At 38.0% G+C, this 72089-nt stretch overlaps 1 non-coding gene across 1 annotated transcript; it reads right to left on the reverse strand.

The window, feature by feature from the left end:
- Positions 1-37384: 37384 nt before the first annotated feature.
- LOC132310850 (small nucleolar RNA R71) lies at positions 37385-37493 on the reverse strand. The gene has a single exon (XR_009482723.1). It is a non-coding gene; the product is annotated as a small nucleolar RNA R71 (small nucleolar RNA).
- Positions 37494-72089: the final 34596 nt, after the last annotated feature.

Here is a 72089-nt window from a genome sequence, read left to right on the forward strand (position 1 = left end):
AACAGAATAGGGAAAAGACGAAATAGTGCATAGTATCCGAAAAACGAAAAATGCGAAAATGACTCGGTCCTCAAAGGAAGTTGTCAATTCACATGAAAGAGTCTTAGAAACCAATTCTGAGCACTTGAAATGACACTAAGCGACACGAAATAGAGCTCAGAAAAGAAAATTAAACGAAAAAAATCATTCGTAAAATTTCAAGAAAAAGGAAAGGGAGGCAAATGACCGGGTCGTTACATGGTATAGGGCTATGGCGTGGCGGTGGTGGTGGTAGTGAAAGGCGGTAGCAGTGGTGGTGGTGGAAGGTGGTGGCAATGGTGAAAGGCGGTGGCGGCGGTGGTGGTGGAAGGTGGTGAAAGGCAATGGCAGTGGTGGTGGTGGAAGGTGGTGGCGGTAGCGGTGGTGAAAGGCGGTGGCGGTGGTGGTGGTGGAAGTGGTGGGCTAATGAGCACTGAAAAGTGCGTATTTAAACCCCTTAAGCTTAGGCATTCTAGTACCTTTATCTATCTTATTTTACTATTTTAGATTGATTTCGTATTATTTCCTTTTTCAGGCACTTATCCCGAAAATAAGCTAACTCAGCCAAATAAGAGCTTAATTGAAGCAATTCTGGGATTAATCACAGAAAGGAGCAAAGTGGAGAAAGAAGGAAGCAAATGAAGCCAAAGGTGGCAAGCAGCAAAGTTCGATCGATCAAAGTTCAAGGTTTGATCGATTGAACAATGATTGATCTCAGCACTTCAAGATAGATCCAAGCCTTGACCCAAAAGCATAAAGTTCCAAAAGTTTGATCGATCCACCACCATCCTTCGATCGATCGAACACTTTTGTCCTTATTCAAATGATTGATCCTATCCACAGCTGTATCATTCACTAACCACTTTTGTCCTTTTCCCATAAATATCTCGAATTTGTCTTTTTCCATAAAGCTCAGCCAGTTGGATCGATCTAGCCTAAGTTCGATCGATCTCACTTACTTTCGATCGATCCAAGTTGAAGGTTCTATCGATCGAACTTCCTCCAATACGAAAAAGTTAAAATTCCATCTCATTGAAAGTTGTCCTTTATCCAATCATTAGGGAATATTGTGTACACGACCTAAGCTCATTTTAGGTGTCATTTTGACCTACCTATATAAGGATAAGGATTGTTTTTACAACGAGGAGCCAACATTATTTTCATATCATCTCTTGGAGAGGAACCTTAGAGGAGGAGGAGGCTAGAGACACCATTGGAGACTCTTCATCAACAAGGAGCAGATTTCAACCATGGAATTAGCCCTTGAGGGTTGGAGCATCATCACCATGAGTGGCTAGACATCCTCTTGGGGCTAGAGTTAGCCCCAAGCATACTTTCTATATCTTAATCTTGTGTATCATTGAGGGATTAGTGTTGTAATTGATGTTTTGACACTTTGATATGTATAGATCTTATTTATTTAATGATTTATGTGGTTTAATGCTTCCAATTAGTCATTTCATTCTATCCATATGTCTATGTATACTAGAATAGATGTTCATGTGCTTGTCTCTAGATTTTGTGTTATTGATGTATGTCTATGTGTATTGATGCTATAGATTTGGAGATTGTCAAAACATTGTGCTTAAAAGAATGCTTTTGTGATTCTCTTGATGGTTCATACTTATCTCTTGATGGATTGTGCCCTTTCCCCTAGTTTATTTTCATGCTAGTAGTGTAGATGTAGTGTAGTTGAAGTGTAGTGTTAAATGGGAGGACAATCTATGCTTGTTGTTTGATAATCCAAGCTTTTGAATGCAATTAGCGTATGTCTCTATTCTTGTGTTGTATTTGGATTGTGAGCTTAATAAAAGGATTAATGACTTGTTTTGATTTATTGTGCCTTTCACATATTGTTTAGACAATATATGCTTTATTGCTTAGATATATTGTGCCTTTCACATGATGTTTAGACAATATATGCTTAACTAGTCATCATTGCTTGTTGAATCAACCAAATACACACACACCAGTATTGCAACACACCATTTGCCCTCATTAATCACTTGTCAATGATATAGAAATGCATTACTTGATGGTGATCTCTAAACCCCAAGATCTCTCTCTCTCTCTCTTACTTACTCTTAATTGCACTCTTTTGCTATTACTTAGTTTAATTTTGTGACGGCCCAAGTTTTTTAACCCGGTGCGTCAGTGATGAACCAAAAGATGACCTGATAACGGATCTGAAATGCGGAAGCAAAAGACAAACAACAGTCTCTAGAGATACAACATGACTCTAAGACACCATTGTGACCCTCAACGAGGTCACGGGACACAAAGGAATCAAATGCGGAAATAACATTTCAAAAACGGACAAGAATGCACCTAGGGGCAAAATTGTCATTTTTAGCCTAAAAGTGGGTGCCACCGAGCACACCATTGGAAAGACAACAAAAAATCAATGAACTTAGACTCAAAAATCGCTTGATTCGGAGTCTGGATGAAGAAGATATGGCTTACGGAAGAAGAAGTGGCAAAACGGTCAAAAAAGGGGCAACCAAGAACATCTAACCGGTTAGGAGACCTTCCTAACCGGTTACGAAGCCAAAAATCTCACCAAAAACACTGCCCATGCACATGTAACCGGTTACGAAACCCCTCATAACCATTTACATGTGAAGAGGGCAGAAAAGTGCAACCCAAAAACCTGGCAGCAGGGGTTTTTCTAGGAAAAATGGAAATTTGAGGGCCTCGATGACATTTTCTTGAAAAACTCAAAGAAGAAATCCCCCACAAAATCGAGTTTTCTACGTGATTCGCAAAGAAAAATCGAAAAAAACTCACTGTGAAATGCCAAAAATGCCCTCCCAAGAAAACTGGTCCAGAGGGTCCAAAAAGCTGCTAAATTTAAAAACTGAAAGCTGAACTTTGGATACGATTTTCGATGCCAAGATGGCATTTCCTGGAAAAGCATGAAGAAGATACCCCCCCCTAAAATCACATTTTCTAAGTGACCATGTGAATAACAGAATTTATTTCCCAAAGAAAATTCGCAAACTACCCTTAGGTCAGAATATGCAACAAAAGTGTAAAATGAGTCCGTAGAAGGCTCATTTCACCAAAGAAGAAGTTTTGCCAGGAAACGACCATGCACGCAAACGTAACTTACCTAGTAAGATGTGTTACAATGGTCCATGATCCAAAAATATGGCCGATACAAAATATGACCCCCCAACGGCCAAAATGCCAAAAATATAGTTTGGAATGAAAACTTGGAATTCAAAACTATGAAATGGTTTCAAAATACCATTTGGCCCTTGGCCATACTTCATACATGATTAATGAGACCCTATGGAAGAATCAAAATAGAATTCCCACACCCAGTGCAAATATGGTGAAGCAAAAACTTAATATTTTTCAATACTTTCTTAATATTCCATGAAGTCAAAATTTACATAGGATACAAATTACATGTCATTGGCCTCTGGCCTCCTCTCATACATGTCAAATACATTATAAAGAGTGTACTCATGTACACATTACATATAAGGAATCAAATGTACACATGTTGACATATAAGATTACAATTGGCATTCCAAGGCAACCTTCACCAAAAATGGAAGTCTCCAAGTCCGCAAACCATCCAAGCATAAAGAAGACCTCAACTTTAATTTTTGTAACTGAAATATGCCCCAGTATCATAGGGGTGAGTAATATAAAGCTACTCGTAGGAAATGAGCATGCATCGACCTACGTTTTACAAGTTGCATGATTTAATCATTGCGGTTCATTTTACCTAAAGTCTATGTCAAAGGTGAGACTCAAGGAGCATCCTAGCTACCTAAGATCATTTCTAGCATCAATCACCTCATTCATGCAATTTTAGCAATATAGGTTCATGCTTATACAAAGCAACAACATAGGAGCATGCTTACACAAAGCAACAACGTATAGATTCTTAAGGTTATCAACTTGAAGTCTAAAATGCAACATCAACTAAATATAACAATTTAGCATAATTAGAATATCTAATACCACACATCAAGACATAGATTCTCTAGGTTATCAACTAGAAATCTAAAAGGGTGAAATCAACTAAATATAGCAATTTAGTATAGATGTACTTAACAACATCAAAATCACCAATAGCCAAAACCACAAGTCAACAAGGTAAACATGATTGTCAACTTGGAATTGAATGCGAAAACAAATAGTGGAAGACTTGGACATCACGCTCGAAATTCTGCCGAGACTTCAATGGTTATTCCGGGCACTAACCCGCAGGGAAGACCACCCTAAGTGCGTACTATCTCAATGACTTAGAGGACTCACGTCCCCATCCTAGAGCCAAACCCTAGCCATCTAAACTCAACAATGTTCCAAGATTCCAAAATAAGCCAAATAAGTTCATAACTTATTTATATTACTACTATATAGTAACAAGTTAGCAATATAACTCTCAATTGTGCATAATAAGCATTTTATATCCATAATGCTACAAAATCACAAGCCAATAATATATTTATATTAGAAATATACTCTCATGAATATAAACTTAACAACAATGCTCTTCAATGCATATTACACAATCTAGTGAATACATCACAAGTCTAAATCCATGCTCTTAAAATAGAAACAACTTCTAAAACATGATTAGGTCCATGGATACACAAGATAGAATTTAATTACATCAACATAATTAAACTCTCTAGATTTTAAATCATTTCCAATTGGCCCCAATTTAATATATGTTAATAGACATATCATGGTCATTACATATATTCACACACAAGCTTAATTAGGCCAATGAAACCACCAAAATAGATTTTAATTAATTCCCTTAATTAAAGTCTCTAGATTTCCAAACTCAACCAAATGCTCTCAAATTAAAGTATGTTAACAAACATGCCAAAACTTAATTTAGAAGCATAACACAACTCAATTCCATGCATGCAAGGTATGGCCATGAACTTAAATCTTTCACAAAAGATAAATATTAATTAAAAAGAGCAATTCTTATTTAATTAATTCCAAATTAATATATGTTAACCAACAGATTAAAACAAGAGTTTCTACCATGCCACAATTCAAATCAAAGTTATATATCATCATGAATTTTAAATCTTATACAAAGAAATAAAAATTACTAACTTTCTAGATTTGATACAAGGCACATATATAAGTTATATAATCATGCTAAACACTCAATACAACACACACAAAAGCCTAAAACATTCCCTACCTCCATTTGAGATGAAATCTCAAATCCCCACAAAAATATATCTGCTCTGAATCCGACGAAACTCCTAGGTTTTGTCAGGGACAACACCATGAACATGAATCCCAAGGAAGCCCTATCAAAAACACGACTTGACTTCAAACCTGAACTCAAGAAATGGCCAAAACGAGATTCCAATCGGTTGGAATCGAAGGCCTCGCCGAGGGGAACAATAAACACAAAGGCATCACCACTTTTTAATAAAGGGAAGAAGTCCAAAAGAGGAGGGAGAAGATAGCAGCCATGGATGGAGCTTGGACCGGCCATGAGAGAGGAGAGAGAGAAAATTTTGATTTTTCTTTCTAAGACCTCTTATTTATAGAAAAACTCAAAAAGTGCCCCGAACGGGGCCCTACCGGGTCCGAAAAAGTGGAATTCACACAGACGCGCCCAAATGGCAAAACTTCGTGAATGAAAAGGATTCCAAATGAAAAAATATGAACAACGGAAGAAACAGCGTCGAAAACCGAGTCCCGAGCAAAGAGTTATGCCCAAAACAAGTTTGGCGCAAATTAGGGCCAGAAACCCTGAAATTGGAAAACATCGCCCCGGAGGAAATTCTAAGAGTCCACGACTCGACAAAATGTGAAAATGAATCCCGTACGAGGATTCTGACTCAAAACAAGGCATTGAACAATAACTTTCATTAATTGCACAATGACCCCTCTAAAAAGTGAAAACTACGAAACTGCCCCAGAATGAAAATATCTTCCAAAAGATATTTTCTTAGATACCCCTGAAATAAAATATCTTCAAAAGATATTTATGAAAAACACCCCAAGAAAAGAAAAAGTTTCTAAAGAACTTTGCATTTATGCCCCTATGGACACCGAGAGCAACCAGAGTACTTTCTCACGGAAGTAAAGATACATATCTCATAGAAATCATTGGGAATGAAGATACGTGAAATCAGAAACCAACTCTGAACACAAGAAGTGTGGTTACGCAAACAAAGTGCCAAATGAGGAAAAGACGAAATAGGGAAAAAGACGGAATAGGGAAAAAGACGAAAATTGAATAGTGTAAAAAAACAAAAAATGTGGAAATGACTCGGTCCTCAAAGGAAGTTGTCAATCCAAAGAAAAGAGTCTCGGAAATCACTCCAGAGCACTCAAGACGACAGTAATCGACAAGAAACCAAACTCAGAAGGGAAAAGACAACGGAAAAAATTTATCCGAAAAATCTGAGTCATTACAACCTTCCCACCTTAAAGTGATTTCGTCCCCGAAATCCAGCCCAATGAAACAGAAAGCGAAACCAAGATAACTACAGAGTACATCTCTGAGTATCCCTCATAACGCGCTACACCAGCGACCTCGAAGCTGAAAGGAACACACAAACCACTGTTAATTGCACCCGCGTGCTCATGATAAGACAACCCCTCAAGGGAAAAATGACTACATGGCCACACAACAAGTCTGAACTCACACAGAGTACCCAAGGTCAGATAAAAGAATGGAAGACAACAACCGAAGGCATTCCTCCTAATGAACCATCAAACCGACCCAAAAAAAACCACCAAAAGAACTCCAAGATAACCACATATCAAATCCGGGTACAGAACAAACACAACGTGGCAGTACGAATAGTGAACAAAACCTGCTCATGACGTACTCAAATGTGTGGTAACAACGATAGTACCTAGTGCCCGCCCACACTTACTCGTCAGTAAGGTAGCATCGACGACAACTAGTACTTGCCCACAACACACAACCGTGTACGGTAGCATGACAATATAAGGCACTAATTCATAACCTACCCCCCACTAGGTCTACCCAAGAAACCTCTCGATACAAATGACATCAATGTAAAAAAATGATCATTGCCAAAAGCACTACGGAGACCAACATTTTGTGAGAGTTGAGATGCAGTCCAAAGATGTCTAGCCAGACCATCCTGGCCAATCCCAAAACTCTGACAACAATGTTATAGGTACCGCTAAGCTTAAGGCCCCAAATCCTCAATACAGCAAAACCAACATCTCCAATGTCTCAAAATACCCCTATTAACAACATTAATTAGGACTCCAAAACCTGACAAGCAAATCAACGCCTACAGAAATCAAAACGAACCTCACAATAAGACATTTCATCGAAAGTCCTTCATATCTCCCTGAAACAGATCAGCTACAAGACTACACCGTAATCAAACATCAGATCCTCATCCCTATCATGGATAACTAAATCCTCGAAATACAAATCCACCAAGTGGCACATACATCAAAATGCCAACAACCAATGTCACAAAATGAATCTCTCAAAATCGTCCTTGGAAACACCAAGTTAAATAAAAATTCCTCAATTTTTGATCCACAACCAATCATCAAAATTACGATTCCTCAAAACTATGCCTAGTTATAACTAGGACGAGAAATTCTATAACCAGCCATATCCAACAGCAATCCTCCAAAACTTTTCCTAAAAGTTAACCACATCCAGGTCTCCAAAACCGAAACAAGTCTCCAAAAGACATTCTCAAAAGAGCATCGAGCTTACCTCACAATCAAACAAATTCTCAATGATATGGACACAAGTCCCTATAAAATGATCTCACACCGATCAACTCACTCTGAGCATTACAACTCCGTCAACAACTACAGCAGAAACTCTCCAAGGGAAGACACAAAAGAAAGGGAACCACCAGTCCTAAAAAGGACAACACCTCGACTCTTTCTCTAAAACGAAAGACAACAAGGTCAAAGACTTCACCCCCTACATGGAAGTAAGCTAACCAAAATCCAACAAATCCTCACCAAGGACTTAAGACAACAACGATGATTCTCATAGACCAACCAACCCTAAAACAGTGCACAACACAACAGAAAGAAGAGACTCACTCCTTGTGAAGTCCCTTACACGAACCAACACAAAACCCTTGTGGAAACCCATATACACACTACATTCGACTGAGGGAAACTGTGATACCCCTCGGATCCGAGACATGGGTTGATCAGGCCCAGGCCCAAACCTGAGGGAATATCAAACAATTAATATTTTATAACGAACACGGAATACAAAATGAATTAAGAAATGAAAGTTTAAAGCTGAAAAGAGAACTAAAAGATAATCCTTAAATAATTAAATACTTAAATTTGATAAACCAAATATCCATAATTTGAACAACTCGGCAATCCATCTCTAGTGGACCCCTAATAAAAATCTCACACTGAATGAAAGTAAAATGAAAGATAAAATCCAAATCCAAGATCTGGAAAGAAACCCTACATCATCGGTAGAATGGAAGATCGTCTCTGCTCAGCACGCACAAGCTCAAGCCTGGAACTGACGTACACCTAAAAAATAGGATTGGTTTAGGCCCACGAACAAGTTCTATCCTACTACAATCCAAGCAGAGACTCGATATGCATGTACATACTAAATAGTTCAACAATAACTAATAATCCGTACATAAATATATCCACACTACTGGACTCTCGCTAGGCCATGAAGGGGGTCTCAACCTGGATAGAAGGCATCACATAATACGCACCTGAGTGGGCATGAGTACTTAAACCTAAACAGGGTATACCTCAACCTTCACAGTCAGCTACACATCCAACTGCATATACGCACCCTAACCGTCGACACTGAGACTCAAGCTCATGATACGATAACATAAAAATATATCTAAACTCTGTTTCTAACCATCCACAAGAAATCCAGAAAGTCACTCGGCGTATTCTACCGTACCGACTTATATATAAGGAGGATTGTATTTTATAACCTGTGCCCTTACTCCAAAATAGGTAGGACTTAGCAATTTGAGCTACTGCAAACCTAGTATGTCACCGTCCCATACCGGTACATACAATCCAATCTGTCCAATAGTTGATAGAGCATATACAAGTACATAACAATATCAACGAGTCCATATCAAGCATATCATAATGTATTAACAACCGTTCTTGAATAGTCCCAACAAATTGATTAACATTAGAAACATAAATATCAATATTAATTACTCTATTCCACACATTTAAATAATTTATAAATGCCAAAACCAACAATTCCAACCTAACCATGTTAGAATAGATTAACCATCATGCTTTAATAAATCCAACCATTGATTAAGTACTAACAGTATCAGTGTCAAAACCCACAGTTCCAAACTAAGCACATTGAAGTACACTAGAAAAACATGCTTAATTAATCCAACAATAAGCTATTACCTGATCACCCACAGGACTGTGCCTGTAAATATAAGTTTATTCCCGGTATCCATAATTAACAGAGCTTAAACAATTGTTATAATATTTATTTTCATGGCATGCATAATAAATCTAGACAATTTATCATACTGTTAAGCTCCTACTCAACAAAATTGACGAGTTAAATGTTAAGTTTAATCATCAACTAATCTTTAGCAAAAATACAGATTCCTTGTATGTATGTATACTCTAAGAATTTGAAATTAGCAGTGCACAAACTGTCACAAGAAATTTTACATTATAATCTAGAAGTTAGAAACTCCAAATCTACACAAGTCTACAAGACATTCGTAATTAACTCCATGTAATCTAACGATTAATGCTTTGTGTCCAATTCTATGTTAATCTGATCTTTGAATATTTATGTTTACTCTAGACCACTCCTAAGCCATCCATTACAATATTCATTCTCCACTAAAACATATTAAAACAATCACTATAAAGCCTAATCACTGAAAAGTGGAAAAACAGACAACAGAACCAAAAACCCACGTAGAAAACAACCTGGAGCCGGCTCCAGAATATTGGAGCCGCCTCCAATGGCCCTGGAGCCGGCTCCTAGACCATTGGAGCCGCCTCCAGTCCAAGGAGAGCCAGCTCCAATCCAATAGGAGCCGGCTCTCTCCCTCCTCTTCTTCGTGTTCTCCTCTCCAGTCGCCGTTTACGCCTCCGACACTTCACAGTATAGGTTTTCAGAGAGTTTAACTTAATCCCAGAAGATTCCAACCCTTAATTCAGTCCTTATTTTGCTACTAATATGGATTAAACCAAGAATTAAACAAGAAAGTTCAAAGTTAAACAGTTTACAATTTTAAAACAAATTCAGTTTCAGTTAAACTCTAAACATGAAACAGCTAACGTTTTTATTTTTAAACATATAATTCATCTTGGAACTATTGAGTATGCAAAGAACACGAGTATAAGGGAGAGAGTAAGGTTAGAACTTGCCTTTGAGATCTTTGTCCAAAAATCTCTACGCCGTCTCTAAAGTTCCGATGAAAACCAATGTGAACCCTCTCTGTTCTTCCTTTGTCTCCACAGTCGTATACTTGGTTTTGTTATGTTTTTCAAACCCTAACCAAACATCTAACATATATTTATAGGATTTTACTAAACCCTAAATTAATTCAAGCCCCAACTGAAATCCTAACCGGCCCATCCAACATACTGAGAAACCTACGACGGCTTACAAACTGATTAAAAGGAAAACCCTACTTATTAAATCAAGACATGTACCAATTTAACCCTAATTATTAAATCAAGACAATTACCAATTTAAATTTACAATAAAGAATTAAATATAACACCATTACAATTAAACACATAACTAAACAATTAACTTAAATAATCACAATTATCACAAGTAATGTAAATAATTCAAATAATTAATTAAACCAAAGAAAACAAATAAACCAACTAATTAATTCAAATAACACAAATAAGTCAAGTAAATCAAATAATTAAAAAGTCAATTAAAACATAATTCAAAACAATTAATGAACCCAAAAACAATCAATGAACAGAAAACAATTAAACAAAATACCGAGACTATCCTTTTGAAAATTAGTGGTATTACATTCTTCCCCCCTAACAAAAGGAATTCCGTTCTCGGAATTCGCTCTTACCTTCTTCCAAAATTCCAGGAAACTGCGAGCGAATGACATCTTCCCGTTCCCAAGTAGACTCAGCCTCATTGTGATGACTCCACTGAACACGAACCAAAGGAATAACTTTATTACGAAGAATCTGATCTCGTCGGTCGACAATACGACACGGTGGCTCTAAATAAGTTGCATCCAGTTGTAACTCAATCTCCCCAACATCGATATGCTGATACCGATCCTCATCTCGCAGAAATTTCCGCAACATGGAAACATGAAACACGTTGTGAACGCGATCCAAAGTATCCGGAAGTGCCAACCGATAAGCGACAGCTCCAACTCGATCCATAATCATGAATGGACCGACAAACCGCGGAGACAACTTCCCTTTCTTCCCAAAGCGCATAACACCCTTCATAGGAGATACTTTAAGAACCTGATCCCCAACCTGAAACTCCAAAGCACGAGTGCGACGATCAGCATAGCTCTTCTGCCTACTTTGGGCAGTACGCATGCGATCTCGAATAAGAGCAATCTTTTCAGAGGTATCCTTGATGAACTCAGGACCTAAGAATCGATTCTCTCCAACCTCCATCCAACAAACAGGTGATCAACATGGTCGACTGTATAACGCCTCAAAAGGTGCCATCCCAATAGTCTTCTGGAAACTATTGTTATAAGCAAACTCCACAAGTGGCAAATATTCCTCCCAGTGGCCCTTGAAATCCAGAACACACGACCGAAGCATATCTTCCATAATCTGATTCACCCTCTCAGTCTGTCCGTCAGTCTGAGGATGATAAGCAGTACTAAGGTGTAACTCAGTACCTAAAGCCTGCTGAAAACTCTTCCAAAATCCAGATACAAAGCTCGAATCCCTGTCCGATATAATAGACAATGGAATGCCATGTAGCTTCACAATCTCTGAAATGTAAAGCCTCGCCAACTGCTCCGAATTGTAGTCAGTGCAAATAGGCAAGAAATGAGCTGACTTGGTCAACCTATCCACAATGACCCATATGGAATTACGCCCCTTAAAAGAATTTGGCAACCCTTCCACAAAATCTATAGATATGCTCTCCCATTTCCACTCCGGAATTGGTAGTGACTGTAGAGCTCCTGGCGGCCTCTGATGATCAATCTTAACCATCTGACAAGTACTACACTGAGAAACAAAAAGAGTAATGTCCCTTTTCATACCTGCCCACCAAAACTGCCGCTTCATATCTTGATACATCTTATCGCCTCCTGGATGAACAGAGAACTCAGAGTGATGAGTCTCAGTCATCACATCCTTCCTCAAATTATCAGCAGAAGGTACCACTAGCCGTCCCTTGTACCTTAAACCTCCATCATCCCCAACATAGTAGAATGGAACCTCTCTGGAAGCTATCTCTGTGACCTTGTCGACACATTGCTGATCAGTGAGTTGTGCTTGTAAAACCTTGCGAATGATGGAAGGTGTAACCACCATGCAAGCCATAAAAGCATCTGACAACTCATCTACATTCTTCAAAGCATTCCACTCAGTAGTGAATAGAGCAGAAAGACTACCAACAGGTCGGCGACTGAGTGCATCCGCCACCACATTCGCTTTCCCTGGATGGTACTGTATAGAAAAATGATAGTCTTTTACAAACTCCAACCATCTGCGCTGTCTCATATTCAGCTCCCGCTGAGTGAACAAGTACTGCAAACTCTTGTGATCACTGAATAATCTGAAGGACTCACCCAACAGATAATGCCTCTAAATACGCAAGGCAAAGACCACTGCTGCCAATTCTAAATCATGTGTTGGATAATTAAGCTCATGAGGCTTAAGTTTCCGAGATCCATACGAAATCGGTCACTCCTCCTGCATCAATACACATCCAAGACCCTGCAATGATGCATCTGTGTAAACAAGATACTCTATCCCGCTCTGCGGAGTAGCCAGAACCGGTGCAGAAGTCAGCTTCCTTTTTAGCTCATCAAAAGCTCGCTGACAGTGTTCATCCCACACGAACTGTACACCCTTCTTGGTCAGATGAGTGAGTGGTCCTGCTATCTTGGAGAACCCCTGGATGAATCTCCTGTAATATCCTGCCAGACCGAGAAAACTCTGAATCTCTGTAGGTGATGTAGGCTGTCCCCACTCAACCACCGCCGAAACCTTGGCCGGATCCACTGCGATCCCCTTTTCTGACACCACGTAACCCAGAAATTTCACCTCCCGCTGCCAAAATTCACACTTCTCGAACTTGGCCTCTAACTGGTGTTCACAAAACGTCTGCAAGACTATGCAAAGATGTCTAGCATGATCGTCCTCCGACCGAGAATAGATCAAGATGTCATCAATAAAGACAATAACAAACTGATCCAAATAAGCCCGGAAGACTCTATTCATTAAGTCCATGAACACTGCAGGTGCATTAGTCGTCCCAAACGGCATAACACGAAACTCATAAGAACCATATCCCATGAGAAACGCTGTCTTAGGAACATCCTGCTCCCTAACCCTTAGCTGATGATACCCAGAACGCAGATCAATCTTGGAGAAGTATGTGGCTCCCCTTAACTGATCAAACAAGTTATCAATCCTGGGCAAAGGATACTTGTTACGAATCGTAACCTTGTTCAACTCCCTGTAATCTATACATAGACGAAGCGAACCATCCTTCTTCTTCACAAACAGAACCGGTGCTCCTCAAGGTGACGTACTCCTACGAATAAAACCCTGGCTGAGTAACTGCTGAATCTGATCCCTCAGCTCTCTCATCTCCACCGGTGCCATCCTATAGGGTGCCCTAGCAATAGGCGTAGTGCCTGGAGCTAAGTCTATCACAAAATCGATCTCGCGACTAGGTGGCAACCCTGGAATCCCCTGAAATACATCCGGGAAATCCTGTACAATCGGTATGTTAACCAATGACACAGTAATCCCCTCCTTATTTTCCTCCTCCACATGGAACAAATAGGTGCTACCGCCCCCTTTTCAACGTGGCATAGCTACTACATACATATCCTGACCAGGTATGGTAAAAATAATAGATCTATCAAAACAATCAACTTGGGCATGGTAGTGAGACAACCAATCCATCCCAAGTATCACGTCATAAGTGTGCATGTCCAGGACCAATAGATTGGCTAGAAATCTGAGTCTGCCAATATCTAGTGTCACAGGCCCATCACTCTCATGTATAATAGCTGTATCACCCAATGGTGTAGAAATACCTTGAGGTCTAGTGCATACCCTCGTCCTCATCCCAGATAAAGCAACAAAAGTCCTAGCTACAAATGAGTGTGTAGCACCCGTATCAAATAAAACACGTCCATGTAAACCATGAATAGGAAACTTACCCTCAATAGTCTGAGGTGCCTGAACAACCTGTGGCTTGGGGTTATACACCCTGCCATAATGCAACTGCTGTGGTGCCTGTCCCTGAGTTTACGGTGGTGCCGGTAAAGCCAGATGTGTCTGTCCCTGAATCCATGGAACCTGTGGAGCTGGTAGAGGCACTGGCGCCCTCTGTCCCTGCTGCACATACTGTCTCTGTCCCTGTCCTGTTTTAGGACACTGCCTGGTGGTATGACCATACTCTCCACAAGTGTAACAACTACCCTGGAAAGTACCAAATGGCCTCCTCTATCGGTTAGCCTGTGGCTGACCCTGTCCTGCCTGTGGTCCCCCATTCTGTTGCCTCTGAATGGGTGCCCCATTCCGGTGAGCATCTGAACCACCCTTGTGCTTCTTCCAAGGTTGTTGCCCTTGGAACTTGCCTTTGTCATTCTGCCGGTGACCATTGCCATTCCCCTTTTCAGCTGACTGATTAGTAGAGTCTTTATCTCCCCGCTTCTCACCACGAGCCTGTCTGATGTCCACAGTCAACTGATACTGTTGTAGAGCGGTGTCTACCACCTGAGCATAGGTAGTATAGGCTGGACTACCTATAATAGCTCTCTTGATAGACCACATCAGTCCCTTGACAAAACTGTTACGCTTCTTCTCCTTTGTATCCACCTCCTCCAGTGCAAAGAGAGACAAGCGTGTGAACTGTTGCTCATACTCCGCCACTGTCATGTTTCCCTACTGCAGACTTAGAAACTCGGTCTTCATAGCTGCTCTGACTACATAGGGAAAATATTTCTCATCAAAGCGAGCACTAAACTCATCATAAGACAATGTCATCCTCTCATCTGAGGTGGTAACTGACTCCCACCACTGTAGTGCATCCCCAACTAACTTGAAAGTAGCAAGCATCTGCTTCTGAACCTCCGTGCACTGAACCAAACGAAGATGACGCTCAATGTCCTGTTTCCACTGGTGAGCTGCTCTCGCATCGGTTGAGCCTGAGAATACAGGTGGACTCCCCTTTGTGAAAGTGCTCCTACCCTTTCCCCAAGAATCCGTCTGAACCACTGGTGCTGGTACAGGTGCCTGCTGAACCTGTGGTTGGTTCCGGAGTGCAGCTGTTACCCCAGCCTCTATAGCCCGAGCAACGAGGTCATTGAGGTGAGGAGGAATCTCTGGATCTCTGACCTGGTCCAGAGTCTGTTGAACATTCTCCTGTTCCTCCTTAAACTGATCCATGTCATCTTGAAACCCAAGCCTTTGTTGCTCTTCCTCCATTTGTTGACGCTGTAGGAGATATTGTTGCCTACGTGCCGCTCTCCTTTCCTTCCTAGTTCCTTGCATGTTCTGTCCATTTCTAGCGTTAACCATCTGTTAACATGAAAAGACAGACATCAGTCCCATTTCTATACGAACCATAAGGAATACAATGAATCCTAACTTAAGCTCTATTCAAGAGAACGCTACGCGGAAGACTTAATACGAAAACATCCTAGAGACACTTGAACCTGGAGTGCTCTGATACCAACTGTGATACCCCTCGGATCCGAGACACGGGTTGATCAGGCCCAGGCCCAAACCCGAGGGAATATCAAACAATTAATATTTTATAACGAACACGGAATACAAAATGAATTAAGAAATGAAAGTTTAAAGCTGAAAAGAGAACTAAAAGATAATCCTTAAATAATTAAATACTTAAATTTGATAAACCAAATATCCATAATTTGAACAACTCGGGAGTCCATCTCTAGTGGACCCCTAATAAAAATCTCACACTGAATGAAAGTAAAATGAAAGATAAAATCCAAATCCAAGATCTGGAAAGAAACCCTACATCATCGGTAGAATGAAAGATCGTCTCTGCTCAGCACGCACAAGCTCAAGCCTGGAACTGACGTACACTTGAAAAATAGGAGTGGGTCAGGCCCACGAACAAGTTCTATCCTACTACAATCCAAGCAGAGACTCGATACGAATGTACATACTAAATAGTTCAACAATAACTAATAATCCGTACATAAATATATCCACACTACTGGACTCTCGCTAGGCCATGAAGGGGGTCTCAACCTGGATAGAAGGCATCACACAATACGCACCTGAGTGGGCATGAGTACCTAAACCTAAACAGGGTATACCTCAACCTTCACAGTCAGCTACACATCCAACTGCATATACTCACCCTAACCGTCGACACTGAGACTCAAGCTCATGACACGGTAACATAAAAATATATCTAAACTCCGTTTCTAACCATCCACAAGAAATCCAGAAAGTCACTCGGCGTATTCAACCGTACCGACTTATATATAAGGAGGATTGTATTTTATAACCCGTGCCCTTACTCCAAAATAGGTAGGACTTAGCAATTTGAGCTACTCCAAACCTAGTATGTCACCGTCCCATACCGGTACATACAATCCAATCCGTCCAATAGTTGATAGAGCATATACAAGTACATAACAATATCAACGAGTCCATATCAAGCATATCAGAATGTATTAACAACCGTTCTTGAATAGTCCCAACAAATTGATTAACATTGGAAACATAAATATCAATATTAATTACTCTACTCCACACATTTAAATAATTTATAAATGCCAAAACAAACAATTCCAACCTAACCATGTTAGAATAGATTAACCATCATGCTTTAATAAATCCAACCATTGATTAAGTACTAACAGTATCAGTGTCAAAACCCACAGTTCCAAACTAAGCACATTGAAGTACACTAGAAAAACATGCTTAATTAATCCAACAATAAGCTATTACCTGATCACCCACAGGACTGTGCCTGTAAATATAAGTTTATTCCCGGTATTCATAATTAACAGAGCTTAAAAAATTGTTATAATATTTATTTTCATGGCATGCATAATAAATCTAGACAATTTATCATACTGTTAAGCTCCTACTCAACAAAATTGACGAGTTAAATGTTAAGTTTAATCATCAACTAATCTTTAGCAAAAATATAGATTCCTTGTATGTATGTATACTCTAAGAATTTGAAATTAGCAGTGCACAAACTCTCACAAGAAATTTTACATTATAATCTAGAAGTTAGAAACTCCAAATCCACACAAGTCTATAAGACATTCGTAATTAACTCCATGTAATCTAACGATTAATGCTTTGTGTCCAATTCTATGTTAATCTGATCTTTGAATATTTATGTTTACTCTAGACCACTCCTAAACCATCCATTACAATATTCATTCTCCACTAAAACATATTAAAACAATCACTATAAAGCCTAATCACTGAAAAGTGGAAAAACAGACTACAGAACCAAAAACCCACGTAGAAAACAACCTGGAGCCGGCTCCAGAATATTGGAGCCGGCTCCAGAATATTGGAGCCGCCTCCAATGGCCCTGGAGGCAGCTCCTAGACCATTGGAGCTGCCTCAAGTCCAAGGGGAGCCGGCTCCAATCTAATAGGAGCCGGCTCTCTCCCTCCTCTTCTTCGTGTTCTCCTCTCCAGTCGCCGTTTACGCCTCCGACACTTCACAGTATAGGTTTTCAGAGAGTTTAACTTAATCCCAGAAGATTCCAACCCTTAATTCAGTCCTTATTATGCTACTAATATGGATTAAACCAAGAATTAAACAAGAAAGTTCAAAGTTAAACAGTTTACAATTTTAAAACAAATTCAGTTTCAGTTAAACTCTAAACATGAAACAGCTAACGTTTTTATTTTTAAACATGTAATTCATCCTGGAACTATTGAGTATGCAAAGAACACGAGTATAAGGGAGAGAGTAAGGTTAGAACTTGTCTTTGAGATCTTTGTCCAAAAATTTCTACGCCGTCTCTAAAGTTCCGATGAAAACCAACGTGAACCCTCTCTGTTCTTCCTTTGTCTCCACAGTCGTATACTTAGTTTTGTTATGTTTCTCAAACCCTAACCAAACATCTAACATATATTTATAAGATTTTACTAAACCCTAAATTAATTCAAGCCCCAACTGAAATCCTAACTGGCCCATCCAACATACTGAGAAACCTACGACGGCTTACAAACTGATTAAAAGGAAAACCCTACTTATTAAATCAAGACAATTACCAATTTAACCCTAATTATTAAATCAAGACAATTACCAATTTAAATTTACAAGAAAGAATTAAATATAACACCATTACAATTAAACACATAACTAAACAATTAACTTAAATAATCACAATTATCACAAGTAATGTAAATAATTCAAATAATTAATTAAACCAAAGAAAACAAATAAACCAACTAATTAATTCAAATAACACAAATAAGTCAAGTAAATCAAATAATTAAAAATTCAATTAAAACATAATTCAAAACAATTAATGAACCCAAAAACAATCAATGAACAGAAAACAATTAAACAAAATACCGAGACTATCTTTTTGAAAATTAGGGGTATTATCGAAACGAATGGGAAAACCTAACCTGGAAGTCATGCATATGACAAGGAATGCAACTACCAGAAAGAAAATTTACTCACGTAGATAAAAATCAAAGGTACATGCAACACGTCTCCACGTAAGCACAAAAGCATGTCACAAAATTGTAGTAACAACATGACATCTCTAAGCATATAAAGAAGGCATGCTAATGCCACACAATAAGAAGGCAAATGTGGACACACTTCCACCTACTCATGCATCACAACATCATAAATCATACTACTAACATGGTAGTAAACGAAACTGCATAAGACAACATGATGTAACAACGAACCCTATGGACATCGTGTCCTAGAGTGCCTAAGTAAGAAAAGGACAATTCCTAGTCATAAACTGTCTCCAAAACCAATGCGACAACAACCTGTCTTAAAACAAACGTGAGCCCTTACTGATCGGTTGATCAACTATACATCAACCTTCGCAATAGCACGAATCATTGTAAAATAGGGCTATTGGTCGGGTAAGTCGAACCACTGGGACTGCGCTAGTTTAAGGCAACCTAAGCGTCTAGAATTCTTATAGAGTGATGAGGGGTTTATAAAGGGTTTGTGTGTTTGTCACTAAGCTAGTAATTGAAGTGCATAAAACAATAAATTGCAAGGAAATTAAAGGAGTGAGATACAAGTAGAAAAGACTAGGGAGATGAATCCACACTACACCCTAAGTACATGCTAGATTAAGGCTAAATTGGGGAAGTACATTGTATAAAATGGTCACGGAATATATAGCAACACTAGATTACCATATACCCTTAGAGAAGTTCATTAAATCATTAAACAAGAATAATCCCTCAAAAATTAATACATTTGAGCTACCTAAACTAAAGTGTAGCCTTCAACATACTCACTCAAGCAAGAACTATCAAGTTTGTAATCAAATGATAAAGTACATGAGGTAAGAAACTAGCATGACCCATCAAAGGAAGTTCCTAAGCAATGGACTATCCATTTTCTCTATCAACATGCCTTGAAAATTATTCATAATCCTATCTCCATTGTCACCATGAAGAAGCAAGCATTATGATTACTACAAGAAACCATCTAAGACAAGATAAATCACTTACAACAATCATTTATAAACATTAGAATTCATTACAAGAAGTAATAAGCTCTTAAACTATGAAAAGACCAAAGTTTATACATTATAATCCCCAAAATAGAACCTAATCTAGAACATGAACAAAAGGGGAGGCTTCATCATCTCCCTAGATGAGGTTTAGTTACCCATGAGTGAGCTAGGAGAAGGAAGAAGCTTGCCCTTTTCCTCCATTTTCGAGCTCCCTTCCTTTTGCTCCAAGAACCCTCTTCTTCTTGCTCTCTTCTCTCTCCTCTACTTGCTAAAGATCAAAGATTCCTAATGTGTGGCCCTTGGGTAGCTTTTTATGCTCCAACAACACCCTCTCTCCTCCAAGGAACACCTCCAACCACTTCATAAAGAAGGAAGATGGCATTGAGGAAACCAATGTGCAAGTGGGCTGAAATGAGCCATTTCCAAAGGGCATTCTGCCTGATTTTCGAGCACTCGCTTGGTGATCTCGAGCACTCTAACTTAGTGCAATGTGCAACATGCTCCTCTTGCTCAGCGCTGACCTATTTTGGTAAAACTGCTATAACTTTGTGCCCTGAACTCCGAATGATGAACCACTTGAAGATTTGGAGAGGTGATTCAGTGCTTTAAAAACTTCATGTTTTGATGAAGACCCAATTCTCAAGTCTGGTTGGTCAAAAATGGGGAGAAAGGCAGTACTTCAGTGCTGCCAGGCAGTTCTGCGCACCTCTGTTACGAAGGTCATAACTCTCTGCTCCGAACTCCGAATGATGAAACACTTGAAGATTTGGAAAGATGATTCGGAGATCTAAATCTTTCATGTTAAGATGGAAGTCTAGTTCTTGAGTTTGCTAGGTCGAAAATGGCGACAAAGCCCAGGTTCTACTGCTGCCAGAATTCAGCATTGGCACCTTTTGTTGCTCAAGATTCCACAAGGCCTTATTCTTGTTCCATTTTGGCCAATGAACCTGAAAATGCATAAAAACATCGAAATGAAGATAATCTACATAAATTAACATACAACGGACTTTACTAATGCAATTTAGGGCGCTTGAATATACAATATTCGGCGCTAATCACACCCCCAAACTTACATTTTGCTAGTCCCTTAGCAAAACTACAATGAATACTTCAATGAAAAGACAACCATGGGCATGCTACTACAAAAATATCATCCATGGTAAAATGAGATAGATACATAGCTCAAACACAACTTGAAACAGACAAAAACTGGAGATGGGGTCATTGGGAAAACTACCTTGCATATATGAAGCATTGATACAAAAATTGCCTAAATACATTTCCACATACATGCATCAACATCAAAGTCTATATAAATAACTCAATTATCATCTCTTGAATGGAAATGAACTCTAGCTTCAGTGAAAGTGAATTGGATTCTCAACATGCGGCTTTTACTTTCTTTTCCAATTCCAAAGCACAAGTTTTCAAATCATTGAATTCCCTTTTACATGAAGTCCCTAAGGCATGATTTTATTTTCAAGACAACTTTTGTTGCTTGTTAACAATTTATTTCAACACATAAGCGAAACATAGAATTGTTGTGCAATGCTAAAGTCCCTTAAGCTTTCTAACCAACCCTTGTAGCAAGCGTTAGGCCAACAACTCCCAAACCAGACGGCTTTAGGGTGTTAAGTGTAGAGACACTCCAAAGGACTTAATAGCTCAAGTTGGAAAGGCTACGAACTTCAGCTAACCATGTTTATTACAATTTTTTTTTGAATGACCGTGCAATGTTTAAGTCCTTTAAGTTTTCTAACCAACCCCTGTAGCAAGCGTTAGGCCAACAACTCCCAAACCAGACGGTTTTAGGGTGCTAAGTGTAGAGACACTCCTAGGGCTTAATAACTCGAGTTGGAAAGGCTACGAACGTCAACTGGTCATTATTTTCTTTCCTTTTCAGTTTTTTTTTTTTTTTTTTTTTTTTTTTTTTTTTTTTTTTTTTTAGACAACATAAATCATGCCAAAGATATTCATCTATCAGGTTCATCAAATCAAATTAACTAGGCCAAGGTCAAGGTCGATCAAGTTGCATGCCTCACAGTTAAGTTTCTAATGTGCATCTGTGCATTGTGAAGCTTAAAAGAGTGTCAAATCCAGCGAGAATTTAATTGAGACATTTATACAGACTAATTTGAATCTACATGATCATTTCAACTCAAATTTTCTTTATTTTCGAAAATATCAGCTTCTTCTATACACAAAGTTTTAAACATATGCTTTCATCTCCAACAGGTTTCAAATTCCATTATCATTGCTTAGCAAAAATGTAAAACCAAAAATACATAAATGCACCCCCAAACTTGAATGTCACATTGTCCTCAATGTGAGAAGACAAGTAAATCAAAATAAGCGCAAAGAGGGTAAAAGAACAATAATACCAAGTGGAGTGACGACGACGTAGATGTTCAGCCATGTGAGTGCGCAACGGCGTCCCCCAAACTTGGACATGAAGACCTATCAAAACAGAACTAATGTACACAGGTGAAAGCATAGGTCTCTTAAGAAAAATCAAAACAGAAAGAAAAATACTAACCTGAATGTGATTGCAAGGTAAAAATCCATACAAAATACAAATTGGCACACATGAGTCATAAGTGTAAAATGGAAAACAAAATAATGCCAAAAGCCGTGCATTTAGAGAGACAAAGTTGGCTTAGGCAATTCGTCAAACACGTGGTGTGCAAGACAAAAAGGAAGAGGGCCAAAGGTTGATTAGAGATGAGAAAATCCAAAAATTTGGCCCTGCAAATGCAATACACAACTCCCAAACAATCACAAATCCTTCACACAAGCAATCCCATCCTCCATGGATCAAAAATTAAAAGAAAAAGAGGGTAGACACTTACCCAACAATGGAGAACACAAGGCCCATTATTTGTGGTTAATGGAAGATGTGGATGAGAGATTGATAGATGGGTGGGTAAGCATGCATGGGGAGGTGCATGCATGCATGCATGGTGGGAAATGTGGGGTGGAAGTGGTGGTGCATGCATGAATGCATTTCCTTGTGTGGTGGTTTGGTTATGGAGGCATGCATGAGGTGGTGGGTTTGGATAGTTGGGTTGGAGCTTAAGGGTGCCGAGAGGTTGAGTTTGGAGGATGGTGTGCATGGTTGCCGAGAGAGGTGTAGTGGATTTGGGAGAGGGTTGTGAGGTGAGGTTGATGAGTGGTGGAGAGGTTGAGCCGAGTGAGAGGGAGTTGGTTGGTTGAGGTTGTGTTTAAAAGAGAGGTGGCTTGGTTCGAGCACTCGAAGTGTGTCTTCGAGTGCTCTAAAATGGGGCAGTGGGCTCGGGTGTTTGTTGTGTGAGAACTCAAGCAATTGCGAGCACTCGAAGCTTGGCTTCGAGTGCTCAAAAATATGGCAGAGAGGTGAGGGGAGCTTTGTGCATGAAATTGTAGGTTGTGGGGTGGCTTGGGGTTGGCATGGAGTGGGTTGTTAGAGAGTTGGGGTTGTGGATGGAGATGCCGAGAGGGTGGGTTGTGAGGTTGGTTGGTGCATGGTTATGCATGTGCATGCCGAGGGTGAAGGGGATAGAAGATGGTGGAGTTGCCGAGAGGAGAGGTTTACATGGGTTGGGAGATGTGTGTGATGGTAGGTAGTGTTTCGAGCACTCGGCAGGGGAGTGAGAGAGCTCGAATGGAGGGCAGTGAGCTCGGGATGTTTGGTGTGAGAAAGGTCGAGAATGAAGGAGGTGTGGTGGTTATGCATGGAGGACGTGGTGGTTGATGGAGGTTGGGTTGCATGGTGGTTGGAGTTATTTTTCGAGGTGCATGCAAGTTGCATGAAAGTGCCGAGAGAGAGAGATGGTTTTGGGCAGGCATGAGGTGGAGGGAATGGTGTTGGTTGGTTGATGAAGGGAAGTTGGCCGGAGCTGGGAATGGGGTGCAAGGTTTGAAGAGATAGAAGTGAGATTGGGTTTGGTGGTAGCCGAGAGTTAAAGAATGGATGAGGAAGAGAGATGCCGAGAGGGGTTGCTTGGGGTGTTGCAGCAGGTTGGTTGAGGTGAGGGAGTGAGGATTTGGTAGGTTAGTTTTGTTTCAAGATAGAGAGATGAAGAATAAGGGATAGAGGAAGGTGGTTGCTGCTGGGGTTGTTTTTCGAGCACTCTAAGCAGTGAAGTAGAGTGCTCGAAGATAGGACAGTAGGCTCGGGGTTGAGTGAGGAGAGAGTGGGGTGTAATTCGAGCACTCGACATGGGGTCTTCGAGTGCTCGAATTAGAAGCAGTAGCCGCGGAACTGAGGTAGGCAACTGCAAGCACTCGAACAAAAAATTGATCGGTTGATCAACTATACATCAACCTTCGCAATAGCACGAATCATTGTAAAATAGGGCTATTGGTCGGGTAAGTCGAACCACTGGGACTGCGCTAGTTTAAGGCAACCTAAGCGTCTAGAATTCTTATAGAGTGATGAGGGGTTTATAAAGGGTTTGTGTGTTTGTCACTAAGCTAGTAATTGAAGTGCATAAAACAATAAATTGCAAGGAAATTAAAGGAGTGAGATACAAGTAGAAAAGACTAGGGAGATGAATCCACACTACACCCTAAGTACATGCTAGATTAAGGCTAAATTGGGGAAGTAAAATGTATAAAATGGTCACGGAATATATAGCAACACTAGATTACCATATACCCTTAGAGAAGTTCATTAAATCATTAAACAAGAATAATCCCTCAAAAATTAATACATTTGAGCTACCTAAACTAAAGTGTAGCCTTCAACATACTCACTCAAGCAAGAACTATCAAGTTTGTAATCAAATAATAAAGCATATGAGGTAAGAAACTAGCATGACCCATCAAAGGAAGTTCCTAAGCAATGGACTATCCATTTTCTCTATCAACATGCCTTGAAAATTATTCATAATCCTATCTCCATTGTCACCATGAAGAAGCAAGCATTATGATTACTACAAGAAACCATCTAAGACAAGATAAATCACTTACAACAATCATTTATAAACATTAGAATTCATTACAAGAAGTAATAAGCTCTTAAACTATGAAAAGACCAAAGTTTATACATTATAATCCCCAAAATAGAACCTAATCTAGAACATGAACAAAAGGGGAGGCTTCATCATCTCCCTAGATGAGGTTTAGTTACCCATGAGTGAGCTAGGAGAAGGAAGAAGCTTGCCCTTTTCCTCCATTTTCGAGCTCCCTTCCTTTTGCTCCAAGAACCCTCTTCTTCTTGCTCTCTTCTCTCTCCTCTATCTTGCTAAAGATCAAAGATTCCTAATGTGTGGCCCTTGGGTAGCTTTTTATGCTCCAACAACACCCTCTCTCCTCCAAGGAACACCTCCAACCACTTCATAAAGAAGGAAGATGGCATTGAGGAAACCAATGTGCAAGTGGGCTGAAATGAGCCATTTCCGAAGGGCATTCTGCCTGATTTTCGAGCACTCGCTTGGTGATCTCGAGCACTCTAACTTAGTGCAATGTGCAACATGCTCCTCTTGCTCAGCGCTGACCTATTTTGGTAAAACTGCTATAACTTTGTGCCCCGAACTCCGAATGATGAACCACTTGAAGATTTGGAGAGGTGATTCAGTGCTTTAAAAACTTCATGTTTGATGAAGACCCAATTCTCAAGTTTGGTTGGTCGAAAATGGGGAGAAAGGCAGTACTTCAGTGCTGCCAGGCAGTTCTGCGCACCTCTGTTACGAAGGTCATAACTCTCTGCTACGAACTCCGAATGATGAACCACTTGAAGATTTGGAAAGATGATTCAGAGATCTAAATCTTTCATGTTATGATGGAAGTCTAGTTCTTGAGTTTGCTAGGTCGAAAATGGCGACAAAGCCCAGGTTCTACTGCTGCCAGAATTCAGCATTGGCACCTTTTGTTGCTCAAGATTCCACAAGGCCTTATTCCTGTTCCATTTTGGCCAATGAACCTGAAAATGCATAAAAACATCGAAATGAAGATAATCTACATAAATTAACATACAACGGACTTTACTAATGCAATTTAGGGCGCTTGAATATACAATATTCGGCGCTTATCACACCCCCAAACTTACATTTTGCTAGTCCCTTAGCAAAACTACAATGAATACTTCAATGAAAAGACAACCATGGGCGTGCTACTACAAAAATATCATCCATGGTAAAATGAGATAGATACATAGCTCAAACACAACTTGAAACAGACAAAAACTGGAGATGGGGTCATTGGGAAAACTACCTTGCATATATGAAGCATTGATACAAAAATTGGCTAAATACATTTCCACATACATGCATCAACATCAAAGTCTATATAAATAACTCAATTATCATCTCTTGAATGGAAATCAACTCTAGCTTCAGTGAAAGTGAATTGGATTCTCAACATGCGGCTTTTACTTTCTTTTCCAATTCTAAAGCACAAGTTTTCAAATCATTGAATTCCCTTTTACATGAAGTCCCTAAGGCATGATTTTATTTTCAAGACAACTTTTGTTGCTTGTTAACAATTTATTTCAACACATAAGCGAAACATAGAATTGTTGTGCAATGCTAAAGTCCCTTAAGCTTTCTAACCAACCCTTGTAGCAAGCGTTAGGCCAACAACTCCCAAACCAGACGGCTTTAGGGTGTTAAGTGTAGAGACACTCCAAAGGACTTAATAGCTCAAGTTGGAAAGGCTACGAACTTCAGCTGACCATGTTTATTACAATTTTTTTTTGAATGACCGTGCAATGTTTAAGTCCTTTAAGCTTTCTAACCAACCCCTGTAGCAAGCGTTAGGCCAACAACTCCCAAACCAGACGGTTTTAGGGTGCTAAGTGTAGAGACACTCCTAGGGCTTAATAACTCGAGTTGGAAAGGCTACGAACGTCAACTGGTCATTATTTTCTTTCCTTTTCAGTTTTTTTTTTTTTTTTTTTTTTTTTTTTTAGACAACATAAATCATGCCAAAGATATTCATCTATCAGGTTCATCAAATCAAATTAACTAGGCCAAGGTCAAGGTCGATCAAGTTGCATGCCTCACAGTTAAGTTTCCAATGTGCATCTGTGCATTGTGAAGCTTAAAAGAGTGTCAAATCCAGCGAGAATTTAATTGAGACATTTATACAGACTAATTTGAATCTACATGATCATTTCAACTCAAATTTTCTTTATTTTCGAAAATATCAGCTTCTTCTATACACAAAGTTTTAAACATATGCTTTCATCTCCAACAGGTTTCAAATTCCATTATCATTGCTTAGCAAAAATGTAAAACCAAAAATACATAAATGCACCCCCAAACTTGAATGTCACATTGTCCTCAATGTGAGAAGACAAGTAAATCAAAATAAGCGCAAAGAGGGTAAAAGAACAATAATACCAAGTGGAGTGACGACGACGTAGATGTTCAGCCATGTGAGTGCGCAACGGCGTCCCCCAAACTTGGACATGAAGACCTATCAAAACAGAACTAATGTACACAGGTGAAAGCATAGGTCTCTTAAGAAAAATCAAAACAGAAAGAAAAATACTAACCTGAATGTGATTGCAAGGTAAAAATCCATACAAAATACAAATTGGCACACATGAGTCATAAGTGTAAAATGGAAAACAAAATAATGCCAAAAGCCGTGCATTTAGAGAGATAAAGTTGGCTTAGGCAATTCGTCAAACACGTGGTGTGCAAGACAAAAAGGAAGAGGGCCAAAGGTTGATTAGAGATGAGAAAATCCAAAAATTTGGCCCTGCAAATGCAATACACAACTCCCAAACAATCACAAATCCTTCACACAAGCAATCCCATCCTCCATGGATCAAAAATTAAAAGAAAAAGAGGGTAGACACTTACCCAACAATGGAGAACACAAGGCCCATTATTTGTGGTTAATGGAAGATGTGGATGAGAGATTGATAGATGGGTGGGTAAGCATGCATGAGGAGGTGCATGCATGCATGCATGGTGGGAAATGTGGGGTGGAAGTGGTGGTGCATGCATGAATGCATTTCCTTGTGTGGTGGTTTGGTTATGGAGGCATGCATGAGGTGGTGGGTTTGGATAGTTGGGTTGGAGCTTAAGGGTGCCGAGAGGTTGAGTTTGGAGGATGGTGTGCATGGTTGCCGAGAGAGGTGTAGTGGATTTGGGAGAGGGTTGTGAGGTGAGGTTGATGAGTGGTGGAGAGGTTGAGCCGAGTGAGAGGGAGTTGGTTGGTTGAGGTTGTGTTTAAAAGAGAGGTGGCTTGGTTCGAGCACTCGAAGTGTGTCTTCGAGTGCTCTAAAATGGGGCAGTGGGCTCGGGTGTTTGTTGTGTGAGAACTCAAGCAATTGCGAGCACTCGAAGCTTGGCTTCGAGTGCTCAAAAATATGGCAGAGAGGTGAGGGGAGCTTTGTGCATGAAATTGTAGGTTATGGGTTGGCTTGGGGTTGGCATGGAGTGGGGTGTTAGAGAGTTGGGGTTGTGGATGGAGATGCCGAGAGGGTGGGTTGTGAGGTTGGTTGGTGCATGGTTATGCATGTGCATGCCGAGGGTGAAGGGGATAGAAGATGGTGGAGTTGCCGAGAGGAGAGGTTTACATGGGTTGGGAGATGTGTGTGATGGTAGGTAGTGTTTCGAGCACTCGGCAGGGGAGTGAGAGAGCTCGAATGGAGGGCAGTGAGCTCGGGATGTTTGGTGTGAGAAAGGTCGAGAATGAAGGAGGTGTGGTGGTTATGCATGGAGGACGTGGTGGTTGATGGAGGTTGGGTTGCATGGTGGTTGGAGTTATTTTTCGAGGTGCATGCAAGTTGCATGAAAGTGCCGAGAGAGAGAGATGGTTTTGGGCAGGCATGAGGTGGAGGGAATGGTGTTGGTTGGTTGATGAAGGGAAGTTGGCCGGAGCTGGGAATGGGGTGCATGGTTTGAAGAGATAGAAGTGAGATTGGGTTTGGTGGTAGCCGAGAGTTAAAGAATGGATGAGGAAGAGAGATGCCGAGAGGGGTTGCTTGGGGTGTTGCAGCAGGTTGGTTGAGGTGAGGGAGTGAGGCTTTGGTAGGTTGGTTTTGTTTCAAGATAGAGAGATGAAGAATAAGGGATAGAGGAAGGTGGTTGCTGCTGGGGTTGTTTTTCGAGCACTCTAAGCAGTGAAGTAGAGTGCTCGAAGATAGGACAGTAGGCTCGGGATTGAGTGAGGAGAGAGTGGGGTGTAATTCGAGCACTCGACATGGGGTCTTCGAGTGCTCGAATTAGAAGCAGTAGCCGCGGAACTGAGGTAGGCAACTGCAAGCACTCGAACAAAAAATTGATCGGTTGATCAACTATACATCAACCTTCGCAATAGCACGAATCATTGTAAAATAGGGCTATTGGTCGGGTAAGTCGAACCACTGGGACTGCGCTAGTTTAAGGCAACCTAAGCGTCTAGAATTCTTATAGAGTGATGAGGGGTTTATAAAGGGTTTGTGTGTTTGTCACTAAGCTAGTAATTGAAGTGCATAAAACAATAAATTGCAAGGAAATTAAAGGAGTGAGATACAAGTAGAAAAGACTAGGGAGATGAATCCACACTACACCCTAAGTACATGCTAGATTAAGGCTAAATTGGGGAAGTACAATGTATAAAATGGTCACGGAATATATAGCAACACTAGATTACCATATACCCTTAGAGAAGTTCATTAAATCATTAAACAAGAATAATCCCTCAAAAATTAATACATTTGAGCTACCTAAACTAAAGTGTAGCCTTCAACATACTCACTCAAGCAAGAACTATCAAGTTTGTAATCAAATGATAAAGCACATGAGGTAAGAAACTAGCATGACCCATCAAAGGAAGTTCCTAAGCAATGGACTATCCATTTTCTCTATCAACATGCCTTGAAAATTATTCATAATCCTATCTCCATTGTCACCATGAAGAAGCAAGCATTATGATTACTACAAGAAACCATCTAAGACAAGATAAATCACTTACAACAATCATTTATAAACATTAGAATTCATTACAAGAAGTAATAAGCTCTTAAACTATGAAAAGACCAAAGTTTATACATTATAATCCCCAAAATAGAACCTAATCTAGAACATGAACAAAAGGGGAGGCTTCATCACCTCCCTAGATGAGGTTTAGTTACCCATGAGTGAGCTAGGAGAAGGAAGAAGCTTGCCCTTTTCCTCCATTTTCGAGCTCCCTTCCTTTTGCTCCAAGAACCCTCTTCTTCTTGCTCTCTTCTCTCTCCTCTATCTTGCTAAAGATCAAAGATTCCTAATGTGTGGCCCTTGGGTAGCTTTTTATGCTCCAACAACACCCTCTCTCCTCCAAGGAACACCTCCAACCACTTCATAAAGAAGGAAGATGGCATTGAGGAAACCAATGTGCAAGTGGGCTGAAATGAGCCATTTCCGAAGGGCATTCTGCCTGATTTTCGAGCACTCGCTTGGTGATCTCGAGCACTCTAACTTAGTGCAATGTGCAACATGCTCCTCTTGCTCAGCGCTGACCTATTTTGGTAAAACTGCTATAACTTTGTGCCCCGAACTCCGAATGATGAACCACTTAAAGATTTGGAGAGGTGATTCAGTGCTTTAAAAACTTCATGTTTTGATGAAGACCCAATTCTCAAGTCTGGTTGGTCAAAAACGGGGAGAAAGGCAGTACTTCAGTGCTGCCAGGCAGTTCTGCGCACCTCTGTTACGAAGGTCATAACTCTCTGCTCCAAACTCCGAATGTTGAACCACTTGAAGATTTCGAAAGCTGATTCAGAGATCTAAATCTTTCATGTTATGATGGAAGTATAGTTCTTGAATTTGCTAGGTCGAAAATGGCGACAAACCCAGGTTCTACTGCTGCCAGAATTCAGCATTGGCACCAATGAACATCGAAATGAAGATAATCTACATAAATTAACATACAACGGACTTTACTAATGCAATTTAGGGCGCTTGAATATACAATATTCGGCGCTTATCACTTACCACAACAGTAAGACTCTAATAATCCATCTCAGAATCTAGAGGTGACACTACAAGTGACACTAACAGTGCAGTGCTCTCACTACCCGTAACATCAATCAATCGACTTGATCCCAAAAGCGTCATCACGCAAGAACTCCTCAAGGAAAATGGCAACTACAGCCATACCAATAACAACTAAATCAATCACCACGGCTGATCGCCGAAATAACCATCATCATCACCGATCAAAGGACAACGCCTATCAAAACAAAACCAACATTGATTCCACCCGAACTGCGCTTATAGCTAGCCAGTACGGTAGCATGACAATGTCATGCACCCGCCTGCAAACGTACCAGCCCACGAAAAATGCAAGTTCCAGAGGAATCTTCCTGATCAACCAAGGATCCTAAGAGGTCCATAACCTCATAATGGCCCAAAACCAACAAATCCACCACTATGGTAATGCCAAATGACTCATCTCATAAGAGCCTAAACAAAAGGTGACCATCCACCAAACTCAAAACCAATACTAGGTCAATAACAACCTATATTACCACGAAACTGTGACTGCAATCACCATCAACCTCAACTCGTGCCTCAATGACCAATCCCGTGTCATGCCAAGTATGCAACACAATTATGCATATACAATTATAATCTAGCATACGTCACATGTCATGCTCTTTACATTAGAATAAAACAATGTTAAACAAACGGCATACAACATGTAGCACGTAAACACATAAACATGTTATTAACCAAAACATGTTATCATAAAGCATATAAATAGATAGAGCATGGCAACAAAAGCATGATATGCACCCAAAACCCGTCATCCAAAGGTTTTCGAACCTAGGAGCTCTGATACCACTTGTGACGGCCCAAGTTTTTCAACCCGATACGTTAGTGATGAACCGAAAGATGACCCGATAACGGATCTGAAATGCGGAAGCAAAAGACAAACAACGGTCTCTAGAGATACAAAATGACTCTAAGACACCACTGTGACCCTCAACGAGGTCACGGGACACAAAGGAATCAAATGCGGAAACAACATTTCAAAAACGGACAAGAATGCACCTAGGGGAAAAATCGTCATTTCCAGCCAAAAAGTGGGTGCCACCGAGCATACCATTGAAAATACAACGAAAAATCAATGAACTTAGATTCAAAAATTGCTTGATTCGGAGTCCGGATGAAGAAGATATGGCTTACGGAAGAAGAAGGGGCAAAATGGTCAAAAAGGGGGCAACCAAGAACATCTAACCGGTTAAGAGACCTTCCTAACCAGTTACGAAGCCAAAAATTTTGCCAAAAACACTGCCCAAGCACATGTAACCAGTTACGAAACCCCTCGTAACCGTTTACATGTGAAGAGGGCAGTAAAGTGCAACCCAAAAACTTGGCAGCAGGGGTTTTTCTGGGAAAAATAGAAATTTGAGGGCCTCGATGACATTTTCTGGAAAAACTCAAAGAAGAAACCCCCCACAAAATCGAGTTTTCTACGTGGCTTTTGAGAAAAATTGAAAAAAACTCACTTTGAAATGCCCAAAATTCCCTCCCAAGAAAACTAGTCCAGAGGGTCCAAAAAGCTGCTAAATTTAAAAACTGAAAGCTGAACTTCGGATGCGATTTTCGATGCCAAGATGGCATTTTCTGGAAAAACACGAAGAAGAAACCCCCTCTAAAATCACATTTTCTAAGTGACCATGTGAAGAACAGAATTTATTTCCCAAATGAAATTCTCAAAATACCCTTAGGTCAGAATATGCAACAAAAGTGTAAAATGAGTCCGTAGGAGGCTCATTTCACTAAAGAAGAAGCTTTGCCTAGAAACGACCATGCACACAAACGTAAATTACCTAGTAAGATGTGCTACAATGGTCCATGGCCCAAAAATATAGCCGATACAAAATATGACCCCCCAATGGCCAAAATGCCAAAAATGTAATTTGGAATGAAAACTTGGAATTCAAAGCTGTAAAATGGTTTCAAAATACCATTTGGCCCTTGGCCACACTTCATACATGATTAATGAGACCCTATGGAAGAATCAAAATAGAATTCCCACACCCAATGCAAACATGGTGAAGCAAAAACTCAATATTTTTCAATACTTTCTTAATATTCCATAAAGTTAAAATTTACATAGGATACAAATTACATGTCATTGGCCACCGGCCTCATCTCATACATGTCAAATACATTGTAAAGAGTGTACTCATGTACACATTACATATAAGGAATCAAATGTACACATGTTGACATATAAGACTACAATTGGCATTCCAAGGCAACCTTCACCAAAAATGGAAGTCTCCAAGTCCGTAAACCATCCAAGCATAATGAAGACCTCAACTTTAATTTTTGTACCTGAAATATGCCCCAGTATCGTAGGGGTGAGTAACATAAAGCTACTCGTAGGAAATGAGCATGCATCGACCTACGTTTTACAAGTTGCATGATTTAATCATTGTGGTTCATTCCACCTAACATCTATGTCAAAGATGATACTCAAGGAGCATCCTAGCTACCTAAGATCATTTCTAGCATCAATCACCTCATTCATGCAATTTTAGCAATATAGGTTCATGCTTACACAAAGTAACAACATAGGAGCATGCTTACACAAAGCAACAACATATAGATTCTCAAGGTTATCAACTTGAAGTCTAAAATGCAACATCAACTAAATATAACAATTTAGCATAATTAGAATATCTAATACCACACATCAAGACATAGATTCTCTATGTTATCAACTAGAAATCTAAAAGTGTGAAATCAACTAAATATAGCAATTTAGTATGGATGTACTTAACAACATCAAAATCGCCAATAGCCAAAACCACAAGTCAACAAGGTAAACATGATTGTCTACTTGGAATTGAATGCGAAAACAAATAGTGGAAGACTTGGACATCATGCTCGAAATTCTGCCGAGACCTCAATGGTATTCCGGGCACTAACTCGCAGGGAAGACCACCCTAAGTGCGCACTATCTCAATGACTTAGAGGACTCACGTCCCCCTACTAGAGCTAAACCCTAGCCATCTCAATTCAATAATGTTCTAAGATTCCAAAATAAGCCAAATAAGTTCATAACTTATATATATTACTACTACATAGTAACAAGTTAGCAATATAACTCTCAATTGTGCATAATAAGCATTTCATATCCATAATGCTACAAAATCACAAGCCAATAGTATATTCATATTAGAAACATACTCGCATGAATATAAACTTAACAACAATGCTCTTCAATGCATATAACACAATCTAGTGAATACATCATAAGTCTAAATCCATGCTCTTAAAATAGAAACAACTTCTAAAACATGATTAGGACCATGGATACACAAGATAGAATTTAATTACATCAACATAATTAAACTCTCTAGATTCCAAATCATTTCCAATTGGCCCCAATTTAATATATGTTACTAGACATATCGTGGTCATTGCATATATTCACACACAAGCTTAATTAGGCCCATGAAACCACCAAAATAGATTTTAATTAATTCCCTTAATTAAAGTCTCTAGATTTCCAAACTCAACCAAATGCTCTCAAATTAAAGTATGTTAACAAATATGCCAAAACTTAATTTAGAAGTATAACACAACTCAATTCCATGTAAGGTATGGCCATGAACTTAAATCATTCACAAAAGATAAATATTAATTAAAAAGAGCAATTCTTATTTAATTAATTCTAAATTAATATATGTTAACCAACATGTTAAAACAAGAGTTTTTACCGTGCCACAATTCAAATCAAAGTTATATATCATTATGAATTTTAAATCTTATACAAAGAAATAAAAATTACTAACTTTCTAGATTTGATACAAGGCACATATATAAGTTGTATAATCATGCTAAACACTCAATACAACACACACAAAAGCCTAAAACATTCCCTACCTCCATTTGAGATGAAATCTCAAATCCCCACCAAAATATATCGGCTCCGAATTTGACGAAACTCCTAGGTTTTGTCGGGGACAACACCACAAACATGAATCCCAAGGAAGCCCCATCAAAAACACAACTTGACTTCAAACCTGAACTTAAGAAATGGCCAAAACGAGATTCCAATAGGTTGGAATCGAAGGCCTCGCCGAGGGGAACAATAAACACAAAGGCATCACCACTTTTTAATAAAGGGAAGAAGTCCAAAAGAGGAGGGAGAAGATGGCAGCCATGGATGGAGCTTGGACCGGCCATGAGAGAGGAGAGAGAGAAAATTTTGATTTTTCTTTCTAAGACCTCCTATTTATAGAAAATTTCAAAAAGTACCCCGAACGGGCCCCGCCGGGTCCGGAAAAGTGGAATTCACGCAGACGTGCTCAACTGGCAAAACTCTGTGAACAAAAAGGATTTCAAATGAAAAAATATGAACAACGGAAGAAACAGTGTCGAAAACCGAGTCCCGAGCAGAGAGTTATACCCAAAACAAGTTTGGCGCAAATCGGGGCTAGAAACCCTAAAACTTGGAAACATCGCCCAGGAGGAAATTCTAAGAGTCCACGACTCGACGAAATGTGAAAATGAATCCCGTACGAGGATCCAGGCTAAAAACAAGGCATTGAGCAATAACTTTCATTAATTGCACAATGACCCCTCCAAAAAGTGAAAACTGCGAAACTGCCCCAGAATGAAAATATCTTCCAAAAGATATTTTCTTAGATACCCCTGAAATAAAATATCTGCAAAAGATATTTTTGAAAAACACCCCAAGAAAAGAAAAAGTTTCCAAAAACTTTGCATTTATGCCCCTATGGACACCGGGAGCAACCAGAGTACTTTCTCACGAAAGTAAATATACGTATCTCATAGAAATCATTAGGAATGAAAATACGTGAAGTCAGAAACCAACTCCGAACACAAGAAGTGTGGTTACACAAACAAAGTGCCAAACGAGGAAAAGACGAAATAGGGAAAAAGACGGAATAGGAAAAAGGACGAAAAGTGAATAGTGTCGAAAAACGAAAAATGTGGAAATGACTCGGTTCTCAAAGGAAGTTATCAATCCAAAAAAAAGAGTCTCAGAAATCACTGCAGAGCACTCGAGACGACAGTAATCGACAAGAAACCAAACTCAGAAGGGAAAAGACAACGGAAAAAATTTATTCGAAAAATTCGGGTCATTACAAATTTAGTTGCTCTTTAATCAACCAACCAACCAATTCTTTGATCACTCGACCTACTAGCACTAATTGTGATTCCACGACATTGCTCGATCCCCATAATCCCTTGGGACGATCCCTACTCACTCTTGCTACGTTAGTAGTAGTGGTGGTAATGGTTTTTATAAATTTAAACTTGACCAGAAAGGCTTTTCTTGAACTGCACATTCGCCACATTAATTTGGCGTGTAGGAACGGCATTTACCTCGTCAAATTTTGGCACTGTTGCCAGGGATTTGTTGATTAGATTTGGCAATGTCGGATTTGTTGAATTGATTAGGATTAGTACTCTTTTGATCATGTCTTTACTTTATTTTTATTTTTCTTTTTGGTTACTTATTGTGTTGTTCTTACTTAACTAGGTGCATTGTTGGAGAGGAAGCAAGCAAAGGAGTCATCAAGCATTCAATTCAAGCAAGCAAAGAAAGCAAAAAGCTAAAAATTCTAAAATTGCTAAGCCAAGCTTTAAAATTTGGAGTTAAAGTGCTAAAGGACCTTTGTGAGATTTTCTTTACTCAATCCCTTAGTTAAATTGTCAGCCCACGTGGAGGCTTATTTTTAATTGTCTTGCATTATTATTGTTAAAGTATGGGAGTATGAATTAAATGTTTGTGGAAGAAGTCTAATTGTATTGTTGTGAAGGCATAGTGTTTGTCATTCTTTATGTTTGTTGTGTTTTGTATTGTGCATGCATGGGCGTCGTTCATTGAGACCAACTCTTGTCCCTCTTGATTTGCATCTTGAATCTATCGTTAGAAATACTAGGGGAAGAGGAAGTTTAAATAGAGGCAATATTTCAATGGATGACCATAATGATAATCATGTTGAGGACATTGGTCACATAGACCAACAAGGTATCTTTCATCCCAATGTGCACAATGAGAACATACAAGTACTATTAGGCATGCCTAGGCCATTCATTCACTAACCACCACAACAACAAGGCCAAGTTCTATATAGAATGCCAAGGCCAATGTATGCTCCACAACCTCCCATCCACAATCAAGGAATTCAAAACCAAGGTATTCATGTTGCACCTCAAGTAGCTAATCCACCTCTTACTTTAAGAGACCATTACGTGCCTAATGAGTATAATACACTTACATGCATCCAATTGCCTCTATTTAGAGCACTTCATTATGAAATTAAGCTATAAACCATTCAAATGCTTCCTAACTATCATGGACTTCTAAGTAAAGAACCTTACAAGCATTTGGATGAGTTTCTTGAAGTATGTTCCACCGTAAAATATATGGACATGTCGGAAGAGGTTTTAAGACTCAAACTTTTTCCATTCACCTTAAAAGACAAGGCAAAGTATTGGTTTAACAATCTTAGGCCTTTTTCAATCACTTCTTGGGCAGAAATGCAACAAGATTTCTTGAAGAACTACTATCCGGTTTCTAAGACCAATGTCATGAGGACCTTAATTCTAGAATTTTCACATGGGGATGGAGAAACGTTTCATGAGGCATGGGAATGCTTCAATGAATTGCTTAGAAAGTGTCCACATCATGACATGCCCAAATGGCAATTAGTTCAATACTTCTTTGAGAGCTTATCGGACAACTATAAGGGTATGGTTGATGCTTTCATGAGTGGCTCATACATTGATAGGCATGAGGATGACGTGTGGCGTCTCTATGAAAGCATGAGTGAAAATTCTTTGCATAGAACACTATCATCCAAGAATGGTAGAAATTCACAAGGTAGGAAGAGTGTTGGCTTACATCAAGTCGAACATTCAAATGAAATAGCAGCCGAAATAAAGTCTTTGTCTCAAAGGTTTGATCAATTTTTGATTAACCAAAACTCGGCAAACCAAGTATCTTCCTTCCCTAACCATTCTCATCGTGCATCAAATGAAATATGTATGACTTGTTCTAGTGTTCTTCATTCTACTTCTCATTGTCCTCACAGACAAGTGCAAAGTGAACCTAATGAACAAGTTAATGCGGCTTTTGTGAACCAAGGAAACAATCCTTATGGTACTCATTATAATCCAAGTTAGAGGAATCATCCGAATTTCTCTTGGAAAAACCAAGGAGAGGGCTCAAACCCTTCCCAAGGCGGTTTTCAAGGGATTTACATTCCACCTCCACTTCCAAACCAAGGATCCCAAGGTTATAGACCCTATCAATCACAAGGGAACCAATTTGCTAATCCTATTCCTAAGGTAAGAGTAGAAGTCCCGCCTTTGAAGAGAAAGTTTTGAATGCTTTGGGCATTTTAGAGGCTAACACTCAATTGCTTCATTCTCACTCTCAATCTATTGCGAAGCTAGAAACCCAAGTAGGGCAAATAGCAAGCACTCTCAATGCAAGAGAGAAGGGAAAGATGCCTATAAATGCCCCACCTAAGCAACAATGTGTTGTGGAAACCCATTCCTCATCGGAAGGCTACACCATTGAACATGTTAATGCGGTGACTACCTTACGGAGTGGTAGGATTATGGACAATCAAGTTAGAATGTCTAATGAAGAGAGTGAACCGGTACAACCTCAAGTTGTCACCCGTCCCGTTTCACATCCCATTCCTCCTTCATTGCATATATATGATCTTGTAAATGAGAAAGTTTTAAAAGATGTGTTTGAAAAAGAAGTTTTGAAAAATGATGTTGAAAAGGTTTTATTGAAAAATGATTTGAAAACTTCTTGCGTTGAAAAAAGTTTAAAAAAAAATTTTGAAAAAGTGTTTGAACCAAAGGTTCCATTTCCAGATGCCTTAAAAAGATCCATTTCAAAAGACAAGCAAAAGGCAAAAACCAATGAAATCATGGAAATGTTTAGGCAAGTGAAAGTTAATCTTTCACTATTAGATGCAATCAAGCAAATTCTGGCTTATGCCAAATTCTTGAAAAACTTGTGCACCCAAAAGCGGAAGAACAAGAGCCAAGCACCAAGAAAAGTGGTTTTGACCGAGCAAGTAAGCTCAATTTTGCAACATAACACTCTTCCAAAGTTTAAGGACCCCGGTTTGCCCACTACATCATGCATTATTGGTGATCATATCATTAATTGGGCACTTCTTGACTTAGGAGCAAGTGTTAATCTTCTTCCATACTCGGTTTATGTCAAATTGGGCTTAGGTGAATTGAAACCGACATCGGTAGTTTTGCAACTTGCTGACCGATCCATTAAGAAGACTAGGGGTATAATTGAGGATGTTTTGATAAGGATTGACAAATTCTTTTTCCTAGTTGATTTCGTTGTCATAGACACGGAACCGGTTCCTAATCCTTAGAGCCAAATTCTCGTTATCCTTGGCCGTCCTTTCTTGGCAACCGCTAATGCCAACATCAATTGTAGGACAGGGATAATGAAGATTTCATTTGGCCACATGAAGGTGAAGTTGAATATCTTTAATCCCACACCCAATTCATTTGACAAATATAAAGGAGAAGTCAATGTTGTAGATGAATGTCATGATCTTCAATGCCAAGGAAATGAGCTTTTGTGTAAAACCAAAACTTCCAAAGGATCATCTTAAACCTTGCATTCTAAAAGTTTTGTTTCAAACTCTTGCTTTGAAAGGGCATGGAAGCCCAAAGGTTGTAGTTGCATAGACAAGGGACCAAAGACTCCTTTTGAGCTTAATCCAACAAGTTCTTCAAATAACCATTTGTTTGATGGAGTTCAAAGTATCACCCCAACAAGGAGGGGATGCATTATAAGATCTTTAATCCAGGCTAAAAGAGCCCAATGTCTTACTAGAGACGTTAAAGACTAGCAAAAGCATTCGTAGGGTGTCAAAACCCTATTCCTTCCCCATTTCTATCTTTCATTTCATTTCTTGCGAAGTCTAGATACTTGTTTTTGGTTTATATGCATTTCAAGGAACTTTGGTGAGGATTGCATAAGCTTTCATGTCATTATTGAGCATTCTGCAAAGTTCGATCGATCTCAAACTTGAGTTCGATCGATCGAACTCTTCTCTGCATCCAACACTTGGAAAAATTTTTGACCTGCAGAAACCTGCATCCAAATCACCTCTTTGTCCCATCGTTCGAACCAACTCCAAGATTGATCAAGAGACCTTCGATCGATCCAACTTCCAAGTTCAATTGATCTTATGATTCAACACTTAGAAAAATTTTGAGCCTGCATCAACCTGCATATTTCAGCTCTCTGTTTGATCGTTCGAAACATTCCAAGATCGATCTGAAAGTTCTTCGATTGATCTAACTTCCCAGTTCGATCGATCTCATATTCCAACACTTAGCCAAATTTTTGAACCAAAAACCTGTATATTTTTGCTCTTTGTCTGATCGATCGAACTCTTGTTTCGATCGATCTCAATCTTCGTTTCATTATTTTAACTTTATTTTGACTTTTCAAATTTTAAAAAATCCAAAAATATTTTCATTTTTATTTATTTTATTTTATTTTATTTCATTTTACTTTATTTTATTTTCATTTATTTTATTACATTTTCAAAAATACCAAAATATCTTAATTAATTTTTAATTATTAAGTGTTTATTCAAAAAAAAAAAAAAAAAAAAAGAACTTTGAAGAGAGTTCATCAAGGTTCGATCGATCACAGTTGAGTTCGATCGATCAAACTTTGTCGGGAATGTTTTTAAAAATAGAATCGAGGGTTTTTAGATCAATACCTTAGATCGATCCAACCCTCTCAAACCCTATCCCTCACTCCCTCTCTGCGCCACTGTGAGCCTCAACCATCTTCATCATCTCTGGTGTGTTTTCTGGCGAAACACAGTGAGCTTTGACTCTCTTTCTCTCTCTTACATTTCGGATCTCACCCCCTCTTCGCATCCACTTCTCTCATTCAGTTGAGGTAAGATCTGAAGCACCATAGTTGATTGCAAGCTTCAATCTCATGTATCTATGCTTTATATGCCGAATCCATGTCATTTTCATGATCAAATCCTCCATGGTTGAAGCTTGAAGAATATTTGTATATATTTGTATATATGCATATATATTTTTGTATTTTGATTTGATTTGGAAGGATGGGCCATGATTGGGTGTTAGAAATTGTTGATTTGTTGTGTTGATGGGCCCACGAACACGTTCGTGTAGGCCCCATGCTTCCAAGGTAACAGATTTGTGACCTTTGGGTTTTCATCGTTGCACAGTTTGATCAATCGAACTAGTATCTCCAATCGATCTTGAGAGATCGATCGAACTTATGTCTTCGATCGATTGAAGTAGTGAGATCGATCTCACTTACTTTCGATCGATCCAACTTTTGTGATCGATCTCACTTCTTTTATGATCGATCGAATTTCACAGATCTCACACACTTCATTCATCATATCCTATGTTCATGCTATCATAACTATGCCCAATGCCTGTTATATTCCACATTGAATGCATTTCATACTTACATTGTTTAGCATGTTTCATATTCTACCACTTGCATAGATTCATGTCATATTTGTTTTGTCTATTTTACTTGACATACATGATTCTATTTCGTGCTTTTAAATTTCATGTTCTAGCACTAACTCCCATTGCAAGTTTTTCTTTTTCTTTTGCAGGCCATGGTAAAGAGGAAGACCATTGCTAATAGGCAACACAGGCCCACCCGCCATACTAGGCTACGGACAGAGGAGCCCACAGAGCCCTCTTATGCACAGCGAGAGCCAGCACAGGCTACCCCGCCTCAGTCACCGTCTTATGGGCCTGAGGATGATCACATACCATCTGCTTCTACAGCTCATCTTGCTTTCACTCCATCACCATCTCCACCGCAGACTGGAGCTGAGCATTCACATATACCACCTCAGCCAGCTCAACCTGCTCAACTAGCTCATCTGCGGCGTGATAGGCCCATGCCTCGATATGTACACATGACACTCGACCATGTGTCAAAGTTTGACACGGCCTTCTTCTCTCGATCGGTGTTGACCCGATCCGCCTACTAGGATATTATTCAGAGGGGCCTAGCCGCTATTCTTACCCCCGTTATAGAGCTGGTCTACCCACGGCTAGTTCAGTTGTTCTACCAGAACCTCTGACTATCGCCACGTACCACAGCTGAGATGGTCACTTCTATCGATGGCCATCCGATCACCATTACAGTGGACACTTTAGCCCGCTCTTGCTGCTGTCCACACAGATGTCCTCCAGAGCTTCAGGACACATATCCGAGGCTATTCAGACCTTCATATGCCAACATGGCAGTTTCCTTCACAGGTCACCATACCAGTGGCGAGACTTTCGCCACCCGGACATACCTTCCAGACGACCAATGGTTTACTGATTTCGTCCTTTACCAGAATATCTACATGGCGGGGCACAAGATTTAGAGGAGGGGCGATTATCTGACAGCCCTTTACTCTTTCTACATCGGGCACTGGGTGTCCATTCCCATGCTCATCTGGTGCGTGATGAGGAAGCTGTATGATGAGTACATCAGCAAGGAGACGCCCGGACGGGCTAAGTCTCTTCCTTTCAGCCACCTCATCATCCAAATTCTCATTGACCAGCGCTATCCCATCCATCCTCGTGAGCACCCCGAGAGAGGTTCCTGTCACTTCCTCAGGAAGGACTAGAATAAGACCTACCGCTCCCTTATTACCAGGTTATAGGACCACTCAATACTGGCTGCATCAGAGTTGGAGCTGGAGGAGGCACAGGTACAGGTAGAGGCACCGGCAGAGGCAACAGTAGCACATCCCGTAGCGGACGAAGCACCAGTTGATCCAGCTGTCGAGCATTTAGACATCGACTTAGAGCGTCCTGCAGACGATGCAAAGCAGGACTCTCCAGCCAGGTCACCCATTCATGAGCAGGAGTAGACTCAGGAGCTTTCTTCTGATTCATCTATGCCTAAGACTCCACATATGACCCCCGGCTTTGGAGTACATCTGCAGACGCTCGAGGATGCTGTTGTTACCATCCGAGCTAACCTCACAGCCCACAGAGCTGAGTATGCTGCCTTCCGCACGGATGTCGTGACCATATTCAGAGATTTATCCAGAGACATCCGCGGAGCCAGACCTGCCCGTCCTACCTCATCTTCCTGAGCTCCCAGTCCTTTCTGTTTTATGATCCCTCTCTCCTTTTGATACTTTATTACTGTCACTATATTATTTTTACAGCCGGTCTGTCGGCTTTGATATTTTTGTTGTACCTGCACTTTCTCTATTTTATATATCTATTTTTGCTATGGATGTCATATGATTGTATTCTCATATCTGTATGTTTGACTTCATCAGGTGTATCACAGTGATTTCAGTGAGAGAGTGCTACCCAATTTCCAGGACCACCCTTATACCTCTCTTATTTTGTTATCTGTTTATCCTATTTACACTTGCATGACCACTGTGCACTGATTATCCCATTTTGTTATCTGATAAGTTTATCTAAGTGCCAATTTTCAGGACCACAATTCATCCCAAGTTTGGGGGGGCCATGCCACCCACTTCGGATACTTCAGTCTCGATCATTCTTGCTTAGTTGCACTGGTATACTCTTTCCTTTGTTCTCTTTGCACATTGAGGACATTGTGCAATTTAAGTTTGGCGGGAATGGTGCTCTACAGTGTTAGTTTTAAATTCAAATTTTTAGCATGACTTGTGTACTTGAGGGATATTTCTATGATTGGTCCATATCTAGTTATGATTTGATCTTTTGAGGACTATATCACTTAAAATTTAAAAATTGCTTGACTTGAGAGTCCAATACTCCTTGTATGCCTTATGAATGCCATTTAGGAGTAAATTTTTCGAAAGATTGATATCTTGCTTGCACTTGTGGTCCACATCGTCTTGATTTTGTAATTATTTTGAGATTCACTCTAGTCTTCTACACTTGCACCGGCGCACACTAGCATTCATTTGTGGGGTACATGCTTTGTTAATTATTGAATTGGTTATATCCCAATTGAGCTAGTAATGCATTGAAAGCTTTCATTCTTGATAAAGGTGGATAACAACCCCTTTTCACTAAGTAGCCGGGATTCTAGCCTCATCAAGCACTGAACTTCTCGCACCGAAAGGTGGAGGGCCCAAACTCTAGGTTAATAATTATATTAAAAAAAAAAGTAAGCAAAAGCAATAAAAGTGAGGACTTCTCCCAAAAAGGTGAGAAGTAGGAAATGATTAGATGGTTGTTGTCTTGATTTATAGCCTAGTTGATTTGAGCTTGTAAGTCCGTAGGGGTATTTGAATGCCTAATGCCCTAAAGCCGTCTGGTTTAGGAGTCATTGACCTAACGCTCGACCTCATGAATCACTAGAAAGCTTAATAGATCAACACATTGCACTATACTTGTGTGCTAGAACAATATGAGTGAAAAGAAAAAAAAATAAAAATAAAAATATGAGTGAAAAGAATAAGCGCACCTAGAACAATAAAGCTTTAATAAAAGGTCCATTTTTTGTCTTGATGATCAGTACTAGATTTGTGTGCTAGTTTGAAGGTAAGGATGTGATTAATTCTTTAGTTGGCTTAGATAGCAACACATTTGATGTTGGTCCACTCAAAAGGATTCTAGAGTTGTTTTGATTGACATGATCATTTTCTTGATGTGTGGAGGACCATACTTGCTTGCTTGATGTTGAAATTTTGGGAGATTGCTTAGAAAGGGTTGAAAAATTGCATACTTGAGGTAGTTTTCTCCCAATGCTTGTTTGCAACATTGGTGCCTCTTTTGAAAGAAAGAGCTTAATGTTTATGGGTACCATTTCTGGAAACCCTCACGAGACTTCACTCGTCCACTAGGGGTAACCTAGGGGTTTAAAAGGCTTATTGCATATGCTAACTGCAATCGTGTTCCCTACGAAAGTGGCGTTATCCATTTATTGTTTTCTAGATTCATACTTGTATAGTTGTTTATTTCATTCCTTTTCTTTCTAGTTCATTGCTAGGGACTAGCAATATTTAAGTTTGGGGGTGTGATGAGCACTGAAAAATGCGTATTTAAACCCTTTAAGCTTAGGCATTCTAGTACCTTTATCTATCTTACTTTACCATTTTAGATTGATTTCGTATTATTTCCTTTTTCAGGCACTTATCTCTAAAATCAGCTAACTCAGCCAAATAAGAGCTTAATGGAAGCAATTCTGGGATTAATCAAAGAAAGGAGCAAAGTGGAGAACGAAGGATGCAAATGAAGCCAAAGGTGGCAAGCAGCAAAGTTCAATCGATCCAAGTTCAAGGTTTGATCGATCGAACAATGATCGATCTCAGCACTTCAAGATAGATCCAAGCCCTGACCCAAAGGCATAAAGTCCCAAAAGTTCGATCGATCCAACACCATCCTTCGATCGATCGAACACTTTTGTCCTTATTCAAATGATTGATCCTATCCACAGCTGTACCACCCACTAACCACTTTTGTCCTTTTCCCATAAATATCTCGGATTTGTCTTTTTCCAAAAAGCTCAGCCAGTTGGATCGATCCAGCCTAAGTTCGATCGATCTTATTTACTTTCGATCAATCCAAGTTCAAGGTTCGATCGATCGAACTTCCTCCAGTACGAAAAAGTTAAAATTCCATCTCATTGAAAGTTGTTCTTTGTCCAATCATTAGGGAATATTGTGTGCACGACTCCAGCCCATTTTGGTGTCATTTTGACCTACCTATATAAGGATAAGGATTGTTTTTACAATGAGGAGCCAACATTATTTTCATATCATCTCTTGGAGAGGAAGCTTAGAGGAGGAGGAGGCTAGAGACACCATTGGAGACTCTTCATCAACAAGGAGCAGATTTCAACCATGGAATTAACCCTTGAGGGTTGGAGCATCATCACCATGAGTGGCTGGACATCCTCTTAGGGCTAGAGTTAGCCCCAAGCATGCTTTCTATATCTTAATCTTATGTATTATTGAGGGATTAGTGTTGTAATTGATGTTTTGACACTTTGATATGTATAGATCTTGCTTATTTAATGATTTATGTGGTTTAATGCTTCCAATTGGTCATTTCATTCTATCCATATGTCTATGTATGCTAGAATAGATGTTTATGTGCTTGTCTCTAGATTTTGTGTTATTCATGCATGTCTATGTGTATTGATGCTATAGATTTGGAGATTGTCAAAATATTGTGCTTAAAAGAATGCTTTTGTGATTCTCTTGATGGTTCATGCTTATCTCTTGATGGATTATGCCTCTCCCCTAGTTTATTTTCATGCTAGTAGTGTAGATGTTGTGTAGTTAAAGTGTAGTGTCAAATGGGAGGACAATTTATGCTTGTTGTTTGATGATCCAAGCTTTTGAATGCAATTAGCATATGTCTCTATCTTTGTGTTATATTTGGATTCTGAGCTTAATGAAATGATTAATGACTTGTTTTGATTTATTGTGCCTTTCACATGTTGTTTAGACAATATATGCTTCATTGCTTAGATATATTGTGCCTTTCACATGATGTTTAGACAATACATGCTTAACTAGTCATCCTTGCTTGTTGAATCAACCAAATACACACACACCAATATTGCAACACACCATTTGCCCTCATTAATCACTTGTCAATGATATAGAAATGCATTGCTTGGTGGTGATCTCTAAACCCCAAGATCTCTCTCTCTCTCTCTTTTACTTACTCTTAATTGCACTCTTTTGCTATTACTTAGTTTAATTTAGTTGCTCTTTAATCAACCAACCAACCAATTGTTTGATCACTTGACCTACTAGCCCTAATTGTGATTGCACAACATTGCTCGATCCCTATAATCCCTTGGGACGATCCCTACTCACTCTTGTTACGTTAGTATTAGTGGTGATAGTGGTTTTTATAAATTTAAACTTGACCAAAAAGGCTTTTCTTGAACCGCACATTCACCACATTCACCAACTTTAAGTAGCATACCAAACAAAGGAATGGTTGGAATGGGCATTCCATTCCATTCCATTCCTGCACACCAAACGTAGCATAAGTTGATTGAGAAGATAGATAGAGAAAAAGGTGCTGGGGAATCAAGATTTGCTTAGCAGCTGAGAGGCGTTTGAAATTTTTGGAGCGAAAAGAAGAAATACCCTAATTTTCAGAGACACATAGAGGGACTTTCCTAAAAATCGTGGTTGCGAAACGAAGCCTTATTATTTATATGATATGTTAATGTCCAGTGCTGATGGGGGAAATGGGGGTGGAAAAAATAAAAAAATAAAAAAAAATTTCAAAACGAGGTCCGAATATCACAAACCCAAAATGCACCATTTTTTAAAATAAAAATCAAAAAAATAAATATTCAAGCCAACCCAAAGACCTCACATTATTTTCCCAACATGATTCAAAGAATCTATTCCCCTTTTGAATAAATGATAAGAGTGTTATATCATACCATCAAATAGACTTAATTTGGTTAAAAATAATAATAAATAGACATAACTAATACGGCGAAATATTATTTTTTATATTTTTATTTGTTCCAAAATAAGTGTCTAATTTGAAAAGTTAATATAATATTTTTTTTTAATATTACCAATTTAATTTTCTTGCATTAAACTTATAAAAAAGTGAACTATCACATCACTTTGGATCCATCAAGGAAGGGATAAAATTGATAATTCATTCGCCACACACTTTCAACATATTAAAATACTAAAATACCATCGAATCGAGAATTTAACACTTTTACATCATTGTTATTTAGCCAATTTAAAATTATTAAATTAAAGATCTAAAGTTACAACGTTGTCAATTTAGGTGTAATCTATTTAAATATACAAAAGAACCACTTGAACTTAAAATTGTATAAGAAATGAGATGATCGTAGTGTGCTATATTTTGCCTTTCGAACACTCAAAATTTCCTTAAAAAATGACAGCTTTTACAATCTAAGTTAGTGTCCATTGATATCCTTTGTGCATTTTTTTTTTCTTTTGTTAGAAATATAAAAGAGAGAAACTATGTATTGTATTGATATATAAGATATGAGATATACAGGGTTTATATAGGTGATGAGATGTGTGGAGAACAAGAAACTAAAACCCTATATGGTAAACTTATACATGGTTAGAATATATTACTCTATATAGTAAATCTATACCTGGTTATAATATATTACACAATATAGTAATAATATATTCTACGGTTAGCTATCTTAATTATAACAAGTTATATAAATACATTAAGAAATATAGCTCATGCCGACACTTCCACTTAAGTTGGAGCATAGATATTTATCATGCCCAACTTGCTAATTACACCATGGAACGCCCTTCCTAAAACTGCCTTCGTGAGTACGTCAGCCAACTGATCTTCAGACCGAACAGATGGAAATTATATAACTTTTCGATTAACTTTCTCTTTAATAAAATGATGATCAACTTCAACATGTTTTGTACTGTCATGTTGAACCGGATTATGTGCAATTTCGATGGTTACCTTATTATCACAATGTAGACTCATCAGTTTCTCATAATCAATCCTTAAATCTTGTAATACATGTTTGACCCATAGCAATTCACATACACCATGAGCAATACCTCAAAATTCAGCTTCCGCACTTGATCTAGAAACCACCTTCTAGTTCTTGCTTCTCCAAGTGTCAAGGTTACCTTCCACAAAAGTAAAGTAACCTGTGATACCCCTGTATTTCCGAATGCGGGTTGGTTAGGCCCATGCCCAAACACGCAGGGATATCAAAAACAAACTGGCAATAAATGAACACAGAATTCAAAAAGAATAAATAAAATGCGAAAATGAAAACTAAAGTGATAATCCAATATTTAAATCCTCAGAATAAATTTCCATTAAATAGTAAATTCTTCTAATATAACTAATCCTCTAAAAATACAACTTGGGAATTCATACTATGTGGACCCCTAGAAAACCCCAAACTGATATAAAGAACAATAACAACTGTCTACATCTGAATACTGAAATATAAAGTAAAATCCTAAGTAGGTAATCCGGAAGAATGGTGATGACTGGTCTATAGTCTGCACGAACCAAAATCTACACCTAGTACTGACATAAACCTGAAAAATAAATAGTGGGTCCGGCGCACAAACAAGTTCTTTCTACTACATCTAAAAGAAACCTAAGGAACGAATACATCCTAGTTAACTTATGCAATAACTACATAATCTATATATATATATATATATATATATATATATAGATACACACTAAGGTATCTCACTAGACTATAGGGCAGGTTCTACTGATACTAGGCATCATGCAAAACACATAGGTAGTCATGAACACTGTCATCTACCAAGGTACACCACATCCTCTATATCCAGCTATGAATCCAGGGCAATATAACCTTCCTAACCATCAATCCTGATAACTCAATCTCATATCACGGTATATACATATATATATATATATATATTCATATTCTATCCAAATACAACAAAGTAAATTATCCACCATAGTTTTTCAATGGCATGTCATCCAGCTGGTTCCGTGGCCTGACACGAAGAGATGAGCCTAAACTTATTAGCCAGTCCATCCATAATATGCCCCCATATCCAAACAAGGGTGCATTAATCCGAAACCATATCCTGACAATGGTTTTCACATAATCCAATAAATGATGCAAACAAATATATACATCAAATGATCAATAAATACACATGATAATGATCATACAGATATCCATTGCATTTAATTAGGCAATATAAACAGCAATTCTAAGTAGCATGTAATTAACTTACTAAACAAGTAATTAACTTACATCTCAATTAAATTACAGAACCTCTCATATTATATATTAATCCAGTATGGTAAATACCTTAATCCTCAATTGTATTTACATGATGGTTATAACCATTTACAATACAAGTAACAATATAAATCTCCACAAAGATGATTAAAATCATCTAATTATCCCTTTTCAATTGATACAACAATTAACACATTTAATTTCATCCATTAAATAACTTATAATTTGTTTAATAATCCATACTATCTAAATCATTCGCATACAAGTATAATTTTTGCATTATGGGAAGTTATTTAATCCCATAAAGACTATTTAATCTATTAAAAGTGATTACAGTAACATCTGGTAACCCAAAACCTCAAAATCCAACATCCAGTCCAATTGAGCAGGCTCGGTTCCCAATTGAGTCGGCTCGTTCTCAAATAAGTCGGCTCGTTCTTAACTGAGTCGGCTCCTTTTCAAATGAGTCAACTCCTTCAACAACTAAGTCGGCTCGTTCCTACTACGGGTTGTCTTCTTCGTTTTTCAACCTTTGCAACTCCTCCCAAACTCCATTGTTATGGGTTATAAGCTTCAGTCTAAGTCTGATACATCCTTAATAATTTATTTAAGATGATTATACACGTTTAGATCAAGTTTAAACAACAAATCATGCATCAAATCTCAAGAACATATAATTCAAGAACATTAACATATTTTCACATATAACCTCTATTTTAATCCAAATTAATCATGCATACTTGTTTATTTAACTTGCTTAATCATCCTAAAGTTATCCTAAACATGCATTGAGCCCTAGATTAAAGAAGATGAGTAGAATATAAGAATTGCCTTCAAGGATTTCGGATTAAAACCCAAGTCCTTTCTTCTCCGGCCAATTGCTCAACGCCGGCAACTTTCGGGTTGCCGTCGTCCTCCTCTGCTGGTTTGGTTCTAACCCACACACAATCTCCTTCATTCTTCCTCCTTGGTTCGGTTTTGACCTTGGCCTTGGCTCTCGCAAACTCTCTTTGTTTTTCCTCTCTCTGCTGCTCTCTCTATTTTTCTTCTCTCTGTTTGCTCTTTCTTTCTGTCTCTAAAACTCACGTAACCAACCTCCTCCAGACCTTATCATCATATATATATATACACTATATAACACTAACCCTAATCCTTATATAATAAGTCTGCCATATAGAAATAGAAAAGGCAAATAAAATAACTATTATGGTAATGATATTAATATTTCAATCTAACTATACATATATATATATATACACACACACACACAATAATATATATACAAAACTAATCCTTCCTTTATTATTAATAACCATAATAATAATAATAATATGTTTATACCATATATATATATATATATATATATATATACATACAACAATATATCCATATATATAAAACTTAATCCTCCATCTATTAATAATAATAATAATTAATAATAATACATACTATAATAATTGTAATATATGTATATATATATATATAACTTAATCCTCCATCTATTATTAATAATAATGCATACCATAATAATAGTAATACACGTTTATGCACATATATATATACATATAATAATAATAATCATACTAATAATAATATCCATACACACACACACACACACACACATATATATATATATATATTAATAATTGATTGATTATATATATATATATATATAATCAATTCCCATGGGTCATATAATCCTACCTATTTAGGCTCCTATCCAAGTAGTCTATGTGACCCATTTGGTTGGTCCATTACTACTATCCAAATCCATTCTTTTTAAAATAAAAAAAAAAACAGACAATTAAACATTTAACTAACACATAATTATAAACAAGTACACAATCAAGTCACATAAATCATATCACACAAATACACACAAACAAAACCGCAATACACATCAAACAATTAAATCATTTACGAACATAAAATATAAACACATAGCCATTGCACGCACAAATTTTGTAGTCTGCAAATAAAGAACAAAATAGGGAGCAAATAGAATTTTATTAATTTATGAAAATTGATTACAATCCTCTGAGGTATTCTTTACAAAAAGAAAGAAAATATCCTCTGATTCGATCTCCTTTGTTGGTCGGATTCAAGGGCTGTTGAAGTTTGATCTTGAATCAGGTTATTGACAATCTTCTTCAAGTATTTGTAATTGAAGAAAATTGACAATGATTTCTGATCGAGGGCTGACGCTTAATCTCGGACAGTGTTGTGTGGTGATTCGTTAAACTTGTTGAATCTTGGAGAAAGAATGACACGATTTTGATGTGCTTGTTGTTCTTTGTTGAATTTGAGGAATAACGGCACGACTTTGGTGTGCTTCTTGTTTTTCGCTTTCAGAGAGAATTTGTTGAATTTGGTGAAGAACGGCACGACTTTGGATGTACTTGTTGTTGATCACCGTGGAATTTTGATGAAAAAGGGCACGATTTGATGTGCTTGTTGCTAATATGAATGTGGTTTTGGAAGCTTTGGAAGTTAAATTTACATATATAAAACCACTGCTACTACTAATGAAGTATAGCGAGTAGGGATCGTTTGTAGGGATTAAACACGTCGTTGGAATCTAATTTCGACTTTAGTGTATCACAAGATTGCAAACGGAGGTTTGGTTGGGTTCATTACACTAATTTCAATTAATTGAAAATGTAATTAAGTTAAACTAAGTGAGCTAGGGTTTGAATAATCGGAAGAGAGGTCTTAGAGCATTAGAATCGTTGCCAAGCTCAATCATTAAACCACATGCTTTTAACTAATTGGGAAAAATATTTTTGTAATCAAAATGCGACTACCAATTGCGATAATAAGCATAGATGATCAAATTCAAGCATGAATTGTCTACATAATTAACAAGTAAACTAAGGTGTAGCACAACCCTTCAAGTTTAAGTATAATCCATCAAAGTATTCAACAATTAAAGCACACATCAATCTAGAGAATAATGAAATTTGCAATAATAAGCCATAAAATATCAAATTCAAGCATGGATTGTCTACCTAATAACAAGTAAACTAAGGTGTAGTACACCCCATCAAGTTTAATAATCCATCAAATTAATTGACAAATTCATCCAATAAAAACCATGTATAGCCATCACTAAATACAAGTAAAACAAGTATCTAGTGTAGAGATCAATTTACAAATAATCACACATAAGACAATATGTAATCATATAGAGAATCAATAGAAAGAATTAAACCATATAAATCAAAGGAGAACCCAAGATTCATTTTATACACAAGGCTATAGCACTAATCACAAGATATAAATCCCCAAAAAGATGAAAGATAAGGGTTTAGATAACAAGCTTGGGCTCATCCAAGCCCCAAGGAGAAGTTTAACCAATAATGGAGAAGGTGGATGTGGTTATGGAACCCTCAAGGGCAATCCCTAAATATGGCTTCATCTTCTTTCTCTTCTTCTTTGTTGAATTCTAGAAAGAGAGTGTGTAGATGTAGAAGTGTTCTTCCTTGTGCCTCCACTCTCTTCTTTCCCAAAACCCTAATCTCTAACTTTTCTAGAGAGAAAACTAACAACAATATAAAAGTTATAATGTAAAATAAAAGCTAACCTATTATAAATGGTTCAATCCCCCTTTTATATAAGACCCTTAGAGCCCAAAAACCCCATCCCTGCAGGGTCCCCGCCCTATTTATGGCAAGTTTGGGGACCTTTTATGTCAATAGGGATAGGGATGGGGGTAGTTTTCTAAACCTTGGCGGGGACGGGGCTGGGGGCGGGGTATGGTAAACCCGTTCCACCCCGTTTATAATGTAAGTTTACAAAAATACCCTTAGATATATATATATATATATATATATTAAAGTAAGTATTTATATATTTTTATATATAACATGTGGGAACAATTTAAAACTTAGTAGACAACCTTTTATTTTTTAGTTTTTCTCTCATCAACCGACACTTTCCCTTCACCTTTGTATATCTTTCTTTTACTTTTTTCTCTCTGACAAAGGATATATATATTTTTCTTTAACCTTTTCCTTTCTCCAATAAAAGGAAACAATAATTTATTTATTGAATTCAAAACCTACTTCAACTGACCAAGCAACTGCAATGACAACAAGAAAGTTAGCCGGTTATGGGGGCGAGACGGGGATAGGGGTGGAGGTGAAATTTTATGCAGTTACGGGGGCAGGGATGGGGGTGAAAAAATTCAATGGGGATGGGGAATGAGATCCCCACCCGCCTCATTGCCATCCCTAATCACTATAAGTCTCCTTGATTTGTGTCTCTAAAACAAAATTTATTTATTTTTTTTTATCTTTCAAAGAATTGAAAATTTAAAACGTTACAAAAACTCAAGGTTTGTTAGAAAACCATTTTCAAATTCTTTTCGATTACACAATTGAAAAGGAAAAATTGAAGAAAAACCAAAGTTTTCTTGAAAAAAATAGCAAAATACCATTTAAAGGGAAAAAAAAATGATAACAAAAAGTAAAAAAAATTCTTATTAATTTATTTAGGAAAAAAATTCCAATCAATTTTTTGTGATGGCTGCCTTTTTCCCACCACATATATTCTTATGCCTAGTCAAATCTTTGCCATTAAGCTAAATGTCTATTCCAATCTTAGCCATATAGATGAATGGACTATGTTTGTATAATGACCCAGTCATTTTCCTTCCTTTCATTTTCTCAGATTTTTACGGATATTTTTTTTTTCGTTGATCTTTTCCTTTCTGAGTTTGGTTTTTTTTCACTTAGTGTCATCTTGAGTGCTTGGGGATGGTATTCAAGACTCTTTTATTTGGATTGAGAACTTCCTTTAAGGACCGAGTCATTTCCATATTTTTACTTTTTGGACACTATTCACTTTTCGTCTTTTTTTCCCGTTTGTCACTTTGTTGGCAGAACCTCACCTTTTGTGTTCGGAGTTAGTTTTTGACTTCACGTATCTTCATTCTAAGTGGTTTCCACGAAATACGTATCTTTACTTTTGTAGAAAAGTACTCTGGTTGCTCCCAGTGTCCATAGGGCATGGATGCATAGTTCTTCAGAAACATTTTCTTTTCTTGGGGTGTTTTTCATAAATATCTTTTGAAGATATTTTAATTCAGGGGTTTTTAAGAAAATATTTTTGGAAGATATTTTCATTCTGGGTCATTAGTGCAGTTATCACTTTTTGTAGAGGCCATTGTGCAATTAATGAAAGTTATTACAAAAATGCCTCGTTTTGAGTCTGAATCCTTGTACGGGATTCATTTTCACTTTTCGTTGAGTTGTGTACTCTTAGAATTTCCTTTTAGTCATTTTTTTCCCAGTTTCAGGGTTTTTGGTCCCGGTTACTGCCAAACTTGTTCGGGGCATATCTCTCTGCTCGGGACTCAATTTTTGACGTTGTTTCTTCCGTTATTCATCTTTTCTCCTTTTGGTTCTTTTTTGTTCACGGAGTTCTATCGTTTGAGCGCGTCTGCTCAGATTTCACTTTTTCGAACTTGGCGGGACCCGTTTGGGACACTTTTAGGGTTTTTCTATAAATAGGGGGTGTCGTAAGAAAAAGTTAACTTTTTCCACTTCTTTATTCTTTTCCGGCCTCTTCCCTCGTGGTAAATGCCATAGGGCCTTAGAGTTTATTGTAGGCCTTGGTAAGACCTTCATTTCCCCCTTATTGGAATTCCGTTTTGGCCATTTTTTGAGTTCGGGTTTGAAGCCAAGTTGGGATTTTGATAGGACTTCCTTGGGGTTTAATGTTCACCGTGTTGTCCCTGACAAAACCCCGAAATATTGTCGGATTCGGAGCGGTTTCATTTTTGTGGCTTTTGAGATTTTCATCTCAAATTGAGGTAGGGGATGTCTTAGGTTTATTTTAATGTTGCATTGATTGTTTTAGAAGTTTATACAACTTGTATGCATGCTTTAATTCAAGTTCTAAAATTTAATTTAATTATTTTTTATATTTAAGATTTAATTCTCATGATGGTATTCAACTTAGAATTAAATTGTGCATTGCAAGTAAATTAGGCATTGGTATGTTTGTTAACATATATTAAATTGGGATTATTTGAATAAGAATTATAACTTTTATTTAATAATTTCCTTTTGTGAAAGTTTAATTCTCATGGTCGTACCTTGTATGGAATTAACTTGTGATATGCTATTTAATTAAGTCTTGGTATGTTCTTTAACATATTATAATTTGAGAGCATTTGGATGAGTTTAAAATCTAGAGATTTTAATGAAAAGAATTAATTAAAATCTATTTAATGATTCCATTGGCCTAATTAAGATTTTGAATGAATATATGTAATGACCATGCTATGTTGTCTAACATATATTAATTGGGAATCATTTGATTGAGATTTGAGACCTAGAGAAATTAATTAGTTTATTTAATTAATTTTCGTTTCTATTGCATTACTGATTTAGTCATGTGTTTGACATTGGCAGTATGTTTAAATTATGATTTTAGACTTGTAATGGATTCATGAGTTTATGCTTTCAATATTGAATTATATTGTTATAGCGTGTAACGAATCGGACATTGAAGACTCGACATGTGATGTTGTTATAACGTGTAATGAATCGCACTCTGAAGATTTGGTATTTGTTATCCCATAGTAGTTGTGGATTTAGAGCATGTGTAGTGTGGTTTTAAGCTACTTGTGCATGGAAGGTAGTTTTGTGTAGTAATTAAATTACGTATAAGTTGTGAACTTATTTATTTATTTTGGAGTCACTTGGGACATTGTTATGTTGAGATGGCCAGGGTTTGGCTCTAGTATGGGGATAAGAGTCCTCTAAGTCATTTGTGCGTACGGGGTGGTATTCCCAGCGGGTCAGTGCCCGGAATAACCGTTTAGGTCTTGGTTTACTTCGAGAATTGATGTCCAAGTCTTCCACTATTTGTTTTCGCATTCAATTCCAAGTTGACAACCAATGTTTAATTGTGACTTATGGTTTTGGTTATTGGCGATTTAACGTTGTTAAGTATTTTTATGCACTATGATTTTAGTGATTCATCGCAGTTTTAATGTTGTTAAGTACATTTATGCATTTTGATTTTAATGAATCATCGCAGTTTTAATGTTGTTAAGTACATTTAGGCATTGTGATTTCTAATAAATCATTGCAAATTGTGATGTTATTAAGTACATCTATGCTATATTGTTTAAATGTAACTTAGGAATGATCCTATAGATTCATTTGGAACATAGACGTTAGGTGGCATGACCCACTTTAGTTGTTTTCGCATTTTAGATTTCAAGTTGATAACTTTGAGAATCTATATCTTGTTGCCTTGTATAACATGCTTCTATGTTATTTAAGTTGCATAAATGATGTGATTTATGCTATAAATGAATTAAGGTAGCTTAGAATGCTCCTTGGGTCTCACCTTTGACATAGACGTTAGGTGCATGATCCCTTTTGAATTGTTTCATGTTAATGTAATAACTTTGTAAAACGTTAGGTCTTTGCATGCTCATCTTCTACGAGTAGCTTTATGTTACTTACCCCAAAGTTACCGGGGACATTTTTTAGGTACAAGAATCAAGGTTGAGATTCTCATTATGCTTGGATGACTTGTGGACTTGAAGGTTTCCATACTTGTGAAGGTTGGTTTGAAATGCCACTTGTAGCCATATATGTCAAAATGTGTATATTTGATTTCGAATATGTATGTGTACATAAGTACACCCTTTGCAATTTTATTTGACATGTATGAGATGAGGCGATGGGCCAATGGTATTTAATTTGCATTCTATGCATTTTCACTTACAAGGTTTATTATGGGGATATTGAAAAATGTTAAGTCACTGATTCACCATGTTTGCATCGGGTGTGGGAATTCCATTCTTATTCTTTTATAGGGTTTCATTAACCATGTATGAGGTGTGGCCAAGGGCCGATCACCATTTTGTTTTAGATTTTGCATTTTTGTTTCATTTATTGCATTTTAAGGCAATTTTATGAAAAATTAAGGTTGAGAGGTCATATTTTGTATTAGGGATATTTTGAGGCCGTGGGCCATTGGGACACATCTTAAAAGTCATTTTACGATTGCATTCCTGTCCATATTTCACAAAACTCTTAAATTTTAGTTTTGTAACCTTCATGGGGGTGGTTTATGAGTTTTTATGCAAAATTCATGCATTGAAGCATGATTTATAGATTTTTTTTGGTTTAGCAGGTTTAAAATGCTTAATTGTGACTTTGACATGTTTTCAAATTTGTTTCGGATCATATGGGATGCATGTATAGCTTTTAGGTTGGACCGAGCATCTTCCTCACACATTGCAGTAGCAGCTTTTATTGCTGTCTGCTACGTCGGTTGGCTGACTAGAGCCATCAAGCGGCTGACACATGCTCTAGACCAATTCCAGTAGGTTTGTTTATGAAAAAGTCATTATTGCCGGCTGATGATTGAGCTTCGGTCGACTAATGATCGAGTTTCGGTTGGCTAGTCCTTGCCGTCAGTCGACCGATCCTTCTCTAAGCTTTTCCTTTCCAGTTTTCCTTGGACGACTTCCTTGCACCAACTTCAGAGGGACATAACTCTTTCATTTCAAATCCAAATCAGGTCATTCTTTAGTCTAAATTCAAGAGCTTGTAGTTAGCTTTCCAATGGTACCAACCATACACCAAAACTCCAGATGTAGTGAGATTTAGTACAGTTTTAGTGAGATAGGTTTGTGGTATCTCCTAAACGGAGGATGCCACTTTGTTCTTTTTTCATATCTTTTTCGTCTAAACTCCGAATCTGGTGATTCTTGAGTCTAACTTCATTCAATTTTCATTGTCTTTAAAATGGTGTGCATGGTGGGACCCATTTCAGTTTGAAATGACCATTTTACCATTGGTTCGTATCTTAACGGCTTTGAAATCTTTGCTTTAGTACTTGGCTTATTCGAGTTCCGTGGCTTCATGGGGAGTCATTTTGGTGCCTTAGGGATGACGTACATCTCTAGAGGTCATTTTTTTTTTCTTCTTTCAGTTCCGCTTTTTGGATCTATTATCGGGTCAACTTTCGGCTTATCAATGACGTACCGAGTTGCAAAACTTGGGCTGTCACAAGTGGTATCAAAGCTCCTAGGTTTGAATACCTTGGACGATGGGTTTTAGGTACATTGCATGCTTTTGTTGATTTGATCTGATATGCTCACATGCTTTTTGATAACGAGTTTATGTGCTTATGTGTTATATGTGACATGCCGTTTGTTTAGCATGATTTTATTCTAATGTAAGGAGCATGACATATGATGTATGCTAGATTAGATTTGTATATGTATAGCTGTATTGCATATTTGGCATGACGTGGGATTGGTCATGAAGGCATGAGTTGGGGTTGATGGTGATTGTGGTCACCGTTTCGTGGTAGTGTAGGTTGTTGTCGACTTAGTATTGGTTTTGAGGTAGGTGGTAAGACACCTTTTGTTTAGGCTCTCGTGAGGTGAGTCATTTGGCATTGCCATAGTGCTGGATTTGTTGGTTTTAGGCCATGATGAGGTTATGGACCTCTTAGGATCCTTGGTTGTTCGGGATGGTTCCTCTTGGATTGCAATTTTCGTGGGCGGGTACGTTTATGGATGGGTGCATGGCACTGTCATGTTATCGTACTGGCTAGCTACAAGTGTAGTTCGGGTGGAATCAATGTTGGTTTTGTCTTGATGGGCATAGTCCTTTTGATCAATGATGATGATGGTTATTTTGGAGATCAGTCGTAGTGATTGATTTTGTTGTTGTTGGTATGGCTGTGGTTGCCATTTCCCTTGAGTTCTCTTGCGTGATGACGCTTTTGGGATCAAGTCGATTGATTGATGTTTTTGGTAGAGAGAACATTGCACTGTTGTGTCACTTGTAGTGTCACTTCTAGATTCAGAGATGAATTGTTAGAGTCTTACCATTATTGTAAGGGCTCACATTGGTTTTGAGATAGGTTGTTGTCGCATTGGTTTTTGGAGTCAGTTTATGGCTAGGATTGTTCTTTCCTTTTACCTAGACACTCTAGGACACGATGTCTATAGGGTTCATTGTTGCATTATTTTATCTTCTGCAGTTTCGTTTACTACCATGTTAGTAGTTTGATTTATGATATTGCAATGCATGAGTAGGAGGAAGTGTGTCCACATTTGATTTCTTGTTGTGTGGCATTAGCATGCCTTATTTATATGTTAGAGATGCCATGTTGTTACTGTACTTTGTGACATGATTTTGTGCTTACGTGGAGACGTGCTGCATGTATCCTTAATTTTTATCTATACGAGTAGATGTACTTACTTGGTAGTTGCATTTCCTTATTTTGTGCACGACTTCCATGTTTAGTTTTCCCTTTTGCTCCATTTTCGTATTGGTTGTGTTGACATTTGTGGGATAAAGGGGTTTCTCCTCTTGTATTGGTTCGAGTAAGGGACTTCACGAGGAGTGAGTCTCTTCTCTTTGTTTCGTTGTGCACAGTTTTGGGGTTGGTTGGTCAGTAAGGATCACCGTTGTTGTCTTGGGTCCTTGGTAAGGATTTGATGGCTTTTGGTCGATTTACTCCCATGTAGGGGGCGAAGTCTTTGACCTTGTTATCTTAGGACTGGTGGTTCTTTTTCCTTCGTGTCTTCCCTTGGGGAGTTTTTGCTATGGTTATTAACGGAGTTGTGGTGCTCAGAGTGAGTTGATTGGTGTGAGATCATTTTACGGGATCTTGTGTCTATTTGATTGAGGATTTGGTTGACTCGTTGTATGAGTTTGACGCTATTTTGGGATGTCTTTAGGAGACTTGCTTTGGTTTTAGAGACTTGGATGTTGTTAACTCTTAGGAGAAGTTTTGGAGGATCGTTGTTGGATGTGGCTTATTTATGGAGTTTTCTTATCCTAGTTATGACTAGGCATAGTCTTTACGAATCATAGTTCTAGTGGTTTTTATGAATTGAAATTGAGGAATTTTGATCTAACTTGGTGTTGCCAAATACGGTTTTGAGAGACTCGTTTGGTGATTTTGATTGTTGAGATTTTGATATGTGTGCAACGTGGTGGACTTGTATTTTGAGGATTTAGTTATCCATGATAAGGATATAGATCTGATGTTTGATTACGGTGTAGTTTTGTAGTTGATCTGTTTCAGGGAGATATATAGGACTTTCAATGAAATGTCTTATAGTGAGGTCCGTTTTGGATTTTCCGAAGTTATGATTTGCTTGTTAGGTTTTGGATTCTTAATTGATGTTGTGTATAGGAGTATTTTGAGACATTGGAGTTGTTGGTTTTGTTGTATTAAGGATTTGAGGCCTTAAGCATAATGGTGCATATGACATTGTTGTCAGAGTTTGGGGTTGGCCGGGATAGTCTGGAGCGTCTGTGGAACATATCCCAACTTTCACAGATGTCTGGTTCCCACATTACTTTTGGCTATGATCGTTTTGTGACATTAATGTCATTTGTATCAAGAGGTTTATGGGTAGACCTAGTGGGGGGCAGGTTATGGATTAGTGCCTTATATTGTCATGCTACCATACAAAGTTGTGTGTTGTGGACGAGTGCTAGTTGCCGTCAATGTTACCTTACTGACGAGTAAGTGTGGGCGGGTGCTGGACACTATCTTTGTTACCACACATTTGAGTACGTTGTGGGCGGGTTCTGGTCGCTATTCGTACTGCCTCATCATCTTTGTTCGGTACCCTGATTGGATACGTGGTTATTTTGGAGTTCTTTTGGTGGTTGTTTTTGGTTCCTTATGATGGTTCTTCAAAAGGGATACTTTCAATTGTTATCTTCCATTCCCTTTTCTGATCTTGGGTTCTGTGTGTGAGTTCTGACTTATTGTGTGGCCGTGTGGTCACTTCTCCTTTAAGAGGTTGTCCTGTCGTGAGCACGTGGGTGCGAATGACAGTGGCTTCTACATTGTCCTTTAGTTTTGGGATTGCTTTTGTTGCATGTTGTGTGGCCTACTCAGAGATATACTCCGTAATTACCCTGGTTTCGCCTCTTGTTTCGTTGGGGCTGGATTTCGGGGACGAAATCCCCTTTTAGGTGGGAAGGTTCTAATGACACCGTTATTTTCCTTCCTTTTCTTTCCTCAGATTTTTATGGATATTTTTTTTTTTTCGTTAATTTTTTCTTTTCTGAGTTCGGTTTCTCATCACTTAATGTCATCTTGAATGCTCGGGGATGGTATTCGAAACTCTTTTATTTGGATTAACAACTTCCTTTAAGGACTGAGTCATTTCCATATTTTCACTTTTTGGACACTATTCACTTTTCGTCTTTTTTTCCCCGTTTGTCACTTTGTTGGCATAACCTCACCTTTCATGTTCAGAGTTAGTTTTTGACTTCATGTATCTTTATTCTAAGTGGTTTCCACGAAATACGTATCTTTACTTTTGTAGAAAAGTACTCGGGTTGCTCCCGGTGTCTATAAGGGCATGGATGCAAAGTTCTTCAGAAACATTTTCTTTTCTTGGGGTGTTTTTCATAAATATCTTTTGAAGATATTTTATTTCAGGGGTTTTTAAGAAAATATTTCTGGAAGATATTTTCCTTTTGGGTCATTAGTGAAGTTATCACTTTTTGTAAGGGCTATTGCGCAATTAATGAAAGTTATTGCAAAAATGCCTTGTTTTGAGCCTGGATCCTTATACGGGATTCATTTTCACTTTTTGTCGAGTTGTGTACTCTTAGAAATTCCTTCTATCATTTTTTTTTTTTTTTTTTTCCAGTTTTAGGGTTTCTGGCCCTAGTTGTCGCCGAACTTGTTTGGGGCATATCTCTTTGCTCGGGACTCGATTTTTGATGCCGTTTCTTCCGTTATTCATCTTTTCTCATTTTAGTTCTTTTTTGTTCACAAAGTTTTGCCGTTTGAGTGTATCTGCTCAGATTTCACGTTTTCGAACTCGGCGGGACCAGTTCGGGACACTTTTAGGGTTCTTCCTCCCTCTCTTGGCCAGCCATCCATGGCAGCCTTAGGCTGCCACCCTTCTCTCTTCTTTTTCGGCCTCTTCCCTCGTGGTAAATGCCGTAGGGCCTTAGCGTTTATTGTAGGCCTTGGTGAGACCTTCCTTTCCCCCTTATTGGAATTCCGTTTTGGCCATTTTTTGAGTTCGGGTTTGAAGCCAAGTTGGGATTTTGATAGGGCTTCCTTAGGGTTTAATGTTCACTGTGTTGTCCCCCACAAAACCCCGAAGTATCGTCGGATTCAGAGCGGTTTCATTTTTGTGCCTTTTAAGATTTTCATATCAAATTGAGGTAGGGGATATCTTAGGTTTATATTAATGTTGTATTGATTGTTTTAGAAGTTTATACAACTTGTATGCATGCTTTAGTTCAAGTTCTAGAATTTAATTTAATTGTTTTCTATATTTAAGATTTAATTTTCATGACGGTATGCAACTTAGAATTAAATTGTGGCATGCTAGTAAATTAGGCCTTGGTATGTTTGTTAACATATATTAAATTGGGATTATTTGAATAAGAATTGGAACTTTTATTTAATAATTTTCTTTTGTGAAATTTTGATTCTCATGGTCGTACCTTGCATGGAATTAAATTGTGATATGCTATTTAATTAAATCTTGGCATGTTCGTTAACATACTTTAATTTGGGAGCATTTGGATGAGTTGAAAATCTAGAGATTTTAATTAAAGGAATTAATTAAAATCTATTTAATGGTTCTATTGGCCTAATTAAGATTTTGAATGAATATATGTAATGACCATACTATGTTGATTAACATATTTTAATTGGGAATCATTTGATTGAGATTTGAGACCTAGGGAAATTAATTAGTTTATTTAATTAATTTTCGTTTCTATTACATTACTGATTTAGTCATGTGTTTGACATTGGTAGTATGTTTAAATCATGATTTTAGACTTGTAATGGATTCATGAGTTTATGTTTTCAATGTTGAATTATATTGTTATAGCGTGTAACGAATCGCACACTGAAGATTCGACATGTGATGTTGTTATAGCGTGTAACGAATCGCACTCTGAAGATTTGACATTTGTCATCCTATAGTAGTTGTGGATTTAGAGCATGTGTTATGTGGTTTCAACCTACTTGTGCATGGAAGGTAGTTTCGTGCAGTAATTAAATTACGTATAAGTTGTGAACTTATTTATTTATTTTGGAGTCACTTGAGACATTGTTATGTTGAGATGGCTAGGGTTTGACTCTAGTACAGGGACAAGAGTCCTCTAAGTCATTAATGCACATGGGGTGGTATTCCCAGCGGGTTCGTGCACAGAATAACCATTTAGGTCTTGGTTTACTCCGAGAATTGATGTCGAAGTCTTCCACTATTTGTTTTTACATTTAATTCCAAGTTGACAACCAATGTTTAATTGTGACTTATGATTTTGGTTAGTGGCGATTTAATGTTGTTAAGTACATTTATGCATTATGATTTTAATGAATCATCGCAGTTTTAATGTTGTTAAATACATTTATGCATTGTGATTTTAATGAATCATCGTAGTTTTAATGTTGTTAAGTACATTTAGGCATTGTGATTTCTAATGAATCATTGCAAAATTTGATGTTGTTAAGTACATCTATGCTATATTGTTTAAATGTAACTTAGGAATGATCCATAGATTCATTTGGAACATAGACGTTAAGTGGAATGACCCACTTTACTTGTTTTCGCATTTTAAATTTTAAGTTAATAACTTTGAGAATTTCTATCTTGTTGCCTTGTATAACATGCTTTTATGTTATTTGAGTTGCATGAATGATGTGATTTATGCTAGAAATGAATTAAGGTAGCTTAGGATGCTCCTTGGGTCTCACCTTTGACATAGACGTTAGGTGGCATGATCCCTTTTGAATTGTTTCATGTTAATGTAATAACTTTGTCAAACGGGTCTTTGCATGCTTATCTTTTACGAGTATCTTTATGTTACTCACCCCAAAGTTACCGGGGACATTTTTCAGGTACAGGAATCAAGGTTGAGATTCTCATTATGCTTGGATGACTTGTGGACTTGAAGGTTTCCATACTGGTGAAGGTTGGCTTGAAATGCCACTTTGGCCGTATATGTCAAAATGTGTATATTTGATTTTAAACATGTATGTGTACATAAGTACACCCTTTGCAATGTATTTAACATGTATGAGATGAGGCCATATGCCAATGGTATTTAATTTGCATTCTATGCATTTTCACTTACAAGGTTTATTTTGGAGATATTGAAAAATGTCAAGTCATTGCTTCACCATGTTTGCATCGGGTATGGGAATTACATTATTATTCTTTCATAAGGTTTCATTAACCATGTATGAGGTGTAGCTAAGGGCCAATCACTATTTTGTTTTAGGTTTTGCATTTTTGTTTCATTTATTGCATTTTAAGGCAATTTTATGAAAAATTAAGGTTGAGAGGTCATATTTTGAATTGGGGATATTTTGAGACTGTGGGCCATTGGGATGCATCTTAAATATCATTTTTCATTTGCATGCATATTTACATTTCACAAAACTCTTAAATTTTAGTTTTGGAACCTTCATGGGGGTGGTTTATGAGTTTTTATGCAAAATTGTGGCATTCGAGAGTGATCTATGGATTCTTTTTGGTTTAGCATGTTTTAAATGCTTAATTGTGACTTTGGCATGTTTTAAAACTTATTTCGGATCTTTTGGGATGTATGTATAGCTTTTAGGTTGGACCGAGCATCTTCCTCACACATTGCAGTAGTAGGTTTTATTACTGTCTGCTATATCAGTCGGCTGACAAGAGCCATTTCCTCACACATTGCAGTAGTAGCTTTTGCTGCTATCTGCTACGTCGGTCGGCTGATGAGAGCCATCAGCTGGTTGACACATGCTCTAGACTAATTCCAGTAGGTTTGTTGGTGAAAAAGTCAGTTCGGCTGGCTGATGATTGAGCTTTTGTCGGCTGATGATCAAGTTTTGGCTGGATGGTCCTTTCCGTCAGTCGACTGATCCTCCTTGGAGCCTTTCCTTTCCAATTTTCCTTGGACAACTTTCTTACACCAACTTCAGAGGGCCATAACTCTTTCATTTCAAATCCAAATCAGGTCGTTCTTGAGTCTAAATTCAAGAGCTTGAAGTTAACATTCCAATGGAATTAACCGTACATCTAAACTTCAGCTGTAGTGAGATTTATTACAGTTTTAGTGAGATAGGGTTGTGGTATCTACTAAACGGAGGATGCGACTTTGTTCTTTTTTTATGTCTTTTCTGTCTGGACTCTGAATCTGGTGATTCTTGAGTCTAACTTCATTTATTTTTCATTGTCCTTCTAATGGTTTATACGGTGGCATCCATTTCAGTTTGAAATGACCATTTTACCCTTGGTTCGTATCTTAACGGGTTTAAAATCTTTGCTTTAGTACTTGGCTCATTCGAGTTCTGTGGCTTCATGGGGAGTCATTTTGGTGCCTTAGGGATGATGTACATCTCTAGAGGTTTTTTTTTTTTCTTCTTTCGCTTTCGCTTTTTGGATCCGTTATCAGGTCAATTTCGGTTCATCACTGACATACCGGGTTACAAAACTTGGGCCGTCACAGTTTGAGACTTTCGACTTTAATAAAAGTGTACATAAAAGTGATGTGCAAGACATTTCCGACATTCAGTGTGGCCTTATGTGAATACGCAAAATGTGCGCATACAGGACTTGGGTGGCTTTAATCAGTGCCTTCCCTAAATTTATATGCTTCATGATTTGTTGAATTTATTATATCTTTTTTTTAAAAAAAACACGTGGTACCAAATTTTATAACAATATATAACACATTTACAACTTTATTGGTATATGTCAAATTTTTAAACATCTATTTAATTATATTCGAACTACATGTACTTTTTTTTTTATAATTTTTTTACTAAGAGTAATATATTGGACGCACGTTATGAAATAGTTACCCTTTGCATGATTTTCTAGCATTTCCTCACCACTATGAAGGATGAGAATTCAGATTGAAGAATTTGTTTGTGATTTTTCACAATAAAATCTAGAGATAGGTCCTCAAATTATAAAAATGATAGAAAATTTGAAGAGTTTAAAATCACCGTATGAAAATTAAGAAAAGAAAAAAGTAATAAAGTATAATTTTGAGATTATATCATGAATCGTGAGAGAGGAGTCTTGGGACATAGAGTTCACCACTAAGCATTACCTTCGTAGACATTCAATATTTGATGGATTAGGGGGATTATGTGTTGTCAATGAAAGTATGTGCCATTAATTGAATATCAAGCATGGATGGCCAAGTAAGCATACATTGTCTTGCCAATCTAGTGAATAACACAATATATCAAATTAAGTCATTAATCCTTTCATAAGTCCATAATTAATGCACACTCATTAAATTAGAGAAATATACTACGTGCTTTCATAAGCATGGAACATCAAATAACAAGCATAGATTGTCCACCTATCTAAGAAAGTAAGCCAATTACACTACAACTAAGCTAGTGACATGAAAATTAAACTAATTAAACTAAGGAGGTGTCACAATCCATCAAGAAATAAGTATGAACCATCAAACAAACCACAAAAGTAATCTATTTAAGCACCATGCCTTGACCATCACTAGATTCATAAATTCAACACACATAGATATGCATCAATGTCACAAAATCTAGAAATAAACACATGGACATTCATTCTAGCATACATAGACATATGGATAGAACTAAATGATCAATTGGAAGTATTAAAACAACATAAATCATTGTAGAAACAAGATTTATATATATAAGATGACAAGACAAGAATTACAATACAAATCCTCATTAATTACAAAACATCATAGTCTAGGAGGCATGCTTAGGGCTATCTCCAGCCCCAAGAGAATGGTTTAGCCACTCATTGATGTTGTCATCCAACCCTCAAGGGCTATCTCCATGGTAGAAATCATCCTCCTCCTCTTGTGTTCTTGGTAGAAACCCTAGATGAGTGGAAGAAATTTCCCAAAATGTGTATTTCTCTCTTTAATCTCTAGCCTCTTGCCAAAACCTAATCAACCTCCATCCTCCCTTTACTCAAAATAGTCAAAATCCTTATATAGGTAGCTCAAATGTCACACCCAATGGTAAGGCCTCGTGCACTAGGACCTCCAAATGATTGCACCACGAGCACACCTTTAATTTGGCTGGAAATCTGTTTTTCACTCATTTGAGGTAGTTCGATCGATCACAAGGTTGCTTGGATCGCTCGAACCATGGTGGCGCACTTTTTTGGATAATGACAAGGCTAAGATATTTTTGGGATATTTTTGGGAAAAGGACAAAAGTGGTAGGTAGGGATAAGTGGTGTGTCGTCAATTCAAACCCAAAGTTTATGCAATGTGGCCAAGTTTTACATTTAAAAATTGCCACTACTTCCTTTCATAAAAAATATAGCTAGGACAAGTAAGGATCGTCCCAAGAGATTGAGGGTCGTACTAGGTTGAGGAATCAATATTAGGGTTAGTAGGTTGAGTGATCAAAATAGTGGATGGTTGGTTAGATTACACTAGATGCAAATTAAACTAAGGTAAAAAATAATGCAACAGAGAGAATAAAAGAGAAAGAGATCTTGGGGTTTAGAGATCACCACTAAGCATAGCTTTTCTACGCCTTTAATGAATGATTAATGAGGGGAAGAACATATATTGCAACAAAGTGTGTGTGTGTGGTTGTTCCAATAAGTATGGATGACAAATTAAGAATATATTGTCTAAACAATATGGTGGATAGCACAACATATCAAATTGAGTCATTAATCCTTTCTTTAAGCTCACAATCCAAACACATCACAAGGTTAGAGAAATATGTTACTTGCTTTCATAAGTATGGAACATCAACAATAAGCATGGATTGTCCTCCCATTTAACAACTACACTACAACTGAGCTAATGGCATGAAATTAAACTAATTAAACTAAGGGAGAGGTACAATCCATCAAAAAATGAGTATGAACCATTAAATAAACCATAAAAACATGCCATTAAGCACTATGTCTTGACAATCTCTAGATCTATAGCATCAATATACATAAACATGCATCAATAACACAAGAAATAGAGACAAACACGTGGACATCTATTCTAGCATACATAGACATATGAATAGAATGAAATGATCAATTGGAAGCATTAAACCATACAAATCATTTAATAAACAAGATCTATATATATGAAAGTGTCAAGACATGAATCACAATACAAATCCCCTCAAAAATACATAAATCAAGAAGTAGAAAGCATGCTTAGGGCTAACTCTTGCCCCAAAAGGATGTCTAGCCACTCATGGATGATGTCCTCCAACCCTCAAAGGCAAGCTCCATGAAAGAAATCTGCTCCTTGGTTAATGAAGAGTCTCCAATGGTGTCTCTAGCCTCCTCATCTCCTTTGCTTCCTCACTAAGTATTATCTTTTCTAAGTATATGTATCAAAGTATATCCTCCAAAAGTGGCTCATATTCCTTATATAGGTAGGTCAAAAATCACCCCAAATAAGCTGGGCTCGTACACCAATAATCCTCTAATGATTAGATATGAGACAACTTTTAATGAGCTGGAATTTAAATTTTTTTCGGGATTTTGAAAGTTTGATCGATCGAACCTTAACCTTGGATCGATCTAACATGGCTGAGATCTATCGAACTAAAGCTGGATCGATCCTCAATGGCGGTGCCTTTTTGGATAAAAACAAATCTTAGATATTTTGAAGATATTTTTGGGAAAAGGACAAAAGTGGTTGGTAGGGTGGTACAACTGGATAAGATCAATCATTTGGATAAGGACAAGATGATTCGATCGATCAAAGAATAAGGTTGGATCGATCGAACTTTTGGGATCCCTGAAGATGACATCATGGTCTAGATCTGTCTTGGAGTGCTAAGATCGATAAAAGTTGGATTGATCGAACTTTTATTGAGATTGATCTAAGTTGCTGAAATTCCACCTTTTGCTTCCTTTTGCTCTACTTTGCTCCTTTCTTTGATTCATCCCAGAATTGCTTCAATTATACTCTTATTTGGCTGAGTTAGCTTATTTTGGGGATAAGTACCTGAAAATGGAAATAACACGAAATCAATACAAAACGGTAAAATAAGATAGATAAAGGTTCTAGAATACCTAAGCTTATGGGGTTTAAATGTGCACTTTTCGGCGCTCATCACACCCCCAAACTTAAATATTGCTAGTCCCTAGCAATGAACTAGAAAGTAAAGGAATGAAATGAACAACTATACAACTATGAACTAGAAAGCAATAAATGGATAACGCCACTTTCGTAGGGAACATGATTACATTTAGCATATGCAACAAGCCTTTTAAACCCCTAGGTTACCCCTAGTGGACGAGTGAAGTCTCGCGAGGGTTTCCAGAAATGATACCCACAAACATTAAGCTCATTCATTCAAAAGAGGCACCAATGTTGCAAACAAGCATTTGGAGAAAACTACCTCAAGTATGCAATTTTTCAAACATTTCCAAGCAATCTCCTAAAATTTCAACATCAAGCAAGCAAGTATGGTCCTCCACACATCAAGAAAATGATCATGAAAATCAAATCAATACTAGAATCCTTTTTGAGTGGACCGGCATCAAATGTGTTGCTATCTTAGCCAACTAAAGAATTAATCACATCCTTACCCTTAAACTAACACACAAATCTAGTACCGATCATCAAGACAAAAAGTGGACCTTTTATTAAAGCTTTATTGATCTAGGTGCGCTTATTCTTTTCACTTGATTTTTTTTAATTTTTATTATTATTATTATTTTTTTATAGGATCAAAGATGGAAGCATAGTGCAATGTGTTGATCTATTAAGCTTTCTAGTGATCCATGGGGTCGAGCGTTAGGTCAATGACTCCCAAACCAGACGGCTTTAGGGCACTAGGTGTTTAAACACCCCTAAGGACTTACAAGCTCAAATCAACTAGGCTGCAAATTAAAACAACCTCCATCTAATCATTTCCCACTTCTCACCTTTTGGGAGAAGTCCTTACTTTTTTTTATTACTTTTGCAACTTTTTTTTTTTTTTAATCCAATTATTAACCTAGAGTTTGGGCCCTCCACCTTTCAGCGCGAGAAGTTCAGTGCTTGATGAGGCTAGAATCTCGGCTACTTAGTGAAAAGGGGTTGTTATTCACCTTTATCAAGAATGAAAACTTTCAATGCACTACTAGCCCAATTGGGATATAACCAATTCAATAATCAACAAAGCATGTACCCCACAAATGAATGCGGTGCACCTGTGCTAGTGTAGAATCCTAGAGTAAATCTCAAAACAATCATAAAATCATGATGATGTGGACCACAAGTGCAAGCAAGATATCAATTTTTCGAAAAATTTACTCCAAAATGGGATCCACAAGGCATAGAAGGAGTATTGGACTCTCAAGTAAAGCAATTTTTAAATTTTAAGCAATATAGTCCTTAAAAGATCAAAATCATAGCTAGCATGGACCAATCATAGAAAATCTCTCAAATACACAAATCATGCTCAAAATTTTGAATTTAAAAACAAACACTGCAAAGCACCATTACCCCCAAACTTAAATGGCACAATATCCTCAATGTGCAAAGAGAACAAAAGGAAAGAGTATACCAGTGCAAGTAAGACAAAGAATGGCTGGGACAGAAGTATCCAAAGTGGGTGGCATAGCCCCCCCAAACTTGGGATTAACTGTGGTCCTGAAATTTGGCACTTGGATAAACTCATCAGATAACAAAAGGGATAATAACAGTGCACAATGGACATACAAGTGTAAATAGGATAGCAACTGAAAATAGATAGAGGTAAAAGGGTGGTCCTGAAAATTTTGGCAGTACTCTCTCTCACTGAAGTCACTGGGATGCACCTGATGGAGTCAAATAGATAGCTATAAGAATATGAAAATATAACATCCATAAATAAAGTATATATAAACAAAGAATAAAGTACAGTACATCCAGTATCAGAGCTGACAAACACGGCTACAAAAATAGTATAACAGTATCAAAAACATGATGAGATCACAAATATATGAGAGGACAGGAGAAAAGAGATAGAAAGATCAGGAAGAAGAGGTAGGCGGGCAAGTCGCGCTCCGTGGATGTCTCTGGATAGATCTCTGAATACGGTCATGACATCCTTACGGAGGGAAGCAATATTATCTCTAATGGAGACAGCATCCTCTCAGAGAGAGACCGTGTCGGCGCGGATAGATACTACAGCATCCTCCAAAGCCTGGAGTCGCTCTCCGAAGCTGGGTGTCTGTGCTGGAGACTCAGGTGTGGCTGGATCGAGAGAATGATGATCCTGAGCCTGCTCCGCATCGTGAATGGGTGACCCAACTAGAGAGTGCTGCTCTGTGTCCTTGGCAGGCTGCTCCAAATCAATGTCCATATGTACGGTAGCCGGATCGACTGGTATATCGTCCACTGCCGGGTCTGCTGCTGCTGCTACCTGCTCCTCTACCTCTAAATCCTCAGTTACCTCGACAGCGTCATCCTGAAGGCTCTTGATAGGAGCGCTGTAGCTCTTATCCTAGTCCTTCTTTCTGAACGAGCAGGACCCAGTCTCAGGACGCTCCCGTAGCTGGAAGGGATAGTGCTGATCACGTAGG

The sequence above is a fragment of the Cornus florida genome, unplaced genomic scaffold (assembly GCF_030987335.1).
Source record: "Cornus florida cultivar Cherokee Brave unplaced genomic scaffold, ASM3098733v1 CherokeeBrave_3.0.0_Hap2_Chr05, whole genome shotgun sequence".
NCBI lineage: Eukaryota > Viridiplantae > Streptophyta > Magnoliopsida > Cornales > Cornaceae > Cornus > Cornus florida.